General features: G+C 41.0%; 1 protein-coding gene across 6 annotated transcripts; it reads right to left on the bottom strand.

The window, feature by feature from the left end:
* Positions 1-19,139: 19,139 nt before the first annotated feature.
* LOC111585381 (disheveled-associated activator of morphogenesis 1-like) lies at positions 19,140-66,499 on the bottom strand. 6 transcript variants are annotated; one of them, XM_055006190.1, is made up of 26 exons: positions 65,894-66,499; positions 49,242-49,474; positions 49,045-49,134; positions 44,068-44,136; positions 42,004-42,098; positions 41,649-41,868; positions 39,215-39,328; positions 36,270-36,380; positions 35,903-36,006; positions 35,708-35,774; positions 35,236-35,353; positions 34,985-35,123; positions 34,560-34,618; positions 33,542-33,753; positions 33,092-33,328; positions 30,411-30,518; positions 30,015-30,112; positions 27,994-28,078; positions 27,512-27,618; positions 25,039-25,127; positions 24,681-24,849; positions 23,327-23,434; positions 22,988-23,048; positions 22,680-22,814; positions 20,835-21,002; positions 19,140-19,822 (listed from the first exon to the last, which is right to left on the bottom strand). In XM_055006190.1, the coding sequence occupies exons 2-26, from the start codon at positions 49,452-49,454 to the stop codon at positions 19,619-19,621; spliced, it is 3,180 nt and encodes a 1,059-aa protein (XP_054862165.1). In that variant the 5' UTR covers positions 49,455-49,474; positions 65,894-66,499; the 3' UTR covers positions 19,140-19,618. The 6 variants fall into 6 exon arrangements, with proteins under 6 accessions (XP_054862165.1, XP_054862166.1, XP_035797212.2 ...); XM_055006191.1 differs by having other exon boundaries at positions 30,015-30,109; XM_035941319.2 differs by having other exon boundaries at positions 49,269-49,474; positions 65,894-66,498.
* Between the last annotated feature and the right edge of the window lie 5,590 nt (positions 66,500-72,089).

Here is a 72,089-nt window from a genome sequence, read left to right as displayed (position 1 = left end):
TTGAGTCCTGCAGCTGATGTGTCCAAACTCAGCATCACTGTTCAAAACAGGATTTCAAAAGACATTTTTTGTCTGCTTCATTCATCCTGCCTGCACAATTTAAAGAAATAATTTCATGACTGAGATAAACCTTTTAAGCTGCAAACATTATTACTTATTACTGTGATGTTTGGTTCATATCGTCTTTAGTTGGTAGAATAAGGGTCAGAAAAGCCTCATGATGAGCGTTTAATTCATTTCCAGACAAAACAACTTGAGAGCTTGCTGCTGCTTTGCCCAAAAGTTCTGACTTTCAAAACAACTCCAAATTTTATGGTGTTTGATTTTCTCCAAGTGAGTTGTGAGTGCAGCAGTGTTCTTTTTATTAAGTTGAGATAATCATGGCAGATATTTCTTTTTTGGCAATATATCAAATTTTATATGGAAATCTACGCCCGAGAAATCACTTCCAACTAAGTTACCCATTACAAAAACACCGCTCAAGGAAGTGTGTTAATTCCAGATCACATGACCTGCTCCACATGATGTCATTTCCTCCTGAAGAAAAGCCTGGCCAGACTCCAAGGCTTTCTGCGTTATTTAACCCTCCTCTTGTCCTCATTTACAGGCACCAAAAACTGTAGTTTCCTTGTCTGAAAAAAATCTCAAAATTCAGCAAAAAAAAAAAATAAAAAATTCCCCAAATTTCTGAAAATTTGCAAAACCTTCAGGAAGAAAATTCCAATAATTCCTTCAAAGTTTCCCTTAAAAGTTTAATTTTAAAAAATCCCCCAAATTTGGAAAGAAAATTCTTGTAAATATTTTCAAAAAATTAGTAAAAAAAATTAGTAAAAATCTTCCAAAAAATCCTAAAAATATCTATGTCAGTAAAACTTCTAATATTTTCTTTAAGAACATTCACAAAAGATCAATCAAATCATGATTTTTTGTGAACGTTCTTAAGAAACATTTTTAACATTTCTTTTTTTCCACCAAAAATGTTCAAAGATTTCCCAAAAATGTTGAAAATGAGGACATCAGACGTTTCACTGTGAAAAGATTATTATTTTTTCTCCACATTTTTAAACTTTTAAACGGGTCATTTTGACCCGCAGGACGACACGAGGGTTAATGACATATTTTCACCATAAGAGGGCAATGAAGCCTTTCTGCTCAGCCACAGCGAGGCAGTGGGTGAACAGACACAGTTCAAAGACTCGGCACTTGGTGACAGCAAAAAACTGGTGCAGATTAGAGCATCTTTACACTCACTGATCTCTTTATTTATGAATATTCTGGACTTCCAGGAAGGGAAATAAGGATTTTGACTGCTTTGCAGATAACAGCAGTGAGGTGCTGATTAATAATTTCCTATTTGTGAAGATGATCTGTCATGTTGAGCTCTTAAAACTGAATATATATTATTATTTTCTTATTATTCTTGTTGTTTTTTTTTTTTTTGGCGGTGTTTTTTTGATGATTTTTCCTGGAAGCGCTGCACACAGAAGATAATGTTTTGTCAGTTGACCTCTGTGAGCTCTTTGCTGAGTGATGCTTTTAAGTCGTCTGTTGTCTTTGATTAACTGTAATTAACGACAGGGAGAAACAAACATCACTCATTATGGGATAGTAATTGTTTTTAAGGCCTTTTTGGATGAAGAGGATAAAAGCAAGCATGCTTATGATTTACTGCAAAAAAACCCCCACTCAAATCAATACCATTAACTATGGACTTTGTGTATTAACGTGACTATTTTGCACCACACATTCCTCAACAGCGAGTATAAGGAACATCTTTAGAGTGAAATCTTAGAAGTTGGCTTCATATTTCATGAGCAGGACTCAATAATTAATTACATTAAAGAGGCGCAAGACTTCTTTAATGCACCTGAGCCATCAGAATTTTCTCATCAACCGATAATGTGAAATGGAGTCTGAGTGCTGGAGGGAGAACAGGAATTAGATAGCAAGGTCGACCACTTTATGACCTTTTAAATGGACAAAGCATCCTTTGCACAGCGACTTGTAAAAGTGTCATGTACAATTTCTTTGAAAAAGAGCTTAAAAGGTGTAAAAAGTAAGACCTGACATTAAGCCGTGATGGATGTCGGAACGTTAAATACACGATTCTCAACTGAACTGAAAGGACTGAGATTTGGTTGTGCAGAATACCTCTAGCTGGCTTCTGTTCTCCTCCGTGTTGTGTTTTGTTGGTATGCAGTGTGTATCATTAAGGGGGAGATTTGTGCCAGACGAGACACCTATTGTAGATAATCAGCCATAGGGAGCAGCCTCATAACATAGTTAAAGGTTTTCTGTTGTTTGCATCCCAATCCACTCAAAATTCCCCAAGATATGGCTTGTAAGAGTATGTATGTTGTTGCTAAGGAACAGTATTTCCTGAGCCCCCAGTAGGAGGTGTCTTTATCAATCTCATTACATATCCTTATTCAGGGCAGGAAAGACATCTTTATCCTTTGCAGACTATGTTTATCACTATTTTTACTCGTAAATATGGGGCAGGTGTTTATGCTCACTGTGTAGACCTTTATGTGTGCTGATAGATGGAGTTGTGATTGAAAGTAATACAGAGAAGATGCACCTATAGGGAGATAACTTTTAACCCTCGTGTCGTCCTGCGGGTCAAAATTGACCCGGTTTAAAGTTTGAAAATGTGGAAAATAAATATATATTTTCACAGTGAAACTTCTGCTGTCCACATTTTCAACATTTTTGGGAAATCTCTGAACATTTTTGGCAGGAAAAAGAAATGTTAAAAATGTTTAAGAACATTCACACACACACAAAAAAAAATGTACCAAAATCTGGACACCAGCCAAGAAGCTCAAAGCTGACAAGGTTTGTAAACCGATCTTTGCTTTGGTGATGACAGCATGTGAAAATGTCTTTGCATTATATTCTCATTTTGTTGAGATTCAGAAGAGAAGAAGAGAAGGCTGATACAGTTCTCATAGCTCACAGAAAGAAATGGCTTCCTTCATCTCCCAATCCTCTCCTCCTCGCCCAAAACAGGATGATAAAAGCTGGAGTTTCACATGTGAGCAACTGCAACAATGCTACTGTACCTTCCAAGGGGGGAGATGCCACATTGTGAGATGATAGGGTACTGATCTGAAAGTGTCGTCTCCTTCCTGGGTGAGATCAGAGGAGGCCTGCTAGATGTGTACCGTTGTGTTGCTCTGAGTGATCTGACCAGTGTGGTGGAAGAGACGTGTCATTCACGGGGATGTGTCGCTTTTTCCTGGCAGAAATTCGGCACTGTACATCTGGCAACACGTATTTCTTTACGTCTGCACATGAGTTTGCTGAAAATTACTGGTTACTGGTGCCACAAATTGATTTGAACTTTGGGATATCTTGAAATTTCTTGGAAAATAACACACAATATTTGGTACACTGCAAAAACTCAAAATCTTAGCAAGTCTATTTGTCTTATTTTTAGTCAAAATGTCTCATCCCACTCGATTTAAGATAAATTCACTTTACAAGTGACATTTCAGCAAGACGGAGGGGCTTGTTTTAAGACAATGCATCTTAAATTTCTTGTTAAGTCAAACAATCTTGAAATTCTGTTTTTACAGACTGTAATTTGCTACATTTTTTTAAACTTGTGATTTGGTGTTTTGCTGTTGCAGCAAATAATTTCCCAGGTGTGGGATAAATAAATAATTTCTATTCTATTCTATTGTTAACTGGTCCAATAAAATAACAACAATAATAAATGACATTATACATAAGTACTATACTTATATTAAACACTTTATACATAAGTACCAGACATATTTTGGTACCACGTCTTGCATTCTTAGAGGAGTCCGATTTTAAATAAGGAGATAGCAAGTTTTCTCAGTGAAGAATTATTTTACTGACACGTGTACAACATTGCTGGAATATGAAAAATGTCCAAACATGTCAGCAAGGTAAAACCATCCTTTCTTTACTGATTTGTCGGTGTAAAAAGTAACGTTTTCCAATAATCATGTTGGAAGACATACCCTGTGGTCGTGGAAAGGATGTTAATCTGTTTCAGAAGGGTCTGCTTTAAGCAAAGAAAACAACTAAGGAGATGTCAAAACTACTAAAATCAGGTTAATAACCGTCCAACGCACTATTGAAGCCTGAAGGATAGTGGTGAACCATCGTCTTCGAGGAACAACTGTGGTCGAGCGTTTCCACACACACAATGCGAAAGGAACTCAAGGGATTGGGACTATAAAGCTTTGTAGCTCTAAGAAAACCATTGATCAGTGAGGCTAATCAGGAAAAAAAAAGGTGTCAATTTGCTAGGTAGCATAAAGATCGGACTCTGGAGAAATGAAAGGTCATGTGATCTGAAGAGTCCAGATTTACCCTGTTCCAAAGTGATGGGTGCATCAGGGTAAGAAGAGAGGCGGATGAAGTGATGCACTCATCATGCCTAGTGCCTACAAGTCTGTGGAGGTTAGGGTTATGATCTGGGGTTGGTCAGGTTCAGCAATGTTATGTTCCCAAAGAATGAGGTCAGCTGACTACCTGAATACGATGAGTGACCAGGTCTTTCCATCAATGGAGTTTTTCTTCCCTCATGGCACGAGCATGATCCAAGATGACGATGCAAGGATTCACATTGAGAATGAGTGGTTCAGGGAGTATGGAACATCATTTTCGCATATGGATTCGCCTCCATAGAGTCCAGACCGATGCCCATTGAGAATCTTTGGGATGTGCTGGAGAAGACTTTGCACAGTGGTCCGACTCAATAAGATCTTCACAGAAAATTAATGCAACTCTGGACAGAAATAAATGTTGTGACATTGTAGAAGCTTATCGAAACGATCCCACGGTAAATGTGTGTCGTCCTAAAGGCAATCCAAGTCCGCAACTTTTTATTTTTTAGACGAGCAGTGTATGCAGTCTATATTGAGAAATATAGTTTAATCTTGTGGTGATACATTTGCAATTGGTCATTAGGTGCCAACGCTGCCCATTTTAGGTGAGTATGCTTGGAAATCTTTATCTTTTTCATAATCAGTTTGGTGTGACTGTAGTTGTTACTGTTGTTGGCTTAATGAAGCCAGATAATGAAAAAAATATCCTAAGTTGAACTTGCTTCATAGTACAACTCAATGGCTGAACATGAAGGTGTGCATGAAATGTAATAGCAGTCCATCAAGACATACCTCAAAACTACAAATGCAGTAGTGCTGAAGGTAGAAACAGGGAATCACCGCTAGGTAAAGTCATTACTGTTACCTGACATCTTCCAGATTAGGTTTTACAGGATCTGTTGCCAAGGCAACCTGCAGGGCGAAGGTTCATGTTAGAAACAATGGCTCTACAGAAGGCAGATGAAAAAAACATACTTAGAAAAATCGCAGCTTGAAGCAAACTGAGAATCATTTGGTTGTTTAATTATATAAATATTCCACATGTAATTCAGTGTTAACTGGCTAAACTGATTTAAATATCCACACATGGACAAAAACATGTGATTCCTCAGACTGACCTGTACATGGCAGGAGACTGTCTGTGCCCTATACAGAAGAAGGCACTCATTTGGCAGCAGACGAAATCGGTTCTTTTCAGTTTGTTACAGAAGAGAATAAAGTACCATAACTGCAGAAGTCAACAAATTACTGGAAGTGATGCTCATAGAGGTTTATGATGCAGAAACAAAACAGACAAAATAAACGTGATGAATATCAAGCAGCTTCAAACAATCACATTGTACTTTGATGTTTTGCGGTGACAGATGACACAACAGAAGTAAGAGTGGAGTGAGCAAAATCTGCTAACTCATTGGCAGTCCTATCAATTACCAAACGCTCAGAGTTCTTCAGTTCACACCAAACCACACTTTAAAACAAATCAAATCGAAAATGGGTCGGAAATGTTCATCAGCATTTTTTCTGTTGTTGTCTCTTGTTTTAGTTTTTATTGGTCCTGTGTTGGTGGTTGCTTGAGGGTTTGATTTTTCCAACAAAAACATAAAAAACCCTGAATATCTAAATTTTACATTTGTGTTTTGCACTGGCGGCTAAATAATTTAGCCAATGCAGAAGTGACAATAACTGCAGTTCCTTGACTGGCCACTTGAGGCAGATTCCCCAAGCAAGTCAGCCAGCACGCCCCCATGTTAAAAAGCCCAACTTTACATCAGAACTAAACATGTTTACAGCCTGGTATAAAGGAAGGTTTTTCTTTTCAACAAATTATTACATGGTACTAATGTGCTATACAACATGAAGGCATAATGTGGTTGTGTGACTCAGTTACTGTGGACTCCAATGGGCAGCATTAGAACAGTAGTAAATAAAAGCACAAAACACACAGATGGAAAATTAAAATTTTGAATAATTTTATATTTTTGTTTAAAAATATAATTCTGAAGATAAATGACAATTAAACATCTAACTCTTCTCATAACATAAGGAAAGTTTTCCAACCCATTTTTCATTGGATTCATTTTGCTGGTGCCAGTCAAACAATGAAAATGCCAAGTGATCCAAATATTGTTATTATGGTTAAACTGGAAGAAGAAAAGTGAAAATTAATTTCATAAAAGAAATTTTGTTTAAAATAAAGTTCTCGAAGAGGACCTCAAAAAGTTGCAACAAAACATTCCCCAGCTGTGGAATCAGAAGAATATTCATGATATATCTATAAGTTCATTCCTAAATCAGATATTGAACATTTGAAAAAAAATGACACACGTCAGCTGCTCTTAGGTGATGACTGCTAGCATGTAAATTACACAATAAAGATAAATGTTCAAGTACAATCATCCTTACAGCTTGGTTTGTAAAACAGTTCCATGGTTGTGAAATCACTGGTGAACTTCAAGTAGAAACAATTTAAACTAAATGGATAAACAATGTTTCAGAAAGAAACACTTCATTTGGTCCCCTGTTTAAAACTGAGGTCTGCATCACTGTGATGACATCATGGCCACGGAGGGTCTTTCCCTCTCGTCATGGCGACATCAGTCCCAGCCCCACGTCGAGTGACATCATCACTACAAAGCCCAGGATGGAGGTCCAGGATGCTAGCTTCCTGTTTCCACTGAAGAAACAGAAGATTAGCTTAAGACTCATTCGTGCTTCACTCTTAAAATTATCTGTAACACAATATCACCCACCCTCTTCCCTCCTTTTCCTTCTCACCTGATTTGAGCTTCGGGTATGATGTCATCCACCACCACGTAGACCATCGCCCCGGCAGCAAATGCCAGCGCATATGGCAACAAAGGTTCTGCCAAAACAACAGCGATGGCACCAAGCAACCCAGCAATGGGTTCTACCATCCCGCTCAGCTGACCATACCTGACGATAGAGCAACCCTAACCCCCAAAAAACGTCAGAGTATAGCATGTCGCTATTAAAACGTCAGAGTATAGCATGTCGTCCAAAAAACGTCATCGTATAGCATGTCACTCTTAAAACGTCAGAGTATAGCATGTCGCTCTAAAAACGTCATAGTATAGCATGTCGCTCTTGAAACATCATCGTGTAGCATGTCGCTCTAAAAATGTCATACTATAGCCTTTCGTTCAACAAATGTGATAGTTTAGCATGTCATCCAAAAAACGTCAGAGTATAGCATGTCGCTCAACAAACGTCATTGTATAGCATGTCGTCCAAAAAACATCAGAGTATAGCATGTCGCTCTAAAAATGTCATACTATAGCATGTCGCTCTAAAAATGTCATAATATAGCACGTTCCCCAGAAAACATCATAGTATAGCATGTGACTCTAAAATCGCCATTGTATAGCATGTCGCTCTAAAACGTCATAGTGTAGCATGTCGCTCTAAAAATGTCATACTATAGCCTTTCGTTCAACAAATGTGATAGTTTAGCATGTCATCCAAAAAACGTCAGAGTATAGCATGTTGCTCAACAAACGTCATTGTATAGCATGTCGTCCAAAAAACGTCATAGTATAGCATGTCGCTCTAAAAATGTCATACTATAGCATGTCGCTCTAAAAACCTCATAGTATAGCACGTTGCCCAGAAAACATCATAGTATAGCATGTGACTCTAAAATCGCCATTGTATAGCATGTCGCTCTAAAACGTCATTGTATAGCATGTCGCTCTAAAAATGTCATAGTATAGCATGTCGCTCAAAAAACGTCATCATATAGCATGTCACTCTAACAATGTCATCGTATACCATGTCATCTAAAAAACGTCATAGTATAGCATGTCACTCTAAAATTGTCATAGTATAGCATGTCACTCTAAAAACGTCATAGTGTAGCATGTCACTCCAAAAACGTCATAGTATAGCCTTTGGTCTAAAAATATCATAGTATAGCATGTCGCTTTAAAAACATCATAGTATAGCAGGTCTCTCTAAAAACGTCATAGTGTAGCATGTCGCTCTAAAAATGTCATAGTATAGCATGTCGCCCAAAAAACGTCATACTGCAGCATGTCACTCTAAAAATGTCATAGTATAGCATGTCATCCAAAAAACGTCATCGTATAGCATGTCACTCTTAAAACGTCAGAGTATAGCATGTCACTCTAAAAACGTCATAGTGTAGCATGTCGCTCTAAAAATGTCATACTATAGCCTTTCGTTCAACAAACGTGATAGTTTAGCATGTCATCGAAAAAACGTCAGAGTATAGCATGTCGCTCAACAAACGTCATTGTATAGCATGTCGTCCAAAAAACGTCAGAGTATAGCATGTCGCCCTAAAAATGTCATACTATAGCATGTCGCTCTAAAAACGTCATAGTATAGCACGTTGCCCAGAAAACATCATAATATAGCATGTGACTCTAAAATCGCCATTGTATAGCACGTCGCTCTAAAACGTCATAGTGTAGCATGTCGCTCTAAAAATGTCATACTATAGCCCTTCGTTCAACAAACGTGATAGTTTAGCATGTCATCGAAAAAACGTCAGAGTATAGCATGTCGCTCAACAAACGTCATTGTATAGCATGTCGTCCAAAAAACGTCAGAGTATAGCATGTCGCTCTAAAAATGTCATACTATAGCATGTCGCTCTAAAAACGTCATAGTATAGCACGTTGCCCAGAAAACATCATAATATAGCATGTGACTCTAAAATTGCCATTGTATAGCATGTCGCTCTAAAACGTCATAGTGTAGCATGTCGCTCTAAAAATGTCATACTATAGCCCTTCGTTCAACAAACGTGATAGTTTAGCATGTCATCCAAAAAACATCAGAGCATAGCATGTCGCTCAACAAACGTCATTGTATAGCATGTCGTCCAAAAAACATCAGAGTATAGCATGTTGCTCTAAAAATGTCATACTATAGCATGTCGCTCTAAAAACGTCATAGTATAGCACGTTGCCCAGAAAACATCATAGTATAGCATGTGACTCTAAAATCGCCATTGTATAGCATGTCGCTCTAAAAAGTCATTGTATAGCATGTCGCTCTAAAAATGTCATACTACAGCATGTTACTCTAAAAATGTCATAGTATAGCATGTCGCTCAAAAAACGTCATCATATAGCATGTCACTCTAACAACGTCATCGTATACCATGTCATCTAAAAACGTCATAGTATAGCATGTCACTCTAAAATTGTCATAGTATAGCATGTCACTCCAAAAATGTCATAGTATAGCCTTTGGTCTAAAAACATCATAGTATAGCATGTCGCTTTAAAAACATCACAGTATAGCATGTCTCTCTAAAAATGTCATAGTGTAGCAAGTCGCTCTAAAAATGTCATAGTATAGCATGTCACTCCAAAAATGTCATAGTATAGCCTTTGGTCTAAAAACATCATAGTATAGCAGGTCGCTTTAAAAACATCACAGTATAGCATGTCTCTCTAAAAACGTCATAGTGTAGCAAGTCGCTCTAAAAATGTCATTGTATAGCATGTCGCTCAACAAACGTCATAGTATAGCATGTCGTCCAAAGAATGTCATCGTATAGCATGTCACTCTTAAAACGTCAGAGTATAGCATGTCGCTCTAAAAACGTCATAGTATAGCATGTCGTCCAAAAAATGTCATCGTATAGCATGTCACTCTTAAAACGTCAGAGTATAGCATGTCGCTCTAAAAACGTCATAGTATAGCATGTCGCTCTTGAAACGTTAGTGTAGCATGTCGCTCTAAAAATGTCATAGTATAGCCTTTCATTCAACAAACGTGATAGTTTAGCATGCCATCCAAAAAACGTCAGAGTATAGCATGTCGCTCAACAAACGTCATTGTATAGCATGTCGTCCAAAAAACGTCATCGTATAGCATGTCACTCTTAAAACGTCAGAGCATAGCATGTCGTCCAAACAACGTCAGAGTATAGCATGTCGCTCTTGAAATGTCATCATATAGCATGTCGCTCTAAAAACGTCAGAGTATAGCATGTCGCTCAAAAAACGTCATAGTATAGCATGTTGCTCTAAAAACGTCATACTATAGCATGTCGTCCAAACAAGGTCATAGTATAGCATGTCGCTCTGAAAACTTCATTGTATAGCATGTCGTCCAAACAACGTCAGAGTATAGCATGTCGCTCTTGAAACGTCATCATATAGCATGTCGCTCTAAAAACGTCAGAGTATAGCATGTCGCTCAAAAAACGTCATAGTATAGCATGTCGCTCTAACCTTTTTTCGTTTCTGTCTCTTACCGATTTTATCCATCCATCCATCCAGTATCTATACACCACTTAATCCTCATTAGGGTCATGGGTGGGGCTGGAGTCTATCCCAGCTAACTCGGGCGAAGGCAGGGGACACCCTAGACAGGTCGCCAATCTGTCGCAGGGCTACATATAGAGACAATCACTCACACATTCACACCTACGGGCAATTTAGAATGATCAATTAACCTCAGCATATTTTTGGACTGTGGGAGGAAGCCGGAGTACCCGGAGAAAACCCACGCATGCACAGGGAGAACATGCAAACTCCATGCAGAAAGATCCCGGGAAAGCCGGGACGCAAACCAGGGATCTTCTCGCTGCAAGGTGAAAGTGCTAACCACTACACTGCAGCCCCTCTTACCGATTTTATTTTTTTGTTATTCTAAATATAAAATGAAAATCAAAGCATTTTTAAAATTTCGGGAATATAGTCAGCCTCAAAGCAGCCAGAGAGTCTGCCGGTAACCCAAGGGGGGGGAGGGGAAAAAAAACACACACAAACAACAGAAGATGCATTCTTGGAGCGGCGAGAGCGTAGATGGCCAGGTTCCTGCGATGCTACGTTACAGAGTCGTGGCCGAACCATTCAACGACGACGACAGCGACAACAGCTAAAAGCGGCTACGACAGGAGTGCCGACAGCGATCGGGAGGAGGAAGAGCAACGAAAGAGACAAGAGCAACGAGAGAGACACATACCAATCCCCAACGCTGCGGCAGAGCTGCCAATGTTCCACAAAGTGGCCTGGACATGCGACCGGGGGCCTCCATTCTCGATCATCTGCACGGTACTGGTGTCAAGCTAGAAGAAGGTTTTGATCAAGGTGGAAGGAGACAACCCTGGGGCCATTGCCGTCGTGTGTGAGGCGCACAAGGCCCCCTCGCTGCACCAGCAGTATTACAAAAATGCGTTCGCGCTGATCAACCTGTGCTCCCAAGCCAGGCAAGCGTTGCGCAAGGCCGCGGGGGAACCCCCTCCGGAGCCTTTCGACCAGTCACTGCTCAGGGACCTGACAGCAGAGCAGGTGGACCTGTGTTTCTTGGGGGAGATCACAGACGAGCTCGAGCTCAAAGTCAAGTTGAAAGTCCAGGAGTGCTGCCTGGAGGGAAGCAGGCGTGCTCTGGATCGGGATGTCGTGGACTTGAGCGCCATTGGCAAAGCTATGCAAGATTACCTATGGTACTTGCTCACGACGATGACCGAGAGCAGATTCGACATGTTTGGAGGAGAAGATGAGCGCAGAGACGAGAGCAACTTGGACCGAGGAGGAAGAGGAGGAGGAGGAGGGGGAGCAGGAGAAGCAGGAGGAGGACGAGCAGGAGGAGGAGGAGGAGAGGAGGAGAGGAAAAAGAAAAACAAGAACAAGAACAAGAACAAGAACGAGGACAGAAAAAAGGACCCTAGGGGGAGGGGGGGTTCAGGCGGAGTCAGTGTTGACGGTGACAAGTTGTGTTTGAAATGTTTTCCAGCCAATGTGAGCAACTATAACAAAATAAAACAACAACGTGAACACCACACCAGAGTACGTCTACAGTTATTGGGTTGTTGTCTTTTTGTGTGTGTGTGTGTGTGTGTGTGTGTGTTTTCTATGTCTTTAAGAAAGAAACAAAGAAAGAAAGAAAGAAAGAAAACACGATAGCCAGGTCGGTCGGGCTAAACGAAAACCAAACCAAACCAAACCAAACCAAACCAAACCAAACCACCGAAACAAACAAAAAAAACCAACAAAAACAACAAAACAAAAAAACAAAAGCAAGACCCGGTCGGTCGGGAGGAAGAAGGCCCGTCGGTCGGGCTAAGCAAAACAAAAACCAAAACCGAACCACCAAAGAAAAAAAAAACGAAAACAAAAGCAAGACCTGGTCGGTCGGGAGGAGGAAAGCCCGACCGATGGGCTAAACAAAAACCAAAACCGAACCACCAAAGAAAAAAAAAAAACAAAAAACAAACGCAAGACCCAGTCGGTCGGGAGGAGGAAAGCCCGACCGTCGGTCAGGGTGCAGTCAGTCGGGGTAAACGACACAATAAAAACACGACGGTGACCCCCACCGACACCACCACTTCCTTTTACACGTGAGAGAGATCGACCGGATCTTCCCCGCCTTATTCGCGACCATGGGGCTCTCCTCAGACCCGGATAGTAGGCCACCGATAGAGGATACAACAAGGAGATTGGGACTGAGAACGATCAGGAGGGAGAGGATAACATGCTCATGCTCAGACCCTGCCCTTGGGACCCAGAACGGGGGAAAAGGGACCGCTGCCGCCGCCGCTGCTGCTTCTACCGTGACAACCGCTGCTACTACTGCACGACAGCAACAGCACCGCCACCACCGCCGCCGCCACCGACAACAACAACAACAACAATAACAACGACGACGACAACGACAGCAAAAAAAACCTCAAAACCTCGTCCGGAACGGGGGAAAAGAGACCGCTGCTGCTGCCACTGCCGCTGTTGCTGCTTCTACAGTGACTACCACTGCTGCTACTGCAAGACAGCAACAGCACCGCCACCACCACCGCCGCCGCCGCCGCCAACAACAACAACGACAAAGACGACAGCGACAGCAAAAAAACCCTCGAAACCTCGTCCGGAACGGGGGAAAAGAGACCGCTGCTGCTGCTGCTGCTGCCGCTGCCGCCGCCGCTGCCGCCGCTGCCGCCGCTGCCGCCGCTGCCGCCGCTGCCGCCGCTGCTGCCGCCGCCACTACTGCACGACAGCAACGGTACCACTGGCGCCAACAACAAGAACAAGAACAAGAACCACCTCAGAGTCCTAGAACCGAAACGGCCTCCTCTGGCCTTCCAGAGTCAGACGAAGGAACCGCTGAAGCTCGATGGACACCGCTCCGGCAGCTCGATCCCCGGGACGTGAGGGGACAAGCCCGACAAGGAGCAGCGCGACCGAGCCTGAGGAGCGAGCCCGGCAACGGAGAAGGCGAAGCCCGGTGCCCAGGTCACCCAGGGGCAAATGACGACGGCTACAATGATGGCGGCAGCAGCGGCGACGAGGAGGAGATCGATCTTCGCCTCCACCGGCTCCGGGACCCACGGCCTTTGCCAAAGATGCTGCCACAGACATAGTCTCCACATTCCTGGCGTTCATCCACCCGGACATCCAGGACACGGTGATTGAAATGACCAACCTCGAGGTGGAGGGTAGAGCGTGAGCTCCACGGATGGAGAAGGATGGACAGGACGTGGTTTCGAGTGTACCTGGGCTCGCTCGTTCTCTCCAGCGTCTACAGGTCCAGAGGCGAGGCCTGCGAGAGCCTCTGGGATCCCGACACGGGACGACCGCTGTTGAGGTCCGGCATGTCGCTAAAGACTTTCAGAGCGTACTCCAGCGTGCTACGGTTCGATGACCGAAGCACCAGAAAGTCCAGGCGACGTCTCGGTTCGGACAAGTTGGTCGCCGTGAGACACGTGTGGGACCTGTGGCGAATCCAGTTGCCGGAAATGTACGTCCCGGGCCCCGATGTCACCGTAGACGAGAGGCTGGTCCCTTTCAGAGGTAATGTGGTGTTTTGTTTTATTTATTTATTGTTTTCTTTAAAAAAAAACACAAAAGAAAAAAACAACAAAAAACAAACCAATGTTTGGTGTGTGTGTGTGTGTGTGCGTGTGCGTGTGCGTGTGTGTGTCACAGTTGCCTCTTTGGTAGCTCATAATGAACTTATTGATGATGGTGATAATAATAATAACAATACTACTACTACTACTACTACTAATAATAATAATAATCACTGCCCTTTTCTCTTATTTTCTCTCCTCTCCTCTCCTCTCCTCTTCTCTTCTCTTCTCTTCTCTTCTCTCCTTGGGGTGTGTGTGTGTGTGCAGGTGTGTGTGCAGGTGTGTGTGTGCGTGTGTCACAGTTGCCTCTTTGGTAGCTCCTAATGAGCTTAATCGTAATAGTAATAATAATAACAAAACTACTACTACTACTACTAATGATAATAATAATAACAATCACTCCCTTTCCTCTTATTTTCTCTCCTCTCCTCTTCTTTCCTCTCCTCTTCTTTCCTCTTCTGTCCTCTTCTCCCTCTGCTCTCCTCTCCTCGTCTTTCCTCTGCTCGTCTTTCCTCTCCTCAACAACAACAACAACAAAAACAACAACCACAACAACACCACAGGCTGATGTCCGTTCAGGCAGTACATGCCCAACAAACCGGCCAGGTACAGTCTCAAGATATAGGTCGCCTGCGACGCCAGGTCCAGCTACGCGTGGCAGATGCAAATGTACCTGGGAAAACCCGACAAACGAGGTCCACCGGAGAAGAACCTGGCGTGTCGTGTCGTAATGGACCTGACGAGGGGGCTGGGTTCCAGTAGGACCGTGACGTGTGACAACTTTTTCACCTCGCACCAGCTGGCGGTCCGCCTCTTCAGGGAACGAGGACTTGCCATCCTCGGCACCCTTTGGTGCAACAGACCCGGAATCCCGCCGGAAATGCTCAATTGCAAGGACAGGGCGGTGTCATCCTCGATGGTCGCGACCGCCACGGAGCCGGGAGGAGGAGGAGGAGGAGGAGGAGGAGGAGGAGGAGAAGGCCCTCGGCTCGGACTGATCTCGTACGTGGCCAAGAAGAACAAAAACATACTCATTCTCACCACGGATCAGAGCGTCATCGTCCCTGCCACCGCCTCCGCCGAGCCACCGGGGCTCGCGGGCGGAGGAGGTGGTGGAGGAGGAGGAGGAGGAGGAGGAGGAGGAGGAGGAGGAGGAGGAGGAGGAGGAGGGAAACCCGCTGCTGTTCTCAAATACAATCGTACCAAGGGAGGGGTGGACAACCTCGACAAGGTCGCGGCCACCTACAGCTGTAGAAGAAGAACGTGTCGCTGGCCCATGGCCTTATTCCACAACATGGTGGACGTCTCGGCCTACAACGCCTTTGTCGTTTGGCGCAAACTTCACCCCGAATGGATGAGTGGAAAACTCAACAAGCGAAGGTTGTTCCTGGAACAGCTGGGCAGAGCCCTGATTGAACCCGTGTCGGGCGCAACAAGACCGTCTGCTGTCCCCAGGGTGCCAAAGGTCCGCAACAACAAGTTTGCTGTCACTGCTGCTGCTGCTGCCAGGTTGCCGCCGCCGCTGCCGCCCCCGCCACCCCCGCAGCCCCTGCAGCATGCGGGACACCGCGAAGACCACGAAGACCATGTACGTCTTCTGTTCAGCCTTAGGAAAAAAAGGAAACGAAGCCTGGTCTGTCCCAGGAGCATAGACGTCAAGACAAACACCGTGTGCCACCGATGTCTGATTCACGTGTGTTCTGGCTGCGTGGTGTGCTACTGTCCTGCTTGTGCCACCGCTACACCACGAGAAGAAGAAGAAGAAGCAGCAGCGGCGGCGGCAGCGGCGGCGGCTGCAGCAGCAGCAAAGAAGCTGACCCCCCCTCTCCCCCCAGTGGGGTCCAGAACAACCCCCCCACCCCCTAAGAAACAAAGACCCTGGGTGACCCCCTTCTTTCCTTCCTTCTCCTCCTCTGGACCGACCCCGCCCGGGCGGGGTCCAGATCAACCCCTGCCAACCCCCTAAGGGGGGGGGAATCGGACTCAACCCCTAGTGCCAATTATGTAACGAGGAGGGGAGTGGGAGGGGGCCTGGGGTCAGGATCAACCCCTCCCTTCCCCCCATAAGAACCTCCAGTCCCCCCCCCAGGAGGGAGGGCCAGACTCAACCCCGTAACAAGGAAAAGACCAGCAATGACCCCCTAGGGTACATAAGGGTTAAGCGGTTCATTTTTGTGTTGTATTTGAGAGAACCATTTAGTCCTCCCGCCACTAGGGACTCCCTAGCCCTGGCACATAGTGTTATCTTTTCCCAGTTCCTGTTTCCGGGATCCGGCTTCTGGGAGTTGTAGTCTTTTGGTTTTTGCTTTTTGTCAATAAAAGTATTCTTGTTGGCATCTGCTAGTCTCGATCTCTGTTCCTGCACCTGAGCCTCAAAGAAAAACGTAACATTGCACACAGTTTCCAAAACTCTTGCACTCTTTTTGCAAAAGACTGAACATGTTTTTTGCTCGTTTGAACACACCTTTCACTCATAGCACACATTTTTCAAAAAGTGAACACTAGGAAGCAGAATTGGGACACTGTTGCAACACTGCTGTCACAATTAAGACACAACAGGTCAAAACTGAAAACACTTTTGCCAATGAAATGCACACTATAAAACCTGGTGGGAAACAGAATTAGCTGTTCAGAATGCAATCTGTTGTTAAGGTTAGCAGATGGTAAAGATGGTGCATAAAGTAAATGGTTTCAGGTTTGTTGTGGTTTACTTTACATGTATGTAAATGTTGTTTGTCACTTCAGTGACATGTCTATACTGCAGCAATACAAGCAGTCAGAAATGTTCTGAGAATACTGTAATAAATCTAATGTATAATTGTGCTTCACAAGTTCTAGTAATATTACAGAAAGTGTACATGACTGACTTTTTCTGTGTTTTCTGTGTGTTTGTTCCAGAGAGTTTTTCAGTTGGATTCTGATGATACACATGAATACATCTGGGACAATGTTAGTTTTCATAGAAGACTATTGATTTTGGAATGTTTCAATATGAACCCTCAAGTTATTGTGGTTTTTCTTCCCCCATATTCTCCCTTTCTGAATGCTATAGAAGAATTCTTCTCTACATGGAGGTGGAAGGTATATGAGCGGCAGCCAGACTTTGGGAAAATCTCTATCAGTCAGTGGTCTTGGCACGTGGTGATCTTTCTGTTGATGCATGTCAGGGCTGGATCAGACACACTAGGTCTTTCTTTCCAGAGAAAACATAGCTTGTGATGTTGATGAGATCCTGTGGCCTGAACAGGCTGAAAGAACTGATGCAGACGTGGTGTAAATATTTGCATACTGTACTGTGTAAAATACAGTGCTGTATTTTTTGTCTAACATTTTTATTTTGTATTATACAGTCAAGCAATGCAATGGCTCCTTCTGATTTATTTATAGGATGCATTTGTGTTTAAGTTGTCATTTTTGAGGACTGTATCACTTTTTTGCACTTCATGTGAAAACAGTGAGAGAAGAGTGTTTTGTATTTAGCAGTGCAGTGTCCTACTTTTGCTTCGTGGGTCTTAATTTTGAAAACAAAGTTCAGATTTTGACAATAAAGTGCGCTTTTGACACAAGTGTGCAGTGTTTTGTGAATTGTGTTCAAATAAAAAAATAGTGTATAGTGTGTTGGGAAATGTGTGCTGTTTTTCGGGAACAGTGTTTTATCAATTGAGAAAAATTGCAAAAGCCCAAAGACATTTTGCTCCGCCCACAATTAGCAGCTGCTGTCGTGTTTATCGATGGCGCTGCCTAACAGCATTGGCTTCCATAAGTCAGTACAAGCAAGTAGGTGCTAAAGTTATCTGAGTAACTTGTATTCTTGTCCACATCTGATCAACATTACATATAAAAGCAGTCACCTATGTTATTATAGCTGAAGTTACTGTAAGTTAACATTCGACTGTGTGTAACCTCTGATGGTAAAACCTGTTCTAACATGTTTTAAATTTGTTCTGTAGATCTCAGGTTACATTGCTTGACTTGGTGAGTGTTAACAGTGATGCAAAATGAGGTCTGTGAGCATGCTAAAATAGTTAAATCTTAGCTTTAAGTTTTCTGTAGGTCACAGCTGATCAATTATAATGGATCGATTATGTTAGTACTACTGCTATTACTACTGCTGTCACAATGTACTGTTTGTAATGATCAGCAGATAGAAATTAAATTAACATTACATCATAGAACACTTACTGATAACTGTGTTCTCTTAGTTCAATCAGTAAAACTAAATTCATTCAGTTCTGTGAGTTCATATCACTGATCTTTGGTTCAGTATCAGACTCTGGGCTGTTTTGAGCAGCTTCTGTTCATTTCACTGAGAAAAACATCTGCAGAAATGATTCTTTCTCTTTCAGAAAAAGTAACATGACTGAGGTCTACTCACCATGACACAAGCAGCACACTGAACCACAGACGTGAGTGATATTTTCTAGTTCTATTTAGTGTAAAACTGTTTCTCTACAGATCAGCTGAGGGAATCGTGTATTGTCAGATAACTTTATAGAGGTCATCTGCTAGGAGTGTTTCTTTGCTCTAGAAACTAAATTATGACATCAGAATAGAATAAAGGTTATTGTAAATGTGAGGCAGTACAGTGTTCTTTGGTCTCATCCAGGGAAACAAACAACTCCATAAGATTAAAAAACACTTGCACCATGCATATCATGGCAGTCTTGAGTTTCTAGTAACTCCAATAACTCAGAATTTTCTATGGTGGAATTATTGAAACACATGCATCTTCTGGAAATATGACAAAATCTGCTTGATCTAAAATATAAATGTGCCTTGGCCATTTTCACCTCAACTATTCGCTTTTGGTAGCTGTCCACAAGCTTCTATTAATTCAGAGTTATAGGAGTCATTGGAAACTCAAGACTGTCATTCATGGCTTTACTAAGAACCCCAGCACAGACATGAATTATGAGGAGACCAGAGAATCAGTGAAAAAAATTTATTAACTCCTCTGTACACTGATGAAGGATAAATACACAAACCAAACTAACCAGGGAAGTGAGTAAGGGAGGGTCAACAGGCAAGCTAACTTAGCAAAAGGCTAGATTAACTACAGGAACAGAACACTGAAGTCCAAAATAAAACTCTCAGAATGCTAGAGATATTTATTAAGCACAAACTAAAAATTAGACATAGCCAACCAAACATTTACAGCAGTGTAACACAATTAACTGCCCAAACATAAACATGGCTGGTGAAAGAACACACAAATTATTTTTGTGCATACATGTATTGTGTGTATATGCTTATATACTATGTATTCTATACAACCTCAAACCATGAACCAGAATGCAGATTTAAGTGAAAATAACTTCATGTCTACAACAGTGTTACTGAGACCTCCATGTGTTTCAGCAGAGTTATAAAGGTCCCAGTGAGGTGCTTCTGTCCATAAAGTGTCATCTTACTGGTTTAGTTTTGTTACTGGTCTCTCCCGGCTGCTGTCAACTAGGTTGTGCCTACGTTGTTTTCTGTGGTGCATTTTAGACAGATCCTCATCAAACAGCTCTCCAGAGCGTAGAGCAGACACCAAGTCATCAAACTCACTGTCCTCCCCTTTTACACTTGCTTTGGTTTTCCTTATCCTTGCCTCCCTGTCTCTCTTTAGCTGTAGGCAAAGAGATGGAGATCATGACTGAAAGAAAGGTTAGGTGAGTTTTTTTTCATATACATTTATCTATGAATGAGATTACTAGGGTTTGTTTCACTATATGGAAACAAGCAAAGTGGTTTGAAGAAGTCAAATACATCATGTATCATTTCAAATGATCTTATAAAAAAAGATTTTTACAATATGATTTCAATCGAAACTAATAAAAATAATTTTTTAAAAAAGCGATTACATAAGATTTCTCTCTCTCATTAGTAGAGGCAGCAGTTACAGTACTGAGCCTGTGTGGATGGGTATAAATTAGTCTTGTACATCTGGACACTGAAATTTTACCCCACTGGAAATTTAAACTTCAAACTTGCAGCCCTCATGCAGACTGCATGAGGGCTGCAAGTTTGACTTGTCCTGCAGAGAAGTATCCCCATATCATTATGCTGCCACCACCATGCTTCCCAGTGAGGGTGGCGTGTTTGCGATGATGTGCAGTGTTTAGGGTCCACCAAACATAGTATCTTCTCTCATGCCAACAAATCTTAATTTTGGTCTCATCCGACCAAAGTACCTGTTCCAGCTGACTTCAGAAGAAGCCCTCTGGCAAACTCTAACTGCAATTTTTTTCAACAGTGACCTTCTCTTTGCCATCCTCCTCCTCTGCTTAATTGGCAGTTCTCTCTCCTTTATCCCTTCCCTTCACCATTCGATGCTGGACCATTGTTCTATACACTGCTAGTTGACTCAGGCCAGCTGTAGTTCAAGTTTTTGCTCTGTGACCTTATTCGTGTTAACGTTGTTCTCCTGTTTTTATTCCATACCAATTCCCACTGGTTTCACACCACCTAGCTGAATGCATTCCTCTCCTGCCTTGATTCCAGTGTCTCATTCTCCATGTTCGCCCATTCCCTCCATTCCTGTGGTCATTTCAGATTGTAATTTTCTGCAGCACCGCTATTCTGTGTGCTGATACTTTTTATAGATGTTGTACTTCTCTGAGCTGATGATGTCTCCTAACCTGTGCCTCCATAAGTGCTCGTCTGTCCTCCTCCTCCTTGCGCCTGGCGATGTTGTAATTATCCAGTTTTGCCTCTGAGAATGCTGTGAGGAAATTGTTGAAAATCCCAAAGAACTGATCCGGCAGCATGTAGGAGTCTTCTGCAAAGTGTCTCAATGCTTTTGCAAACTTCAGCAAGAGACAAGATGATTGGTGGTCATTGGGTCTTTTCCATTGTCTTAAGGTTACAAATGCGCTTCCTGTACATTTTGGTAACTTTACAAGAATTATGTCACATTTAAGTCTGTGCACATTCTGTCATCCAGGTCATGGTGATCCTAAGAGTTTCAGTAAAAAGTAACTGGACCTCTCATTTATGTTCTTAAAGATTTTTCACCTCATTCAATGGGCTTTTGCAGTTCTAGCTGACTTATGGGGAGTTTTATATGTTTATAGTCATCCATCCTGGAAGTTTTCCTGTTGTAATGCTTTTCAACTCTGAAGCCTAATTTGATTAGGCTTTTTAGACAAGAATTTACAACAAAAGACTTGTCATGTCAAAGTATTGTTGATTGATTAAAAATATAAAGTGAGATTGCAAAGCATTTATCCCTTTAAAGTGGCTCATTTAATTCAACACAGTTGAAGCCAATTGGCAGATGGAGATTATCATCAAAGTGCCGTGAATGTATCTCCAGTTACTGTAGTATAAAGACACCTGTATCTGGAAGGTTCATTCACTGATGAATCAGTACTCCTGGATAGAACTACACCATGAAGACAGAAACAATCATATGTCTATTTCTGAGTCACTGAATATCCCTTGGTGTACAACTGATTCCAATAGTAAATAATGGAAGGAATGGTGAGAGAGACTAGTGAGGGAGGCCAAGACATCTATGATTGAGATGGGAGAGACTGTGTATATATCAGCTAATGCCTGTGTTATGGTAAATAGAGAGACCCAAACACAGAAAGAGACTCTCCAGCTCACATGGCTAATGGTTCATAAACAACCTAGGACTCTCACTTTCACACTTTTGTGGAATTGTTAATAGGCCAATAGCTATGCGAGCTGGAGTGACCACATACTAGTGCATCTAAAAAAAAATGAGGATCTTGATTTAAAATTAAATTTTTGAAAAGGTATGCTATATTTAATATACATAAAAATCAAATATTTCAAGCCCTTTTTGGAATGATTTACAAATAATTTTAATAATTAACTGAAATTAAGACCAATTAAAAAAAAAACAAGAAAAGCACTCAGAGAGTTCAGTACTGCATTGAGTTTCAACTTGATAAAACACAGTGGACCAACGTTAGCAGATAACACGACATCCCAAATCATCACAGACAATGGAAATTTCTTTAAACACTTGCGGTCAGAATATAGTAAAAATTCCTATCCTAAATAACTGATGGAAAATATTTAACTTTTCCACAATGGTTTTTTTTTTTTTTTTTTTTTTTAAATTGTACTAGTACATCTGAAACTCTCCAGTCAACTAGAACTGGAGAAGCCTCTTGGATGAAGGCGAAACATCTTCAAGAACTTAAAAGAGAAGTCCAGTGGATTTCTACTGGAGCTCCTAGATGACAGATTTAAGTTGCAGCACTTGTTTGTTATACTAAGTAAAAACCGTAGTGCTGTTATGAAATGGATATGGTCTGGTCAACATTCTTGAGGAAAATTATTGTTGTAGCTTGATGTGGAGGCTTACTTGATTATTAACTGTTAACATACTGACACATTTTAATGGAATAGTACAACAGTTTGAGAAATCTTCTTACTGGTATTTACCGAGAAATAAACTTTGGTATAATGATGAAACAAGACAAAGTTTGCGACTGTTGTCCACTCACCAGTTCTTTGGCTTCGCTGAGGGACTCCTCTATATCAGAGAACCTGAAGGATGCCACAGTGATGAACTGACTGAGCACAGGGACAAACTTATCAACAGGACTCTGAGAGGACTGAGCCTGCTGGTACTGTAGCTCCTGCATATGATCAGACATCAGAGTCATGCAGCAGCAAACTGGTGTCCAGATACGTGAATATTTCCAATACCTATCATTCAGTTTTTCTTTACAGAAGATTTAAAGGGTGTTGGGAAATTGAACATAGTTAAACAATAGTGGAAAAAAAGTAAAAGACTACTAAGCTCACTCACTGCCTCAACACTTTTTAGGCCAGATCTCAGGATGTTGATGTCCTTCTCCAACTCTGCCATACTAAAGAGACAATGAAAACAGATTTTTTTTTCAATTTTGAACAATTGTGGTTTTAGACAGAGCTGAAACAGTCCTGGTGAATAATAGCTCTGTGTAGTGGCAATGTGTAACCTGTTGCATTCTTTATTTCTTGTCACAGTCAGGTTTTGTAACATTCCAGTTTTGCTCTAGTTGTACATGAAAATGTCATATGTCTAAATATTGTACTTCTAGTTTTGTAAATATTACTATATCAGACTATATAGTAACTGCTAGAATTTATGTCTGTTCCTTCTTACTTGACTTTTGAAGCTTCTGGCACACTCTGTAGCTCTTCACTGAAAGCTGCCACCTTAGGGTACTTCTCTTCCAGCAAACTGACTATGTAGTGGAGCAGAGTGATGTTTCTACAAACACACACCACATACATTTAATAATAATTTGTCAGTTTGGTGTGCTTTAATAGAAATAACTAAAACTGCAGTTAAGATGGCATTTAACAGAACTTTATTAATTTCACAGAAAATTTCTGAAGATTAACACTGGCTGGCCAGGACGGCACCAGTAGTAATTATGTCTTTACAGTTTTTCTCAGTCGCTTTGGTACATTTCTCAGATCAGAACTGAAATTATCAAAACTACTTGTTCAACCCTGGGTACAGGCATACAGGAAGCAGAACTGATTCAAAACCAAGGATTTTATTCAAAGAAACACAAGATAATGGCCGAACAGACTAATGCAAACCAAGCTCTATACAGAAAACAATGACTTTTACTAAAACTAAACGGAGCTCTAAACTAATCAGACTAATGAACAATACTGGCCACTACGTGGGCTAAAACCAAAACCTAAACAAAATGTCTAGACTCACAGTCCATCAAGTCCAACCGGAGGGACGGAGACTAGTCTCAAAGCTGGCAGTCTAATGGTCAGCGACACGCAGCTGAGACCAGCGGCTGCAGAAGCGCAGCGGAGGAGAGACGAGGAAGGGACGGAGGGGGGTGAGCTCCGGGAACGAGCCAGGCAGGACTGAGCAGTCGGGGGGAGTCCGGAGCCAAAGCGGGCCTGGGCGAAGCGGCTGGCAGGAAGCCAGCAGAGGCAATGATCCAGCACAGTCTGGTGGAGCGAGTCAGGCTTTAACTGCCGCTGAGCCCGATCGGCCAGGACAGTCAGCTGGTCCAGGGTGTAGCACAGAGGAGGGAGGGGCCATGACAATTTGACTGTCTTAGCCACACAATGACACCAGGACTTGTCATTCTCTTGGCACTGACATGTTCATTGACACAGATATTTACTTTTGAGAGATGAACTAAGGATTTTGAGCAAGAGACTGGCTTTTGCAGCTAATCCATGGTGTTTTGCTATTTTACGGGTAGTTTGAGAAATGCACTTACTGTTTTTCAAATGTCCAGGATGATTTGAGAAATGTACCAAAGCAACTGAGAAAAACTGTAATCTAGGAGAGAGGGGATTAATAATAATTATGTTTAAGTGTGGCAGTAAGCCACAACAAGCCCTGCAAGCCAGCATGCAGAATAGCAGTACCATCAAAGTAAATTCACCCTTGTATTACTGACATGTGCATTTCCTACTGTCACACATCAAAATCTCTTCTCTGAAAATCCCAGATAAAGAATGTTAGTTAACTGTACTTGTCAGTGCTTGATTTGGTGTCAGCGATCTTGTTGAGACTGGACACTTTGAATCCATAAGCATTTGCTCGTTGCCCTTTGTTCATGTAGTTCCCAAAGGCCAGAACCACTTCAAGAAGTTGACGCAGTGTCGCACTTTGTACCACCTCCTTGGATGCAAGACACAGAGCTGAAACCAGAGAGACAAAGAGGGAATGCCATACATGTTCTCAGATATCACACAAATCACATTGTTTTATCCAGTGTCTCACAATATCCTCAGCAGGGCATGAAAAAGAATGTTCAATTTAAGCCGCTTCCAACATTTATTTCCTATATTAATTTACTGTGACTGACAATTTGGGATAGAAAAATGTACCTTTGATTTTAGGTTTGACCTCAGCCACTCTTTCAGCAAACTTTTTTTTGAAGTAGAGAGACTGGAGTCTCTCTTGATAGTGGTTGATTCTGGGTGAGGACAGAAAATAGATAACTGTGAGTGGACTCCAACACATGTAAAGAGTTGCTAGCAACTGCAGCAGTATTAAAAGATGTAAGTGTTTTGTATTTCACTTGATACAAACCCCTGTTTGATGGAGCAAATAAACTGATAAAGCATCAAATATAGACTGTTAGGGAATCTGATCACATTAAATATGTTTTTGTGTGTATAAAAACAATTTCCTAAAAAAATCCTAAAAAAAACAAACAAACAAAAAAAAAACAACTGCAGCACTGCACCACTCTATGGATCAAGTTATGTGGGAACAGAAGTAGTTTGTTCAATGTGTTGTAGAAATCCAAAATATTTGGCCTTCCTAGAAAAAAGGTGATCCAAAGTCTTTAAAATATGGCAAGAACAGTGACTATTTTCAGATTGTCTCCATTTTGTCAATAGTGTTAACCTATGTTGTTCACATGAAAAATGCAAAAACTAATTGAGTCAAGAACGAAAAGAGAGACAAATTTAAAAGTGGGCTAATTTACCAGCAGCGAAATATTAAAAGCTAAACTTTACTTTTTCCACACCATGAGCTGTATTGTGTCTTTGAACTGTCTGCCAGCAGTTCAACAGGCAGGTGGACAATACTCAGACTGGGATGCTGCAGAACTTCACAAGAGGGGACAATTACACTTTTAAAGCACGGTTTAACAGTGCATAAGCAAAGCAAGGCAAGGCAAGCCTGACATTTAGAAACATTTTTCAGTACAAAAGGTACAAAAGAATTTGACCAGACTGTGACAAATGTGCAAAGTATTGATATACAATGAGCACAAGTCTGGCATCTCGGTGTAAGGTGACTCATCTGGGCTCCTCTGTTCTCCCTGGTCAAAGTAATTTCTCTTTCAAAGATAAAACACCTCTTTTTGCACCTATTAAACAAGATTCTGCTGAGAAATGTATGAAGTGTCCCTTCCTGGGCTCGACAACAGACCTCACCATTCATGTGATGTCGAAGGAGATTCAATACACTTTAAAAAAAAAAGTAATAAAAGTGTACTGTACATGTTAAATTTTAAAAAAAAAAGTATTTCTGATCCAGATTCTTTTTTTTTGTTTTTTTTGTCTGCATTTATTCTCATTGTTTAACTCCACAAAAGGGGTGTCAACATTTTATGAGATTGATGCATATTTTAGTCTTGCAGCCAAATATTTTAATATTTAGTGCATGTGTGTGACCATCACCAGCCCTCCCTGAAAGCTAAGCAGACATTCTTTTTTAGAATTCCCTATTCTGAGCCAGGGAGGCAGTGCTACACCTCAGTGATGTGCAGGGGAAACACAGGGGCCGAGCAGCCCACCAAAGGGATGGCAACCAGCCCAGCACAAAGCAGGCCACCACCGGGAGCTGGCCGGAGGAAATCGGGGCCGGGACCCAATGCGAGTCCAGAGGGTAAAAATGGACAGTGTGGTGGGGCCCGGCGCCGCCGACGGGGAGGCACCCCGCATACCCCCCGCACCAGGCCCCAGGCGAGCGCGGTACACCCAGGGTCCGCACACCCCGCAATGCGCCCTGACAACCCACCAGGACAGAGCCACCACATGCCACCAGCCCGCAGTACAGCCACAGCGCCCACCAGGACGGCCAATCCAGCCCCCGCAGCCCACCAAGAGCCACCGCACCAGCCCGGACCCGTCGAGCACGCAGGAGAACCCCCCCCCGACCACAGCCCCCAGGTCCCGGGGACCCCACAGCCACAGCAACATGGATGATGGTCCACCCCCGCCACCCCATAGCCATAAGGGGGCCTGGGTTCCACCAGCGAGGCCATATTAGTGAAATCCCCCCATTACTCCCTGTTAATATGTCTCCTGATCCCAGACTGGAGACATTATCCCTGCACCGTGGTAGTGTAACCCTGAGTGTCATGTGATGCATTAAAAGTGGGGAGGCTGGGCGAGGCGTCCGGGGGGCAGGTCAGAGGACTGCAGAGGATGGCTACTCTGCAGCCTACCCTGACCCAAGTTCCCCGAGCCGTCCCAGACCTACCCCCAAGGTGTGAGTGTGTGTGGTGCATTGAAAAGAAATTAGAGAGCAGGGGAGGCAAACAAGAGGGTGACGGGGAAGAGACAAGGCCGTAGAGCCCTGCCATCCGCCCCACCACAGAGCCCATCGTTCCCGCCCCCACCTGCTCTCAGGGCCCTAACTGTTGTGTCCCTATATGTGCCTAAGAGTAGCTATATACAGTGATGTGTGAAGTATGTGAAGTGCACAGTAAGAGGCAGTCTGGTGTGGATCAAACCCCAGGGCCAGCCTGATCCACATTCTGATCAAAAGACAATCCAGCCTATGTATTCAGAAGTGCTGCTGTGTGTATGATTTGTATTTATTTCTTTATTTGGTGTGTACCTGCTCATGTCATACAGGAAACGGTCTGCTCTGGCCATACGATCCAGTTCATGTTTATGATCTTCCAACAGTTCAATGTCACTTTTCTCAGGAACAAACTTCAGAAGCTTCACATACAGACAAATAGAGACACAATCATAAGTGTAATTGCATTTGATTGGAAAAGTTCTTGGTGTAATTATTGACTCAGACATGAACAAAAAATAAATACATCTTTTAGTTGGAAGCATGAAACATGGTTTGATGAACTGATCTTGTTGTACACATTTTTAAATTAATTTAATTTAAAAAATTTAATTTAAATTTCAGTGCCAGTAATTTGTAAAAGTCAGTCACCGAATTGAAAAATGAACTAGGTTGTCATTCTCCAGCTGTATGGCTTTTCTCACAATGCTATGTTGTACATGGCAATGGACATGGAACATGTTCAGAGTGTCTTTCTATACTGTGCTGTGTTTTTGTGTATGTGTATGTTCTAAAACCTGCTCCAGCATGTCTTTAGGCAAGTCTTCCTGTTCATCCATGGTTAAAATGGCATGGCGGATCTCATCATTGGTCAGCTTTAGCCTATAACAATTGTTCAAAGAAATTTTTTGGATTATTGTGATGTCAATTTTTGCTTTGAGATGTAGTAGATAGAAGTTTATTAAACTATGGAGGATGGAGGGTGGTGTGTGGTATAGGATGTAAAATTCTTCTATGTTTTGTGACTCCCAGTGGTTGTCTCCACAATAACAATAGTTAAAAAATGTTGAAGGCGCGGAGGCCAAGTCTGGCACTCAAACCAAAATATTTGGCTTAACATTTTAGAGTTTGCATTAAAATGTTCACATTATTCTTCATGACTTCATGATAGATCTCAAAGTAAACCATACCTTGTCACATCCTCACAAGGATAAAAAGACTTTGAATTGTGCATAACACTGCAATGAATAAATTTACAGGATGGTTTACACATCATTTATTTTGTCCATTTTGTCATGATCCCCACACCAGCCCCTGTCCTTCTTCCTCTTTTTCTCTTTTCCCTCCTTTTCACCGTCTGTCTGTCCTCTGTTTCTCTCTCTCTCCCTGTCAGTCCTGCTCTGCCTGCACTGCTGATTGCTGTGACGAGAGTCAGCTGCAGTAATCAGTCCATTCAGCTCTCCTGCCCACAATCACACTTCCAGCAATTAAAGCTCAGTTCATTGACTCATTCCCTGTAGACATGTGTGTCTCTGCAGTCTATGGTGACTGCAGAGACACATATGGACTCTGGTCTTCTGTCGGTCCCTGCTTTACGTGCAGACTTCAGATCTTGTCATGGACTCACTTCCCCCATTTGGATTTCCAACGGTCCCTCCAATACCATGAACTGCAATAGCTTCATTTGGACTCAACTCACCCCTTTGGATTCCTGCCAGTCCCTGCATTGCCTCCAGCCTGCTATAACCCCAGCTGGACTCTCGTCACCCCCGCATCCCTGGATTTCCACCGGTTTCTGTGTTCTATGAGCCTGACTTCCCCATTTGTGTTTGGTTCCTCATTTTGTGAGTACCTCATTAGTCAGCTCTGCTAGTTTGTTATGCTTTGTTTTTTTGTAGTTGGGTTTAGTTAGGAATTTCTATAGGTTTGTAGTGTTTCCTGGTTTCAAGTAGGGTTGGTTAAGTTTCCCCCTCTTTTGAGTTCCCCTTCTGTATTGGTTTTTAGTTCTTGTCTTTAAAATAAAACCCTTTTCTAAATCCCAGCTGTCTGCCAGTTTCTGTGTCTGAGCCTGGGTTCCATGACTTCCTCGTAACACATTTGAGCATCACAAACCTGTTGTAACTTATGCCATGTCATCATGCAAAATGTGGTAGTGGAAATGCATGCTATGGTGGGAACCACCACAAAGGTTGTTTGAAATACTATGGCAGGTGTTTATTGCCTCTGCCTGACAGATTTTGGCAACATGATAGCTTCACAATTGTACAAGGTGTAGTCATGAAAATGTATATGTATGTATTGGGATCAAAATGAAGGCTGAATTTAAAGATTGGAGTGGTCTGATCCATGAGTTCTGAGTACTACTGCTGTCATGCACTAAGTATTCATAGGTTGAAACATCAACATGTTGGCTGGCATCACAGCTGGTGTGAGTCCGTTGTCGGACTGTCTCTAGTTGAATAAAGTAAAAACAAGCAAAATGTACAAAAAACTACAACCTGTGTTCCTGTTGTCTGTTTAAAACATTGTTCCTCACTTCACAAGCCAATGGGTGAACCTAATTCATGGTCCTTCATTATCCCTTGCAGTGTCAGTGGATGGAATCTGCACGCTACACTCAAAATTGGAAGGTTTTAGATCTCACAGACACCAAATGTAGCCATTATTGTACTCTATTCTGGACAACGATATTGCAAGTTATTAGTCGATCTATAAATTAACCTGTAACCTTTCTGTTCTGGACAACATAGCAAGGCTGCTAATGGCAGATAACAGAGTTGGTGGCTTTGTGCTTTATTAAACATATTGACACACTCACCGTGAGAGCAGAATATTACAGTTCTGTGCTCGGCGACCATCAATGACTGACAGCTCATTGACTTTCTTTGCAAAAGCATGGTCATCCTCAGTATCCTTCTGTTAATAGAAATGTGTTTGAACAAAATACTGTATAGTGTAGCAAAACTCTGCAATGCCATAATTAGGAACTTCATCTAAATAATGAACTTATGACAATACCATTATTTCAAAATGACTGAAAAAAAATTAGAAAAACTTATCAGAAAACAGGCAATTTTCAGATCTGGGTTTTGTTTTCTGGTTAACTCTTTGTCTCTGGCATGTGAAATCATAGTCTAGTCACAGATTGCTTTTCATTGTGTGGCTAAATGAATCATACTCATTGACAGCATGACATGTAAGTGTGTCATATTACTTGTGGCTTCTGATAAGCTGAGAACATCCTCTGGAACTCTTCAAGATCCAGTACTTTAAATACATTGAGGTCATCAATCTCCATCCATATGGTTTCCTCTGTCTTGCTCTGAAACCAACAATAATACAGTTTGTTAGCATAATCATATAGGTTCAATTAATATGTTTTTCAGCAATTTCAGCTGCATCTCACACCTACTGTTAGTCTTTATGTGAGCAAATCCCATGAAAACAGCAAACGGTATTTATCTTACAATACTTTCGAACATTCCCCATGACTTTCAGCTCCAAAGGCCAATAGACAGGTTCTCAGTGGAAAATATTAGTTTCACAGAATCTGTACATTGTTTCTTGTTTTCTTCACGTATTTCTTCATTTTTAATAACATGCATGTTAGTATGATTAAGCATGTCTCATATTACTAGTCATTATACCAAACCACATCACCTTGCAGGTAACCAGGTCAGACAAGGATGACAGTTGGATAATTTCAGAACACCTACATAATGCTACTAAATGTAGACTATATACACTTTAACAGAGCAGCTAAAACACCCTGCTGATGATCACACCAACATGTTGGCTTCACTGAGGTTGATGATGAAAGTGTCAAGCCCTCCACCTCCACCTCTGCCGAGTTGGCAGCTTTCCTTCTCCTTCCTTTCCCCCTTCATGTGTGTATGTGTGTGTGTGTGTGTGTGTGTGTGTGTGTGTGTGTGTGTGTGTCTGTGTGTGTGTGTCTGTGTGTGTGTGTGCCTCTCTTCAAATGAATAATCAGCTGAGTGAGGACACGTGCTCACTTGCTCCTAGTCTTCACAACCTGCCATAAAAGATGGGCAAACAACAGTTCTGCTCTGATTTTCATATGCTCTAGCAAACCTTCTTTTCCTCTGCTTAGTTCTCCATGCTGCTCCCACCAACACTCACTCAACCTGCCCAGACTCTGCCTCTACTCTGGACGCCTGTCTTTGATGGACAACCTGGAACCCCACCCAGAGAATCACTTTCAGCCCCTCCCTGTCCCTGACTGCCAGCTATGTAAAGTGGCTTATACAGGGTTTCTGCAGAAATCAGCCAGTCAAATTTAATGCTTTTTAATGCCACTTTAATGCCATACTGTAAAAATTTTAATGCCATGACTCTGAACCCAACAAATTACACAGGTTTGTTTTTTTGTAAAAGATGATTTTTATATGAAAACTGTCCCTACATTTCACTATTTCTGAATCCAGAAACCACCCCAGACCACCCATGGGCTGCAGTTATTCTCTGAAATCCATGTTTTCTAGCCATTTCTGCTGGAATTTGCATTTCCCTATTTCCCAGCTCTCCTCCACCTGGTCCAGCCTGCCGGACACTTTCTAAACGTGCAGTTTTTGGCAACTCTACCCGACCAGCTGGAACAATTATCGAAAAGCTTTGGTATGTTTACACAGATGCACATATCTGACAAATTGCAGTCTATGATTACATATTATTATGTTATTATTATCAAATATTTTTTCTTGAAAACTGCAGAAAGAATTTTTAATGCCACTTAGAATCAAATTGAATTAGTTTTAATGCCATTTAAGGCCTTAATTTTAACAAAATCAATTTAATGACTATTAATGCTTTTTAATGCCCTGCAGAAACCATGTTATATCAGTCTTATCTCTAAGTAGCGTTAACTATCGTAGTCCTGACTATCAGGTTGTGTAGTGTGTCATCGCAATTTAGTTTTTGGGCTTGTTACAGTGTTCTGGTTGAGCGCTGGATAATCCGTCCCAGTATGTTGCATACTGTGCTCCTGTGTAGTGTACATTTGGCCACATTCTGTCCCAGTGCTTTGTATACTATGTTCCCAGTAGCATGGTGCTGTATGCACATTTATCCTGCCTTCTGGTATTTGTAATCAATTCCTGGTTACTAGCCTTGTCTTACTTGGTTCTGGTCAGTTCCCCGTCTCATACTCAAATTATATTCTTAGGATTAAGTCTGAACTTTCTTCCAAATTACAGCAACCCTCCGTTAATTATTTCTCATAGGCTTCCATAGTTTCTGCATTTCCTGTTTTCTGAGCGTTACTCTTGTTTCTGCTATAGTGTTTTCCCCTCAGGACACTGTTTAACTTTGCTTCCCAGTTTAGTCTTCCCATAACTCATCAGTCCTTTCCCAGTCCACATTCCCCCAGGTTCACTTCCTCTCTCCTCTCCGGCCCTCATTCCCCTTCCCTGCTTCTACTATTGGGGCAATAAGTATATTCTTTTATAGTGGTCTGCTGTGTTTCTCTGCTTGCTCTTGGGTCTCTGACTTTCCTTGACAGAAGGAGCAGATAGCAGATTTTGGTGACAGTCGGGTAATGTCCAAAATGAAACTGGCCTATCTGTTACGATGCTTCTCTACTTGTTCATCTGTCTGTGCTCCTGTCCACCTTGCTGTGTTTGTTTGGGGGTTTTTTGCATTGGATTTGTTTTCTACTTTTATGGGCTTCTGCCATTCCTCCCTCTACCTTCTAGCTGTCTTTAGTTACAGTATTGCAGTTTTTGTTACCCACCTCACCATTCATTTTGATTAAAGCTTCTTTGTTGATTCTACATGCCTATCTGCCAAGAGTGTCTGCATTTCAGTCCAGTTTGCTTCTTCACACATAAGTACGGTAGTGATAGAAGGAGCACTAGTATCAATGGGCAACAAGTGTACCTCAGGCAGTTTACTCCAGTTGAATGACTTCAGTGGATTAGATGGCTTCGGGATATTCTTCTTCTGGGCTGCTCCTAGTGAAGCTCCTGGAAGTGGGGCAAACGGAGCCATGCCAAACAGTGGAGGCGGAGGAGGAGGAGGAGGAGGAGAAATAGAAGGAGCAGAGGTAGATGGGATGGGACCAGGAGGAACTAAATTCCTGGATGTCACAGGAGGTCCTCCTGGAACAATGGAAGTCTAATAGGAGAGCAGGAGAAAAAAAATATTTCATCCAACAAAGATGGATACCTTATGAATAGAGAGATGAAGATACAAATGATTATTGTGATTCTGGGAACTTTCCAGCTTGAAGATCATAAATTCTATCAAAAAAAAAAAAATAGACAATGCAAAACCTTATGGATATAATGTTTCTGTGATTGATCCCGACCAAAAGCATTTCCAACTCACAGATGTATCTTGTGTTGAACATACAGAGTTGAATTGCTGCAGCTGAGCAGACAGTTCTGCTACTACAAGTTTAGCTTGCTTGTGATTCTTGCTCTCTTGCTCCAGTTTGTCTTTTATCTTGTGCATCGTTTCCATCATGTCGTCTTTTTCCTTATTTCTGGTGTCACACTCCCTCTCTTTCTTTTCAAAACGCTGCTGCAAGTTCTGATGCTCTGAAAAGATGAGAACATAAATCAACTTAAAGCTTTGACATGTTCTTACAATAAAACTAGGAATGAGGTTTTTAACATGTAGCTCTCGAAGGAAAATGAATATGCAGAAACAAGGACGACAGCAAGCAACATAACTCTGAATCTTTACTTATTTACCATAGTTTTGAGTTAGGAACTTGGACTGTGATCCACTTGCTGTGTTACACAGCAATATTAGAAATGCCATTATTAAGAGATGAATTTCCAATGGAAAATCAATGACTTTGTAAAGGCCATAAACTTTCTTTCTCAGTTTAATTAGTTAAAAGTGTAATTGTTATAATTGTTTTTGATTATTCTTTTGTATTTTTTAAACTGCAGTAAACAAAATATAGTCATAAACAAAAGTAAAAGAAAAGTTAAAGACCATGCATATCATGTCAGTCTTGAGATTCCAATGACTCCTATATCTCTGAATTTTGTATGATGGAATGATTGAAGCCCATGAGTCTTTGTCACTAAAAATGTGACAAAAATCATGTTTTGATTCTTTCATAGATTTATTGCAGGTCTTCTGGAAATGTGACAGAATTTGCTGGGTCAAAAATATATATACAGCTGTAATAATATTTAGTTTAATGTCCCCAAATTGCCATGGTATACGTGCTCTTCTACAAGTGTAAACTTTTGGTTCATGACTGTATCTTCAAACTGACCAATCCATCCAATGTCTCCATTTACGCCTTTGATATATTTTACAGGATCTAAGGTTTAAATCCTTTCTGTACATGTATCAAGTATTAGTGTGTGTTTGTGTGTTTGTTTACCCTTTCTCATTTTATCAGCTTGTTCTTTCCATTGTTTGATCTCGTTCTCTTTCGCCAGCCTAACAACACAAATACACACAAAAGTGCAAGCAATTTTCCAAGCACCATCAGTCTCTTTAAAGTTAAATCAATTATTTGATGAGTTGCTAAAAATTATGTAATTTGTATATATGTAATTTTTCTTTGCTTAAAAAAGCATAATAAAATGTAACTTTGCATAGAAAGAATTGCAGTAAATGAATGGTTGAATGTCAGTCAGGTTATGTAGCTACACATTGCCATCACCATTTTTACTGCATAACATAGACATAGACAGAGGTGGATAGATAAGCACCTGGTAAAAACAAACAAACAAAAAACTTTGGTATTTTGCCATCTAAAGGCTGCCAAAAATGGTTTATATTGTAGGAACCCTGTAAACTCACATGTGAACAATACGTTTAACGTTGAAGTCCTCCAGCAGAGCGACATCAGGGTTTTCACCTTTGTCTGTTTGCAGAACTAGCTGCTGAACTATTCGGTCCAATATCACCCAGTACTGAAGTGTTGTGCTATTCTGCTTATCTGCAGACACATGGAAAGAAGTCAACTCCCCAAAAAGTTGCTACTGTAATGGAACACTGCATGGTCATTAAATAAAAGAATAAGAAAGTAAACAGTAGGCAGCCAGTCTTACATGGCATCGTGACACAGTGCTGCAGGGCAGATAGGAAGTGAGGATAAGCTTCAGTGTGGTTTAGATTCTTCTTGATCAGTTCAAACATCTGGCTGGCACTTTTAGTCTCTATATGACCCTGAGGCAAAGTAGCAATAAACATTAATCAACTGATAAACAACACATTACACACCAAACTTACATTTATTTTAAAACAAAATACAATGTAGTGCTGAAATGGAGTTGGTGTGCTTCACTATCAAGCCTTTGTCACATACGACCTCTAACTTGCAATTAAATGTAGCATGTGTTAGTATTTGATTTTTTTTGTTTACAAGGAAACAAGGATAGAAAATTAAGTTGTGGTATGTGTAATAATTATTTTTTTGTGTTACAAATCAAAAATATGCTTGATTAATTCATCCTTGAAAGTTATAAAAGATGTCTTCTCAATAAAACTTGATCAGTATGATCCTTTGTTTAAATAACTTACAACATCAAAGCGTTTGGACATTAGAGCCTCGTCTTCATTTCTCAACATCTCAAAGAAGTCCAAATGCCTGGGACATGACAGGACCACAACACTGAACTTAAAAAGCTATTTAAAATCAAAGTATGTTGTAGTACAGGTAAGACTCCATGTCCTGTAACTTCTAAAAGGCTAACACTTTGGGTGCACATGATGTACCTGTCCAGGGTGACGTTTGCATGGGAGCGTAGTTTGTCAATGACTGGTTGAATGCCCAACATCAGAAATTCGTAACGCAAATGGATACGGAATTCCAGACTGGTCTGAAAACACATATTCACATTTTCCTTAATTTTTGTTTTTGAAAATATGAAAAGACAGGACTGATAAAAGAAGATTAAGCAAATTTATCCATGTTTTTTCTTTGGAAAATAAACAAATCTTACAAGAAAGAAAAACACACAGTGTCTCACACTGCACACCAGTACTATCATAAGGTAACTGCTTAAAACCATTATTATGATAACCCTTACTTAAACAGCATGCACTGTAACTTTTGATCTCAGAGAAATAAAGAGTTTTTCACCTCTCCAGGTCCCTGGCTGAGCACAGCATTGATAAAAGACATGATGGCAGTCTTCAGATCAACTTCATCTCTGTAGTGGCCTGTGGATCGGTCCAAGCTAGACAGCAGGTTCTGCTCACAAAACAGAAATATTTTGGATATATAGTTTGTTCCTGGTCTTCCAGGTCACTGCTTGTGTGGGCGACTACACAAGTCAGAGAGCAGCTTGCATTGTTTATATATTTGTATATTTAGTGATTTAGTAGGTACTTTTTCTCTAAAGTCTGTGAGAGTATATGTTGTCTCTTAGCTAGATGCATCTATCTTTTTCCAGCTGCCTTTTTTACTCTTTTCCCCTAAGTTTGTAATTTAAACTTTCGTGTGTGTCCTTGTTACAGCTGTGGCCATATTTTGTAACATAGTAATATTGTGTTTGCAGTTGGGAACTGTTTTGTTGTCTGGAAGTGTGTGTTCTGTCTTTGTGTGGATCTTTGTCTCGTCCTTGTTTTCTGTGTGAGTCGTCTGTTCGTCTTGTTAGGTTGTAGTGGGTGTTCTGTGTCTGTGTGTAGATCTTTGTGTGCAGGAGGCGTAATTGGCAGCAAGGCAGACAACGCTGGTTGGCTGTTGCCCCTTTCAAAATCTCGGCGGCCGGCAATGGAGTGGAGCTACTCTGACAGCAGCACCCTTTTTCCTGTTTTTCCCAGACTCAAACCAATTTGCTTGATACCTGTGTTTTCTTTGTTAGGATAAGCTAGTGTTGTTGTTTTTTTGTTAGACTTAGGCTTTCTTTTTGTAGTAGTTGTAGTTTTGTTGGGTAGATTTTTTTGTTTAAGTGCTTAAATGCCTCTTTAGTTTGTATCCAGTTCTGTTGTTGTTTGAATAGCCCATGAAGTGGCCTGTTTCATTTTAACATGTTGTAAAAGAACTTTTTTTGTAATTTTCTTAGAACTTGTTAATTGTTTTTGGGGACTGGGGAAATATTCGTTTTTTTTTTTTTTTTTTAAAAAACATTATGCTATACACCTTCCACCTTTCCCCCTAGATGGGTGCGAAACAGTCCTCCATTGTTTTAGTTTTCATTTTTTATTTGTTTTGGGTCTGACCAAGAACTTCCACTGACTTCAGCATGAACCCTGGGGATGTTCCAGGGCTCTGTTTTATCTGCTCTTCTGGCTTTCTGTGGAGTTTATTCTCGGCGAACTACAGTGAATTAAATCGGACAACCAAAGATTTTCTGCTGCTGTTTGCAGTCCACCCACCACCATGCTGTTACCACCGACACAATTCCTGAGGAAGTCCTATGTGGCTGCTCTTCTAAAAAAGAGCACTTAAACAACAAAAAAAGAATCTTAACCAGCAGAGGGGAGAAGAAAAATGGTGGAATTAGAGCCAGACTTAAGAGGGAGAGATGTAAACAATGAACGCTCCCGTCATCATCCTGGCCAATGTGCGCTCTTTGCTCAACAAAACAGATGAGCTGCAAGCTAACGTTAACCACATACATTAATATAGGATTGCCTCAATTCTTGCAATTACAGAAATGGTTAAATATGAAAGACAGTGATGACATGTTGTACATTGATGGCTAGCCTCCTATTTTCCACAGAATTCTCTTAACTCTTTTTCATTCTGGTTTAAATACATCCCAAAGCAAACACTACAGCAGCCACTGAACACATAAAGAACACTACAAATAGAGTCAAAGTCCTTTCCCCAGACTTTCCCAAATTCATCCTGGGACACTTCAACCACTGTTCAGCTGACAAGTCACTGAAAGGATTTCAATAATATATCACTTGCACCAGCCACTTAGGGAAGACTCTGGACATATGTTTTGGATCTGTTCCAGATGCATACAGGTATATTGCTCTTCCCCCTCTGGGCTCTGCTGACACTACACCATCCTGCTGGCACCTGCCTACACCCCGGTAATAAGGAGGATACAGAAGGTTGTCAGAATCATCAAGCAGTGGACAAATGACAGTACTGCAACTCTGTAGGGATGCGTCGAATCCACAAAGTTGGACAACCTCCTGGTACCTTCCAGCAACATCAGTGAGCAAGTAGTGGACACAGTGTCCTTCTACATCTCCTTCTGTGTGGGCAATGAAATTCCACTAAAAATGTAACAATCACACTAACAGCAAACCCTGGCTAACCAAAGACTTCACAGACAGTCTCAACATGAAGAAAAGAATATTCTACAGTGTCTTTGAATGTGAAAAAAAACAAAGTCAATAGGGAAATAAAATGTGCCATAAAAAATGGCAAGCTGAAGTAAAAGAGCAAGGTGGAGAAAAATTTCACTCAAGGGAATCTTCGTTCAGCTTGGTAGGGGTTTAAAACATGGCTGCTGGGAACACCACTTCCACCATCCACAGGACCATCCAGGTGACTGGTGGCAGCCCAGCATTTCTCCCTAACAAACCCAATTTTATCTTTTCCAGATTTGAGACAGACAACACCATCTGAACAGATTATATCCTCCCTCATACCCACAGGAGCAGGTGGTGAGAGCCCTCAAGAGGACCAAGGAGGAAAAATATAAATAATAAATATAAAAAAATGTAAAAAAAATATTTACTTTGTCATGTAAGTCGTACCTTCTTGGAGTTACTACGATGACGTATTCCTTAAAAACACACTGAAATTGGTAGGCTTTGCAGAGAATACTGCTTCAAATATTTTTTTTGCATTAAGTGGCAAATCCCTTGAGAGAAACATGATGCAATTGCTACTGTATGTAAAAGTAAAAGTCAAGCAGTGCAATGTTTGACTAAACCAATAGTGACTTGAAAGCCTTAAAAAAAAGGCATATATCACTAGTTTATGAGGTATTCATGGGAAGTCTGAAGACTTCTTCTCAAGAAATTGCTTACTTTATGTGTTTGTTATATTTTTATATTTAATCTGAACTGTTCCTTGCAGAGAATTAAATGAAGAGACACATTAAAACCAGAGCACACCTGAAAGCGAGTTCTCTCTGAGGAAAATTTCTGGAAGTACAGCATTGCTTCTAGGACTTTCTTATGGCCTCCTGGCACCAAGCACACTGCACCAAGGATCTCTAAAATGGAAACCTATGGTGAGAAAGAATGCACATTATTTACACACTAAAAAGACAAAAATAATTTATTGACTATTTACAGTAACATTGTGAATTTAAAGGGCAAACGTGCACTTTGTTTCTAAAGAAATCTTAAAATAGAAAGAAAAATCACTGTGATCTTTAAATAAAATGACTGATATTCTGAAACATTTTCTTCTTCCTTGCCCACCTAATTAATAACATTAATCACATTCTCCGTGTCATCTTCCTGACCAGGTACAACTCTGAAGAAAAAGTCAATTATAGGTGTTTTTGTGTTTCTATCTTTGTTTGTAGTGTTTCTTTTCCTTCACCTGCTCTTGCAGTTCTTGCAACCCTATTATGAATAATAATAGGGTTGCAGGGAGGGCTGGAGTCTATCCCAGCTAAAGGCAGGGCACACCCTGGACAGGTAACTAGTCCAGGGAGACAGACAACAAATCACACTCACATTCTCACCTACGGACAATTTAGAATCACCAATTAACCTCAGCATGTCTTTGGACTGCGAGAGGAAGCTGGAGAACCTGGTGACAACATACAAATTCCACACAGAATCACCTCAGGCAGGGATACAAACCAGGGCCCTGCTAACACCTGTTTTGTTGTCTAGTTTTGCACAAGTTTCTGTCGCTGCATGGTAACACTACTTTCTCCTCTCAGATCCAGATAATGATTGTCACAATTCTGCTTTTTTCTTTACCAAAGTATATGCATATACTTTGTGTATATGTGTAGTATGAACTCTTGACATTTAGTGAAAGGATGCAAATAAGAAGAAATTTTTACTAGCCAATCTGTTTAACTCACATAATTGAAACCTTGTATTAACTTCAGATAAACCTTGACTCATTGTACATTTTTCCTCTGAACAAGAACTGCTGATTTTTTCGCACATTAGTATTGCAGAGGATCATTGTTTTGGCTGGTATGAACAAGAGAAGTGATTACAACAGGCAACACTGATTTCAGTGTTTTTATGTCCTCTAATTGCTGTTTCAAAAAAAGTGTAGCTATCCTTCAAAAGTACCCTGTTAAGCTTTTACCACTAGCAACACAAAGCAGCAATGTTTTTCCAAGTCAGAGCAAGTTTGTGAACGAGAACACCTAAGTGGTGATTCAAGTCCTATTTTTTAAAGCAAAAACCAGCAAAATTATAATAAATGTACTGAGTAAAAGACTGTTACCAAGCAAAACAAATAAGATAAAATAAAGTCTAAAAATGTTTTAATCTGAGTTTTACCGACAACCATATATTCTATAATTTATTTTCAAGCGTACGGGATTGAGGGCACAGACTCTCTCTCTTTCTAACCTTCATTCATCAAATCTCCTCTCAAAGGTGTGAATGGCCTTACCTTTTCTGCCAGTGACAGGACCTTTTTGGTCTGCTACAAACATGTATAATTAGCAGACCAAAAAGGCCCTGTTTAATTATTAACCTATTAACCTTGACGCCTGAATTTATTTACAATTCAATTTTTAAAAAAACTTTTGCGTGTTTTTGCTTTCCAGCTGATGCTAAAATAAGTGGAGATTGTTTATTTGTCTATTACACATATAACAGATATATGACAATAACTGATATATAATAATTAGGTCCCACTCCGACCGGTCCTACGAGAAACCGGTGCTTGCAAAAGGTTCCGAAGAATGTGTTGAATATGCATAAGCCGGCAACTGGGGGAATGGATACACTATCTCAGCCAGGCTGAATGAAAGTGGTATGCTGTGAATTTGCCACAACAGACATGAAGGGGTTAAACTAAAACCAGTAATCTTGGAGCCATCTGCTCAGACACCAATACAGTTACAAGAGTAAATCAAATGATTCCAAATTGCATCACCTCTCAATAGTTGCAGTATCTTCCTCATATGAACACTGAAAAAGAAAGTATGCCCCAAAATAAAAACTCACTGCAGCTACAGTGAGCACAGCTATGGTCACTGGCAAACAAGAAGAGGAGAAATAGAAATCCTACTGTCAAACTTAGAAGTAATGCAATTACTGTAAGGCAATGCATTTTTTTAAATTATTTGACACTTATGTAATACCGCACAGGGGTGTACTCATTTCTATTGTGTACTGTATGTGAGCACAGACACTTCATCCATGGTCTTCCATAACTTGGAACTTTGACTTTTCATATATAAGTGTCTTGCTCACACACGGACAAACTGTGTTAGCTATCTAGCCATCTATCATAGTAGTATAATAATTAATAATATACCAATGCATATACAGTATAAAACATTCTAATGCATACAAAAACCAAAGTGTTTCATGCAGTTGTTTCATTGTATCTATGTACCTTGGTTTTGATGTTTTCGGTGGCAAGACTTTGTGCAATGATAGTAATGCTCTCATTGTGTCCCAGGACATGAGCTCTACCCTGAGAATTGTTCATCAGAGCTTTGAGGCAACCAATCAATGAGGTGTGGACATGAGACTCTGCAGTCTCATAATCCATTGACTTGAGGAAATTCAGGATACAAGACAGCCCATCCACCTCAATGAATCGTGTCACAAACCTAGAGGAGTCAAAATCACACATTAAGGGTATTATTCAGGTCACTGCAGTACAATACAGGGGAATGAAATTAACTTAGGGAAAGCTCTTTTTCTACATTTTCATAACAACTTGCGCGAAAGAATTAGACATGTACCTCATTGGCTGTGTCCTCAATGCTGTTTTCAAATCATTTATTATTTTATGCCGGTCCTGACCTTCCTCACCCTCCAACGTCAGCAGAGTTTTCCTCTAGAAAGAGAGGAACAAATTAACACTTTGCAACTTTTCACTCGGAGGTAACAATAAAGAGAGTTTAGTAAAAATGTCTCTTTGACTCCTCAGGAGATCTAAATTTTGTATATGTACAGTAATGTATATGTAATATTTAGGACTTTTTTATGACGAAAAGCCAGACTTAAAGTCTCCATATTTAGAATTGCTCTTTTGAAATAAGTTTTGTGCTTTGCCATCTGTACAGTTTACTTTATGATACTACCACAAGGTGACAAATGTTTTACTATTACAGTTTTTCTCAGTTGCTTTGGTACATTTCTCGAATCATCCTCAGCATTTACAAAACAGTAAGTGCATTTCTCAAAACAGTTCATACAAACAGCAAGACACCATGGATTACCTGCAAAAGCCAGTCTCATGCTTAAAATCCTTAGTTCACCTCTCAAAAGTAAATATTTGTGTCAATGAACATGTCAGTGGCATCAGAATGACAAGTCCTGGTGTCATTGTGTGGATAAGAGTCAAACTGCTGAGTCATGTTGTCATTATAACAGTGTACTCTGGAGGGATGTTCTGATGTAAACTATGGCTAAAGTTTTGATGACAATTATTGTAAATTCTAAGTTCCACCTTAGTTTATGTGGGAGATTGATTGCAAGAGACTGGACAAGATTCACATTTACGCATTTACTGTTTGTATTGCAGTTTTTTGACAGACTACGGTGGCCGAGAGGTGCAAACCAAATTTACATAATGCAAAACACTTTTACAAATCCAAATGTAACCGGAAAGGGAATGTCCCAACTCCGGGGTTGAAGCGGAAGTGACGACGAGGAGCGGCTAATGCAACGGACAGCGAGCGGGTGATGTTTTGCCCGTTTTGTGGGGAACATATGAACCGATTGATGCGGTTTTGTTTTTCATGTGGTCGGTCTTTAGAGTGTTTAAATGGCGCAGATCAGACCGACAGAGTGCATTAGTCGCTCCTCGTTGTCACTTCCGGTTCAATCCCGGAGTTGGCACATTCCCATTCCGGTTACATTTGGATTTGTAAAAGTGTTTTCGGACTTGTAAAAGTGTTTTGTCGCTTGTAAATTTGTCTTGGAGGTTGTAAAAGTGTTTTGCATTATGTAAATTTGGTTTGCACCTCTCGGCCACCGTAACAGACCATGTCATTGTGATACAGAAAGGCAAACAGCACTGCATAGTTCAAAGAAAAAAACAAAAGTAGAAATGTGAACATAGACAATCTCCTTAGGGAAAACTGTACATGCAGTGCTGTAGGAATTACAGTGAAGTCTTCCTACACCTGATGTTCCTGTCTGTTGGGTCACAAATTCTCATCCACATCACGAATATCTTCTCTTACGTCTTTGAACAATTTCAGAAAACTCTAACCCTTCACACATTTCTCTTTGTTAGAGAAATTCAAGATTCACCTGGTAGCAATTCACCAATTCAGCACAGATTTAGAAAAAAAGTCTAATGGAAATACATAGAAATATCCTTGACATATTATGACAACTTGTTCAACCATTTTGCATGTAAAGACTTATGTGATGAACTAATGCCTAAATGTTGTGGAGGGTAAGACTATTCAGCAGAGAACCATTATAATACATTTTGATCAACATGACATAAGCAATTGATAATGTAGGAAACAGCAGAGAATTGTACATAATCATTTGCATGGATGTACCAAAGCATTTGCAACTTGTTCAAAGAAATGAGAAACTGCTTTTTTGATGTGCACAAGTGACAAGTGACACAATGACATGAAGATTGAACAAGTAGTTTTGACAATTTGAGTTCTGATCTGGGAAATCTACCAAAGCAACTGAGAAAAAATGTATACACAATGTTTTTAAAAATCCTCAAAATGTTTAAATTTTATAGTGGAAAATGGTAATAAACCAAAATCTCTCTGTCTTTGTTGATAAACTGGAAACAGCAGCATGGAAACAGACTTTAGAACATTACTCACAGCAGCCATGGACTTGAGCTGCTCAGTATAAAACTCTGGATAACTGGTTGCTTTATTCTCCTCTGCCTCCTGAAATACATGTGGATACAGACACAAAGGCCAAAGCCATTGTTTAACTATTTATACATATAGTTACATATTCCAGTGAACAAATCAATTCATTATACAACCCTTGGCAAAAAAAATTATGGAATTACCAGTCTTGGAGGATGTTCATTCAGTTGTTTAACTTTGTAGAAAAAAAGCAGATCATAGAGATGCCACAAAAGTTAAGTCATTTGAAATAGCAACTTTCTGGCTTTAAGAAACACCAAAAGAAATCAAGAAAAAAATCGTGGTAGTTAATAACAATTGCTTTTTTCGATCAAGCAGAGGGAAAAAAATTATGGAAACACTTGTTTATCATATGAAAAAACTTGCAGGTCTGATTTCCATCCATCCATCCATCCATCCATCTTCTACCGCTGGTCCGGGTCGGGTCGCGGGGGCAGCAGCTTTAGGAGGGAAGACCAGACCTCCCTCTCCCCGGCCACATCATCTAGTTCCTCCCGGGGGACCCCAAGGCGTTCCCAGGCCAGCTGGGAGACATAGTCTCTCCAGCGTGTCCTGGGTCTTCCCCGGGGCCTCCTCCCAGTGGGACGTGCCCTAAACACCTCACCAGGGAGGCGTCTGGGGGGCATCCTAATTAGATGCCCGAGCCACCTCATCTGGCTCCTCTCTACGCGGAGGAGCAGCGGCTCTACTCTGAGATCCTCCCGGATGGCCGAGCTTCTCACCCTATCTCTAAGGGAGAGCCCAGCCACCCTGCGGAGGAAACTCATTTCAGCCGCTTGTACCTGCGATCTTGTTCTTTCGGTCACTACCCAAAGCTCGTGACCATAGGTGAGGGTAGGAACGTAGATCGACCGGTAAATTGAGAGCTTCGCCTTTCGGCTCAGCTCCCTCTTTACCACGACGGACCTGTACAGCGCCCGCATTACTGCGGAGGCCGTAGCAATCCGCCGGTCGATCTCTCGCTCCATCCTTCCCTCACTCGTGAACAAGACCCCGAGGTACTTAAACTCCTCCACTTGGGGCAGGACCTCATCCCTGACCCGGAGAGTACACTCCACCCTTTTCCGGCTGAGGACCATGGACTCGGATTTGGAGGTGCTGATCCTCATCCCAACCGCTTCACACTCGGCTGCGAACCGATCCAGTGAGAGTTGGAGGCCCTGGCATGATGAAGCCAACAGGACCACATCATCCGCGAAAAGCAGTGACGGAATCCTGAGGTCACCAAACCGGACCCCCTCAACACCCTGGCTGCACCTAGATATTCTGTCCATAAAAATTATGAACAGAATCGGTGACAAACGGCAGCCCTGGCGGAGTCCAACTCTTAAAAACCAACACCACCAAAAGCATTAAGTTACTGAGACTACAACATCTTGTGGAAAAAAATTAAACAAAAATATTTGAAAAAAAATCAATTTTGTAGCATGATCAGGAGAACTGTACCTCAGGACACTTCAGTAATGACACAATATTTGAACATGATGGTTTCTGCTTGAATCTGTCAGCCACGAGTAGTAATAAAGAGGCAAGTCATAAAGTCATCTGATTTTCAGAGACAGAAAAAAAAACAACTAAAAGCTGAAACAGGATCACGTCTTTTAGTTCTGGTTGAAAGTCTGGCTGTACAGTCTGGAATTGTATGGAGCTAAAACAGAGACAGTATAGGTGGTCATTAAAAAATAATTTGTCAATGAAAATGAAGTTGTCATTGAAAAAAAAAAGAATTTGCCATTGGAAAAAAAGAGAATTTTTCATTGAAAATTAAATAATAACTTTCAGATTTTTTTCTTGTTTGTGCTTTAAAAGACACATCTTTTTTTTTTTACTCAAAAAGTACACTCAAAGCTCTTTAAAAAAAGATGTTTCAAAGTTCTGTTTCCAATGATAACTTTCTTTCTCTCTTTTGGCATGGAGGGGAAGAGTCTGAGGGGACAAGCAATGAGCACCTCATATACATATCATTTGCATACAATGGAACATTGTCCTCCCTAAAGAACCCACCGGTCCATGACTGACATGAACGCAACCCCGCCCTGCCTCTTTGTTTTTTTGTATTTTTGCTGCAGACTGAAGACACATGGGTTTGACATCAAACGATAAATATGAGACAAGTGATCAACAGTTTCCCAGCTTTTATTTCCAGGTATTTACATCTGGATCTGATACACAACTTTGAGGATAGCACCTTTTGTTTGAACCCACCCATTTTTCATGTGTGCAAAAATATTGGAACATGTGACTGACAAGTGTGTTTTGTTGCCCTGGTGTGTCCTATTACATAGATTATTCGAACAATAAATAGCGCTCAATGTCTACATTCAGTTTCAGATTTGGGCTTTGCCTGTGTAGACTGTATCTGTCATTAGAGGTGTAGCCAACATGAAAACCAGAGAGCTGTCTATGGGTGAAAATCAAGCTATTGTGAAGCAGAGAGATTGATGAAAAATCAATCAGAGCAATGGAACGAACATTGGCCATAGCCAGTACAAGCATTTGGAATGTCCTGAAGAAGAAAAAAACACTGATTTACTAAGTAACAAACACTGAACAAAGTGAAGAAGGAAAACAGCAGCAGTTGACAACAGCTCTCTGTTTTTTTTTAAATTTATAAATTGCTGTGTTTTTTTTTAAAAATGCATAAATTGCTCTCTGTGTTTTTTTAAATACAAAATGTGATTGTACAACCAATGTAGTGTGTTGCTTGATGCTTATTACTGTCAAACCAGCCACCAAGATTCTTTGCAACAAGTCTAAAATGGAACCAGCTGATGTGCTGCGACTCAAAATTTGAAACACTTTTAATAAACACTCCCTAAGTCACTACCACAACTACTGACCCTGGGCTGGTTAAAACTGACTATTGTGGAGAACAAAATTCAATAAGCTGGCTAAAATCAATCATTTGCCACTAAGATTTAGTTAAAAACATCAAACCTCAGTTGATGAGATAAAAGCATTTAAAATGAACATCTGACTGGACAGAGATCTTAGATTGAAGAGTGCCATTCTAAGTGTATCAGTGCTGGCAGTCAGAGTTGCTGCATTCATCTAGATTTCTGATATTTCTGTGGGGATGTGCTTGTTTTGGTTAACAGAACTATTCCATATAATTACAAGAATATCAAATATATCATGACTAGTTTAAATTATTGTACATAATGATCCAATTGCCTCCCATTGGATATTGTTCAAGCAAAGAATTTAAAACAGTATTAGCAAAAATAATGGTAACTGCTGTGGTGAACAAGATTGTTGGAAAATGCCAGGAGATAGGAAGAGAGAAAAGAATTTGCTGAAAATTAAAGCTTTGTTCATTGGAGACTTAAGATCAGAATTCACTCAAACTTTGCCCTTAGGCTGCTCCGACTTAGCAGTAAAACAACATCAACTCACATTTTGATTAGCCATAAACCTAGTTTGAGATATCTACAACACTATTCTAATTCAAGATGTCTAAAAAGCACAATATACATGAACGAAATTAAAAATATCTTGAAATAGAATTATAACTAGTTAAAATTAAAATGGAGATATATAGATGGAGTCAATACTACATTCAGTTGCAGACATTCAGTTGCAGACATTTGCAATTTGCATTACGGATTTCTGCAGCAGAATTGTAGATATATGTAATAACAAAAGACACATGAACGGTACATGCATTTGTTACTTCCAGGCTTGGCTATTGCAATTCTTTACTATCAGGATGTCCCAATAGCTCTCTGAAAAAACTAAAGTTGATCCAAAATGCTGCAGCAAGAGTACTGAGTTAGCAAGAGAGATCATATTTCTCCTATACTGGTTTCTGTTGATTGGTTTTCTGTGAAATCTAGAATACAATTTAAAATCTTTCTCCAGACATTCAAAACTCTTAACCAATCTCCATTGTATCGTGATGACCTTATAGTACCATATTATCCTAGCAGAACTCTTCGCTCTCAGACTGCAGGCTTACTTGTACTTCTCAGAATTTCTAAAAGTAGAATGGATGGCAGAGCCTTCAGTTATCAGGCGCCTCGCCTATGGAAATAGCTCCCAGTTTGGGTTCGGGAGGTGGACACCCTCTCTATTTTTAAGACCAGACTTAAAACCTTCCTTTTTGACAAAGCTTACAGTTAGGGCAGACTCGGGTGACCTTGAGGGGGTCAGTTGGAGTCTGCATATATGGGGCACAACTGACTTCGTTGACGTACCTTAATTATGCCACTAGTTACACTGCTGTAGGCCTAGGCTGCTGGGGACCTCTTTCAACACCCTGAGCCCTTCTCTCATTAACTATGTATTTACTATATATACCATTACTGCACTGCATTCACTTTGTGTCCCCCTGTGTCCTTTCTCCAAGTGTCCCTGGTCCCAGTGCTGGATGCGTCTGATCTGTGGTTGCTGTCCCAACAACTGGCCTAGTCTCCATCATGTCCACTGTGGGATGCTGCTGCTTTTATGCTCTTTCCTCCAACCCACTGCTTCCAGCCGCCCATTTTCACCTGTCTACTCTGCATCGCCCGTATTATACTTAATATAGTCATATCCACACTGTTTGCATCTGACTTACCAGCTATATATCTAGTATATTTAAGTCAAATGCATTCTGTAAAATGTCTTGAGACAAGTCGAATTGTAATTGCTGCTATATAAATAAAATTGAATTGAATTGAATTGAATTGAACTGCATTGAATTTGTCCTATGGAGAATGAGGATGTGAATATCTGAAATGTTCTTTTTACGTAGGAAGGATTACAAATATCTGTAATACACATCCAATCAAGCTACTGAATATTAAAATGGCCACTTTAGCTGTGTACAACACTTTGCATGATGCAGTTTGTTGTAGCAACTCCTACTGGAGAAAATCAGCTGCTTGGGAATTTACAATAAACTGCCACTGCACATAAGTTATAGTAGCTTTTGTTTCTTACCATTTTCTTACTGCAGTAGATCTGCCATTTTTTCTCTGCTGGCAAAGCAAACATACCAGCTCTGTGCTCCTCTGTAAGGTCCAGTTCATCCTAGGACAGGAGAGAGAATGGAAAGGAGAATGAGGAAGATAAAATAAAAGTGGGTGAACAATTCTGGTTGTTTGAAGGCACATATAAGTACCCAGTGTCGACATTACAAACATAGACTCTGGTCTTGTGCGCACCACCAGTTCAGTGAACATAGAGTTCAGCTCTTGAGCAGGGGGCATGGGAAGTGTTGGCTCCAGTACAGTCACAACACTGACATTTTCATGACAGTAAGTGATTTCTGGTTGGTCACTTCCTCTGAAGCAGCATGAAAATAGAGACGACAGGCTGCTCCACTGGGGATGCTTCACCTGGGACACCATGATCACAGCAGGAACCTCTCCTGAAATATTGACCAGAGAAAGATGAAAATAGGTAAATTAATTTGAAATATGCTGTTAATTACTTCCTGTTAGTAATTTTGATAGAAATTGCAGATGATGACAATAATAAGCCAGCTACAGAGGCACTGAGGGAAAAAAAATAATCAAATCACACCCCATATATTTCCTTATTATAAAATCAGGGTTACTGAGATTGCTTGATTCATAATTGATATTATTTCTGCACTGCATACAGTATAAATACAATACTGTATGTGAATAAAGACTTTAAATCTACAGTGAGGCCATGATGTTTTTAATGACTGTTTCATGACACTACTTTTTACAAAAGTACTCTGAAAGTTTAATGAGTAGGCTGCATTCAGTGATCTTAAGTGCATTTATGCTCTCCTAAGGACCCCTAGGGTTTGCATTTGGCATGCACTGTACATACACCAAACATGGATTGCTTAGATTTTAAACAGGTTATTACATTTCACACTTTTGTGTTTTGTAGGGTTAAATGAGCTCTCGCCTATATGGTGCTGCTTTCTGCTTGGCTAAAAACCAACATGAAATGATGCCTTAAGAATTGTCTCTGAAGAATGGCAGTGTAGAACTGTCTACACTGTAAAGTCAAAATGAAAAGAGAACATACAAGCACTGAAAAGCTAAATGTTGAGCTGACTTTTACTACATTAAGTTCCTACTGTGTGGTCTTTTTAATTTAGTAAACCTACACTTTTTTAAGTTTACATAAAAGCAAATACCCTACTGTTTAGGTTAAATGTAATACATTTACAATTACCACATTTTTAATCATTCAAGTGACAGCATTTAAGAGTGTATTTACATCTGTTGTATATTGTTGTATTTATTGGTTTGCACACACATGAATGTGACAAACATTGAGCTGCACAAACATTCTTCTGCTATCCATCAGCACCAATACAATCTAACACACATGCTAACACAACTAGCCACGTACATATTGGGTCTGATTAACAAGCCGTAACTGGAACATATTTTTCCCACACAGCTGAGTCATGATGTATGACTGAGTGCACTTCTATCTTAGTCCTCTGTGTGATAATACGCTTAAGAATTTGGTTTATGGTAGAGATGGTCTTGTTATACCACAAAAAACATGCATGACTGCAGAGTCGCCAGCCTTGCTGAAAGTGAGAGGCACTGCATTTAAATGCAGAGACACAGCTGCCCTCACAAGAGCAAGAGAAAACCTAAATAAAGCAATCAGATTGGCCAAAAGGGCTCATGGACAGAAAATACAGAATCACTTTCAGGACTACAGAGACACCAGGAGACTGTGGCAGGTAATTAAATGTTACTGACTACAAAACAAAAAAATTCTCATTCCTGTGATGACAGCTCCAACTTCCTGAACAAACTAAATTATTTTGGACAGTTCGAATAATTGAATGACACATCAGCAGCGAAGGCCGCCCCTCATCCTAAAGAGCAGGCGCTATCGTTGTGGGTATGTTAGAAGTACTGACCAATAATATATTTTGCAATTCATAAAATTGTATTTGAAGAAATCTGTGCTTTTTCTGGGTCTATGCATTCTAGATATTTAAATAGACAGCAGTAAGACATAAAACAGTAATGCCAAGGTATGGTTAGTTCTTAAGGGGGCTAATAATTCTGACACTGGTAGTTTTTGGTTTTTGTTAAATAACTTAGTTTCTTTGAGCAAAGTAAAATAATGCAAGCATCTAAAATAAAGCTAGGGTGTTTGGAAAAGCTGTGTTTAAAATTCCTTGATCTGTTTAACAGCACTTGGGAATTTTTTGGAAAAAAAACCTAAGATTTAATTGGGGAGCTAATAATTTTGTCTTCAACTGTATTATACTTGTCTTCAACCAAATTATACTTTTAAAAATAATTTGAGTTGTCTATCACTAAACATCTTTAAGGATGAAGAAAAAAATACTACAGGTCAAATACTTACTTGGAAAATTATTGAAATTGTTCTTAAAGAGAGAGCTCGGGGGTCAATGGAAAACATGTTGTTTGAACTTGGAATGAGGTATGTTTCACAGTATTAATATTTTCCTGCCAAAAATGTTGCAGTTTTGCAGTTCAGAGTGTGGGGAGCTGGGATATGCAGTGTTTATATACATTCAGTCAGAAATAGGTACAGCTAGACAGCCTTAATAAAATATTGCAATTTTACAACGGTGGGCCTCAGAGAGTTAAATGGATTGCAATACAGCGGTTATGGCAAATGTGACAGTTTCACAAATAAGTGATAATGTTATAAAGGTGCCAGTGTGGAAAGGCTATCACATCCTAATGTACTTATATTAACCCAATGTACATTTTAGTAACACTTAGGTTTGGTCACCTGACGTGTTACCAATATCTGGTCTGGCCCATGGACGAATATATATATATATATATATATATATATATATATATATACCTGGGAGAATCTATTCAAGCTGGGTCAGAGTTTGGAGGAGAAGGTGTAGGTGAGGTGGAACAAGAAGCAGGAAGTGAGGTGATGCCACTTACAGAGGAGCCACAGCCCTGCGAGGAGCAAGTGCCGTTGCAGGTTAGAGACTCAGATACAACAGATGCACACATTCAAGGAGCACAGCCTGATACCCAGTTCATGGTGAGGAGATCTACCAGAGCAAGGCGGCCTGGTCAGATGTTGACTTACACCTCACTGGGCCAACCAACCTTCCAGCCACGGATTCTTGTTAATGCCATAGAGACACAGCCAACATTTTACATATACCAGTATCCACAATCTCACCCATATCCATTCTCACACACATGCACCATACCTACCACATACCTAGCCATCACTTATCCTATACATTGCTATTGAACAGCTTACAGAAAAGTGAGAGGCGTTAAATGAGTATGAGTTAGAACATGGCTTAAGGGGTTGGTTATTTTATATATTTGTTGGTGTTTGGTTTTGTAGATGTATAAATGAAAAGTGTTAAGAAAGGTGATAGTTATTTGGACTAGAGATTCCAAGTGTCAGGAACCACTTTTGTTTGTTGGGGAGCGTGTGGCACACGTAAAATTTGGTGACCACATTTTGTATGATAAGATTTAATTCTACAGTACTCCGCCAGGACGATATTTTATTTTAAACAAGAGACAGGAAAACAGCAGCGTTCTGAGGGGGAACTGCCTTTTGGCTTGCTCTGGGGGTCAGGCATATGAGTTCTGTACAGCGTCTCGAGACAATTTGACTGTAATTGGTGCTATATAAATAAAACTGAATTGAATTCAATTGAATTGAACTGTTGACATTGGCACTGTTGCACCTGGGTCACCTTAGGGGCAGGGAAACTGCAGCACCCCAGATGTAACCTGGAGGACAGAGAGTGTGCCGAGTGTCTTCATTGCTGTGCATTATCTCCTGTATTTTCCAGGTTAGTACAGTTAAAAACTGCTAATGTGTGCTATGACTTGTCAAACTTTAAATATTAAGTCACTGTGTATCAGTGAGATGTTTCAAGTGATAAAATCTAAAAATAAGGGCGTTAAAAATGCGTGACAGCTATGTTCGCGGGCTAACTGCTAAACGCGGTTTCATGCGTTTTTGCTACCTCAGCATTGTCTGGCAGGGAGATTGTCACCTTCTTTTGTACATTCTTTACAGTTATGTTTGGGCTCCTACACCTGTTGTAGTTTTAATGCGGTCTTTAGTAGATGTTTAAGCAAAGAAAATTGATATCAATTGAGGATATGTTTTATGTTTTAATAGTTTTGATAACAGTAACTCTATAAAATGTTTCTGGTATTGCGGTATTTACATGACATTGTGGTGCACATTATATATGGGTCTCACACGCAAAGGACAGTTTTATTTTGAAGGGACAAAAACGGGTTTTTTTTTCCTCCGGTGTTTGGGCGGCAGGAAGTTGTTGTGTGCTGCTGTGTTGTTGACGCGGAGTAAGAAAAGTGGAGCTGAATAAAATAGCTGCGACTCCTGCAATTTTCGTCTCCTGTTCTTCAACCTCCACATTGGTGACCCCGATGTTTGAACCTTGCCAGACAAATAAGAACGATGTCGACTGAAGCGATCTCATCTGCTGCTGTTGCTACTGCTGCTGTGGTTCCGCCGACTATTTTCGCGGCCACTAGGTCACCTCAGGTACGCACGGCCCTGGCCGCTGTCACGGAGCGTCGGAGAAAGGAAAGCCTGTGTTTCTTCCACCGCCACTTCGGAGTGAAGGCTTGACGATGTGTAAAAGCTGCCAGATTTCTGGATGCACGACCCAGAACCGTGGTTCCAGCATGTTGAAGCCCAGTTTCACCTACGTGGCATCACCACGGACGTCACGAAATATTTCCACGTCGTCGTGGCCTTGGATTCAGCCACTACTCACAGGTTAATGGGACTGCTCCAGGACCCGCCTAGTGCCGGCAAGTATGCAGCACTAAAGACTCTGTTATTACAGACATACCAGCTCTCGGATATGGAGCGGGCTGATCGTCTGTTATCTCTGAGTGGGTTAGGAGACAGCAAACCTTTGGAACTGATGGAGAATATGCTCGCACTGCTGGGCTCCGGTGACACTTCATTTCTTTTCACCCACTTGTTCCTGCGCCAGCTTCAGCCTCAGGTACGCACAGCCCTGGCCACCTCTCCCCTCATCTGCACTAAAGAATACAAGGGTTTGGCTGAAGAAGCTGACAGACTTTTACTAGCATCCCGGCAGTTTTCAGTGCACGTCCTGTTGCCAAACGGGCCCGATGGTGACGATCCTGTGGAGGTGGCTGCTGTCACGGAGCGTCGGAGAAAGGAAAGCAGCCTGTGTTTCTTCCACCGCCGCTTCGGAGTGAAGGCTCGACGATGTGTACAACCGTGTTCCTTTCAGCGACCAGGAAACGAGCGGTCCAGCGTTTGCTAGCAGCTGCGTGTACCGGCGACAACAACAATAAGCTGCTTTTCATTGAGGACAGCACTTCTGGATGTCGTTTTCTCGTGGATTCGGGAGCACAGCGGAGCATTGTGCCCCCACCCCTGCTGACACTTTGGGACATGGACAAGGGCCCCCGCTGGACCCAGCTAATGGCACACCTATCCGCACCTATGGCACCAGGTTTATGACTGTATTTTTTAATGGTCACAAGTTTAGCTGGGACTTTGTGGTAGCTTCAGTTTCAGTCCCTATCCTGGGTGCAGATTTTCTGTGTGCATTCAGACTGTTAGTAGATGTAGCTAACAAGTGTTTGATTAATGCTGTGTCTTTTGACTCTTACCCATGTACTCTTGGGATCACAGGGCCTGTACTCGTTAACATGCTTGCTACGGGGAATGCGTACCAACGTCTGCTCTTGGAGTTTCCTGCCCTTACAGTTCCCGCTTTTTCTAATGCAGTAGCTAAGCATGGGGTTGAGCATTATGTCACTACAGTCGGCCCACCAGTTTTTGCACATGCGTGCCATTTGGATGTGGCTAAGTTGACCATCGCTAAGGAGGAGTTTGCCAACATGGAGCGGCTGGGCATTGTGCGCCGTTCCGACAGCCCATGGGCTTCACCCCTGCACATGGTTCCAAAGTCCGATGGAGGCTGGCGGCCGTGTGGTGATTTCCGGCGCCTCAACAATGCTACCACCGATGACAGGTACCTGGTCCCCCATATTCAGGACTTTTCTGTGCACCTAGCAGGGGCGGTCATCTTCTCCAAAGTTGACTTGGTGAGAGGTTATCACCAAGTCCCTGTCCATTCGGAGGACGTCCCAAAAACTGCTGTCATCACTCCTTTTGGGCTGTTCGAGTTTTTGAGGATGCCTTTTGGCCTGAAGGGCACGGCTCAGACATTTCAGCGGCTTATGGACTCTGAGTTGTGAGATATGCCTTTCCTGTTTGTGTATCTGGATGACATACTGGTGGCAAGTGCTTCCATGGAGGAACACGTTACACCTTCACAAACTTTTTGAGCGTCTCAGCGACCACGGGTTAATTGTGAACCCCACTAAGTGTCAGTTTGGACTTTCAGAGATAGAGTTCCTGGGACACTGGGTGTCACAACGGGGTGCTGTGCCACTCCCTGCCAGAGTCAAAGCGATTTCGGCTTTTCCGCGTCCTGGCTCTGTGAAGCGCCTTCAGGAGTTTTTAGGCATGGTTAATTTTTACAACCGTTTCATCCCCTGAGCTGCCCACATTATGTGCCCCTTATATGACGTGTTAAAGGGGAAAAAGGGTAACCAGGACATTGAATGGACCCCGGAGAGGTTACTGGCTTTTGATGAAACCAAAGCGACACATGCCAATGCTGCCCTGTTGGCCCACCCCGACCCAGCCACACCCATCGCCCTGACCTCAGACGCGTCCGATTACGCAGTCGATGCAGTTTGCGAGCAATGGTCGGACGGAGCCTGGCAGCCGCTAGCTTTTTTCAGCAGGAAGTTGCTTGACTCTGAAAGGAAGTACAGTACGTTTGACAGGGAACTCTTAGCCCTTTTCCTTGCCACACGCCACTTCAGGTTCCTCTTAGAGGGCCGGGAATTTACTGCTTTTGTCGATTACAAGCCCCTTACATTTGCAATAGCTAAGACGTCCGAACCTTGGTCGGCATGGCAGCAGGGCATCTTTCCACTGTTTCTGAGTTTACGACTGACATTCAGCACATGGCTGGGAAGAACAACCTGGTTGCGGACTGCCTGTCTGGTGCCCAGATTGCCACTGTTCATTTGGGAATGGACTATGCTGAAATGGCTGTGGACCAGCTGAAGGACTCTGAGGTACAGGCGCTGTGCACAGCCGAGTCTAGTTTAGAGTTGAGGGATGTCACGTTTCATGACAGTGGGGCGTCCCTCCTTTGCGATGTCTCTATGGGCAAGCCACGCCCTTTGGTTCCCGCTGCTTGGCGCCGCCGTGTGTTTGATGCTGTCCACTCCCTGTCACACCCTGGGGTTAAAGCATCGGTCAAATTGGTAGGTGGCAGGTTCGTGTGGCCCGGTCTCAGGAAGGATGTTAAGGCTTGGACTACTATGTGCATGGCGTGCCAGCGTGCTAAAGTGCAGTGGCATGTTAAGGCTCCTTTAGGGCCCTTTCCCATTCCTGAGAGACGTTTTGACCATGTTCATGTGGATCTGGTCCGTCCATTTCCCTCATCCCGTGGGTTTACTCACCTCCTGACCATAGTGGACAGGACCACACGGTGGCCCGGGGCGGTTCCCCTGTCATCTACTACTTCACCTGAGGTAGCCCGGGCATTCATTTACTCCTGGGTGTTGCGGTTCGGTGTACCTTTGGACATGACTTCTGATAGGGGCCTTCAGTTTACCTCGGAGCTGTGGAATGCAGTGGCTGAGAGCTTGGGAGTTAATCTTCACCGGACCACCGCTGACAACCCGCAGGCCAATGGACTGTGCGAGCGGTTTCATCGTACTATGAAAGTGGATCTCCGTGCATCCCTGGTGGACAGTAGTTGGGCCGACAGGCTGCCCTGGGTTTTGCTGGGTCTGCGTTCCACCCCCAAAGAAGACCTACACGCCTCTTCTGCTCAGTTGGTCCTAGGTCAATCTCTGAGAGTCCTGGGAGAGTTCCTGACTGATGTTCCAGGTTTGGGCCCTACGGTTGTGGGGAGGTTTGGTGGCAAAGGGGGTGCTGGAGTTTTTTCACCTGTAGCTGCACACCAGTGCCTCCCTGAGTCGTATGTGGTGCACATTATATATGGGTCTCACACACAAAAGACAGTTTTATTTTGAAGGGACAAAAAGGGGGGGGGGGTGTCCTCCAGTGTTTGGATGGCAGGAAGTTGTTGTGTGCTGCTGTGTTGTTGATGCAGAGTAAGAAAAGTGGAGCTGAATAAAATAGCTGAGACTCCTGCAATTTTCGTCTTCTGTTCTTCAGCCTTCACAACCTTAAAGTGCCTTTGTCCTTCTGTGAGTTTAGACAGCTAAAAGAAGCTTCTGTTTAAGACAGTGGTTATACTGTATTGATTTAGAGATGATTGTATCCAGCACATTGAAGTATTGGAATGTGAACATCTGTACTAATGGAAGAAAAGAGAGACAATATTGCACTTATAATGACATTGATACCATGATGATTGTACAAAATGCTGAATGTTGTATGTTCTGTGAAACCAGAATGATAGAGATGTAACCTGGAGGACAGAGAGTGTGCCGAGTGTCTTCATTGCTGCGCATTATCTCCTGTATTTTACAGGTATTCATTTTTGTTGCTGTGGTCCTATTCTTGGGGCCCATAACATATATATATATATATATATATATATATATATATATATATATATATATATATATATATATATATATATATATATATATATATATATATATATATCTTGTGCATCTTTATTTTTATTATTCCTATTGTTTCGTTCTGGAACAGGTGCACAATACATTTCACTGCGTATTAAACTATGTATAATTGTGTTTGTGATAAATAAAGGTCTTGAATTTTGAATCTTGAAATCATATATGATGATAAGACAGCTGTTTACACATACCAAAATTAAATAAATACATGCTTAAATTTGTAAAGGTTAGTTCACATCTTAGGTGGCAGGTTGATCTGTCCAACAAAGACATTTTGTTTTATACAATGATAAAGCATGTTGATTTCTGCAAATATTCTACAAAACATAGTATACTATAGAATATCTACAAAATATATAATGTAATTAAAAATCAACAAAAAATACATACTTGTTAAATAGCTGGCTATGGACAAACTTCCATTTCAGTCCCACCAAATATAAGATTTATAAAGATCTCTTCTCAGCATACAGAGTGGAACTGAATCCAAAGACATGACAGAGCTCACAGAACAAAGTTTGTGAATGCAAACTTAAATGTGCATTATTAGAAAACTTAAATAATATTCATGCAACTTTTTGAATGATTAAAAATTGAGAGGGTCAAGAGCACTAAATTCCTGGGGGTGCACATCACAGATGACCTCAGCTGGTCTCTCGACACCAACTCCACAGTGAAGAAAGCACAGCAACGGCTTCACTTCCTGAGGAGACTGAAGAGAGCCAGCCTTCCAGCTCCCATCCAGACCACCCTCTACAGGGACACTGTGGAAAGCATCCTGACTGACTGTTTCACCACGTGGTTTGGAAACTGCACAGAAGTGGATTGCAGATCTCTGCAACATGTGGTGAAGACAGCGGAGAGTATAATCGGTGCCTCCCTCCCAGCTCTCCAGGACATTTACCAAGAAAGCTGTATATGCAGGGCCACTTCCATCATGAAGGACCCCTCCCACCCCTCACATGGACTGTTTGTTGCCCTCCCATCAGGAAAGAGACTGCGCAGCATCAGAACCCACACATCAAGGTTCTGTAGTAGATTCTTCCCACAGGCAGTCAGACTGTTGAACACCCTGTGGCTACAACACATGTAGACCTACACCCATCACCCCCTCACCCAAAACTGTAGTCACATTAATCTCACCCATTATCACCCCAGTAGTGAGTATGATTGTGTCTGATGTATGCTTGTGCTTTTGTTTTTGTTTTCTTATCTAGTTTAGTCTTTTTAAATTATCTTATATTTATCTTTACCTTATATTTATTCTTAACTTTAATAGTATTACCTTTATTTGTGCACTGTGAATGGATGTGAGAAAAGTCATTTTGTTTAACTGTGTATTACATACATTGCTGAATGACAATAAAGCTGAAGCTGAAGTCGAAATTGAAGTTGAAATTCCATTGTATATAGGAAGACAATATTTTTTAACATATAACACTTGTTTTCTAATTTACATAGGGGATGCCGATAAAGGATTGGCTTCCACACATCAGGAAGTTGGCACCAGTGCCAGTAGTAGACAACAGGTTAGTGTTGAGACCAGACTGGGCTGACAGGCAGTTCAGGAGGGGCAGGATTGTTATGCGAGACATCAAGACACACCCTTGTCAGGAAAAAGCTGTACTTTCAAAATCAAAACAAAACAAAAACACAACAAAAAAAAGGGTAAAGCTTAGCTAGATTATAGTTTTCAATACTTTCAAATAAAAACAGAAGTGTTGGAAGATGAACTGATAGTGCACACTGTGCTGGACTCAGTTACACACTAGGAGGTAACTGGATCATACTCTATACCTGAGCTATTGTGAGAAAAGGGTTTACATCCTGTAGTTTAAAAAATTAAATGGTACAGTTGAAACAACTACAAACAATTTAAAGCTAAAGAAATGAGTGTCTTGGTATCTGGCAAGAGTTAGGTGTGCACAATTTTTTAAATTTATTTTTGTCTTGCCAAGAGTATTACTTACAAAAAATAAATTAACACCTCCAACAACAATGTTGAGAACATCTGAATTTGGGAGTGCAAAAACACAGCTCTTAGCTCACATCATTCCAACAAATGGAAATTTTCTAGAGATCAACTTTACTGGCAGTGGCCCATGTATGTAAGCAAACCCAAATGTGGGCAAACTGTCAGGGTGGACATAATAGACAGAGCGGCAGACTATAAATTTTAATTTTTTTTTTTTTTAACAAAAACAAACTTACACCAAACAACAAAGGGAAATACATACAAAAACAAACAAACAAAAAAAACCTCAACTGACCACAAAAGGGAGATCCAACAAAACCACAGAAGAATAGACTAAACCGGGCCTATTCAACTGGTGGCCCGCGGGCCGGCCCCTCACAACTGGCCCACCCCCCAATGACCCCTTTCCAACAACCTAAAGTAAAAATAGCTGGTTAAAAATCCCTTTTTGTGCACGAGAATCAAAATTCCCACACTGATACGGCACTTGAATAACCTGTCACTCACCAACCACGAAAATATGTCAAAAAATGGCAGGTCAGAAACGTAAAATTGATACTGAAAACAGGCGATTTAACCCTGCTTGGACAGACATATTTGTGTTTACTTTACCCGAGAGACTTAATGCTAAACCACTGTGTTTAATATGCCATGAAAGCCTGTCTGTGATCAAAGAATACAATCTTCGGCGACACTACACGGAAAAGCTCCAGTCCTTTGGGGCTCAATTTCCCGAAGGTACACCAGAGAGGGCTAGCAAGGTGCAGAGTCTGCTGGCCAAATACCACCGGAGCAGCTCTTCAATCGTAAGGGCATGTACAGCACAAGAAAGAGCCACTCTGGCTTCCTTGCGTGTCGTGGATTTAACAAGAAAAAAACGACCCTTCACTGACTCTGAAACTGTTAAAGACTGCATGCTTGCTGTAATTAACGAGGTGATCAATGATGAGAAAATGAAAGTGACCATAACTTCAGCAATTAAAAGCATCCCTCTGTCAGACACATCAAACATACGGAGAGTAGAAATATTAGCGACAGAGGTTTTTGACTCGCTGCTCAAAGATCTTAAGAAAACCCCTGTCATGTCAATTGCAGTAGATGAGTCCACAGACATGAGCGACACAGCACAGTTGTGTGTGTACGTGCGCTTCTTTGACTCTGACCGTGCATGTTTCAGAGAGGAGCTTCTCTGCCTACTACCACTAAAAGGCCACACAACGGGAGAAATTTTCTTTGATAAAATTTCAGCATTCTTTCAAGCCAATGGTCTGGACGTGGCACGTGTATGCATGCTTGTTACTGACGCTGCCTCGTCTATGGCAGGGAGAGTGAATGGATTGGCTGCGCGATGGGCAGCTGTTGCTCCACGGGTCACCACCTTGCACTGCATTGTGCATCAGACAGTGCTGTGCGCGAAACTAAGTGGACACTTCAAAACAGTAATGGACAATGTCATGGCCACAATAAACTTCATAGGCGCAACGTCAAGCCTCCAACACCGCCTCTTTCGCCAGCTGCTTTCTGACATCATGACCTGCTCCTGCACGACATGAGGTGGCTCTCCAAAGGCAACTCCCTGGAGCGTTTCTGTGAACTTGTGGAGGAGATTAAAATATTCCTTCGCCAGAGCAAGCAAAAGAAGGCAGAGGCGCACTTGGATCGCGTGATGGACTGCAGCTTCATGATGGATGTGTGTTTTCTAGCGGATTTGTTCAAACACTTGAATAACTTAAATTTGGGACTACAGGGCAGAGACAAGACTGTGACTGACCTTGTGGAGCAAACAAGAGCATTTCAAGTCAAACTGAACATGTTTGCCGCGGACCTGAGTGCGGGAAGAATGCTGCATTTTCCCACGCTCCGAAAATGCAACCCTCCTCCGGAAGTGACAGCGGCTATGACAGATTTAGTTGCCCAACTAAAGGAAAACTTTGCCAGTCGGCTAGATGGCCTTGCAGTCCCCACAGAGGCGATGCATTTCACTAAAGACCCATTTGCTGTCGTTCCCGAAGAAAATTTGTCCAACAGGGCAAAAGAAGTGGTGTCTTCAATTGACGAGGGACAGTTCCTTCTTGAGTTGGTGGACATGCAGTCGTCCCTTACAATGCCACAAGAACTATGCGCTAATGGCCCTGCTGCATTTTGGAGTCACGTTAATGTTCACCAGTTTCCAAATCTCAAGAAACTAGCTGTGACTGTGCTCAGCATGTTTGCATCCACCTACGTTTGCGAATCGAGCTTTTCCCATATGAACACTATTAAAACCAACCTGCGCTGCTCTCTCCACGACTCCACTCTGCACAACTGCCTGCGCATAGCTTTGACCACTTACGAGCCTAATGTTGCAGCTATTGTTCAAAACAAAAAATGCCACTTTTCTCACTAAAGTTAAAGCAAACATTAACATTGAAGTTAATACTGTTATTGTTCATGTAAATCACAATAGAGCTGCTACTGAGTTAATGCAGGTTAATAAACCAATTAAATGAATGTTTCTCACTTGGTAAATAATAATTCTGCAATTTCTGATTTAATGCAGATAAATAAAACAACTACAAAAGACTTTCTTTGTGGTCCATTATTATTATTATTAGTAGTAGTAGTATAGTGGTAGAGGTAAGAGTGTCAGTAATACAATATTATGTACTTATGTGTTGTGTATATCTGTACAAATTAATTAAATGTTTATATTTTTTTTAAATTTAAAAAAGGGTATCCGGCCCAGTGGTATCCAGTGGTTTTGAAATCTGGCCCAGTAGAAAAAGTAATTGAACAGGCCTGGACTAAACTAAGCTAACAAAACAGGGTACTCACTTGGCAGAGAACCAAACTAAAGGGGGAATCTGGAGTCCGGTGAGAGGAGGGCCCTGAGCCCTCTAATTGACAATAATTGTCCTTGCCTCTGACCTACATTTTGTTACATAACACCATGTCAGTGGTTCCTGCATGACTCTGATAATGATCCGCACTATGCATGTATGTGTATAGGTTAATGATAGGGTAATAATTCATCCCAAACCACTAAGCTCAGAGTTTGCAGGGATTAATCAATACTTCATTGATCCTTGTAGTAAAAGTGTTGGAGCTGGGGGGATTCACTGCCTCACTCAAGTTCAGTCAATAAATGCTTGCTCACGCTTGTTCTATCTTAGCATATATGTGTTGTTGATGAGGCTGTTAACCACATGTCTGCAGAGACCCAGTGCTGATTCTGTGTTTGTCCAGCCTGCTTCCTGATTAGCTTCAAAGAATAGTTGAATGGAATCAGGTCTGTCATCCTCAGTCTCAATGGATAAGGTTGGAGTTGTTCCCCCCGGTAGCAGAGAATGTTCCTACAAATTTGGCTAACATTTAAATTATGTTATAGTAATGTTTTAAAGAAAATGTTTTAATTTAATATTTCAAGAACTTTTAAGGACACTTATCATTTCAAATAATGTTCCTAAAATGTTAAAAGTTAACTAAGACATGACATTTTACCTGCAACATTCAGGGGTTTGGAGGATGTGGTCAGGGCCACTGATTATGTTCCATAACAAAGTAACAACATTCTCAATGCAACATTCTGAAAATGTTCAATCAAGACCTTGGATGACTTATTATTAAATGTTTCTGTAATGTGCTAGGCCAGCAGAAGTATAAAATTTTTCCTGTATTATTTTGAAGATGTTTTGGAAACGTTAACGTGACTAATACTTTTATTCAAAACTACAATGAAAACAACTCCCTCCTACCTGAACTCTCTCATTCAGGTCTACACTCACTCTCGCTCGCTATGCTTGGCCAACAAAAGGTGGTTGATACAACCACCATGACAGGGCCGGTCGATAGCTGGACTTCTCTCTTCTGTGGTTCCCTGATGGTGGAACGAGTTGCCAAACTCTATTCGATCTGCAGAGTCTTTAAGAAAGTACTAAAAACTTAGCTCTTCACTGAACACTTTTGCACTTGACAGACTGTAAATAAAATATTAAAATAAAATCCAGTTACGTCTGCTGCCTGTATACACTATGGTCCTATTATGACTCTTGAACTTGTTTTATGGCACTTATCCAGGCTGTTTTCTCCTGACTAGATCCTTGCTTGTGTTGTGTCTACTCTCAGATGTACGTCGCTTTGGATAAAAGCGTCTGCTAAATTAAACTGTAGAATTCTAATTCTACAATGTTCTTTTATAAAACATTCCTACAATGTTATTATAACAAAGGAAGAACATTCTCAAACCATTTTTATTTTATGTTAAGATGTAACAGTGAAGTTGACATTTGATCTTTTGGACATAAAGTGTTATCACTTTATCATTTTATCCTATTAGACGTTTTTGCTAAAGTTTGTCATGATTTTTTAGTAAGTTTTGGCCAAAAACTTGTTTTGTGAGGTCATGGTGACTTTTGACCACCAAAATCAAATCAGCTAATTTTTGAGTACAAGTTAACGGTTGTGGTAAATTTGAAGAAATTTCATGAAGGCATTTATAAGGTATCTTATTCATACAACTGGGTCTGATGGAAGCATGGACAGTCCGTAAGTATTCTGCCTCTGGCACTGGTGCAGATGCATTTAAAGGAGATATTATGTGCAAAAGTATCACTACCACATATTAGTACCCAGCTGTATTGAAGTCAGAAACAATTATTCAATTCAGTTTACTTCACTATCAACTCCAAAGACCTTTAATGTTTCAGATAGTTAGGGTTACAACTGCACTAGGCTTTGTGGTAAGTATTTCTAGTAATATGTAAGTCAAGATATCTGCTCAATGGTATCACTATGTGATGTCATTCATACACCAAATAAATAATATAACTAAACAACAATACAATACAATAACATAGCATCACAGTTTGACATATTCAAGGATATAATTTTTAGCTTATATTCCAATTGTGCATTTCTAAATTAAGTTAAGAAGATATCACCATTTGGGTTAAAATACATCCTTCTATAATGTGCTTGAAACTTTATCATTTTGTCAAAGTTGCCAGAGTGACACTTCCTGTCCTAAATGATTGTTGGGTAACTAAAAAGGAGTGAAGTAAAATAATAGAAGCTAAAAATAGTTTGTTTTGAACCTTACCTGTGATATGTCACCAACGTACAGAATCCCAATGACAAAACATTTTCTTCGTAACTGAGAATACAATTTAGTTCTATAGGAAAATCATTTTTCTTGCAATACGGTCCACTGGTAACTCATTTTCCCACAGATTATATCATTTTATTTAATTAAATGCTACTACAGTTCTTGCTACCGTTCTATGTCCAACTGCTCTACGTGCCTTGAATCTCCCCCAAAACTCACCTCTGACACATCTCCAGTCCTTTGTCTTCCTGTGGTTGTATTTGATTTGTCAATATTCTACTTAGCATGTGATTGCCAATAAGGATGTCAGGGTACTATAACTAGTATTTCATGTACAAGAAAATGTATTTCTTTGTAATTTTGCATTCTTAATATATACATGGGTTGATCCTAAATATTTTTGACTTAACTTTAAAAGACATGAATATGTACAACATTTACTTAACACATGGTTTACATTGAATATGAAAATAACTTTAGTGGAGGGAAAAAAGAAGATTGGTGAAGCTAACCATGTATTAATAATGTTTTACTGTCAACTCAGTTCACTCACCACAAACTAATTGCAATGGAGGTTTCAGTGTTAGTTTCTTAAAATTCTATTTACATGCGTTAAAAAGACAAAAAATCAAGTAAAACGCAATGCACTATATACATACACAAATAAATGATAAAAATGAGGAGGTAGCACATTTTAAAACAGCTTGCGAGTTAAATATGTAGTTGTATTAATCATGTATGATTTACTTCCTTTGAAAATGCAACGTTGTTATCACTGTGTTTCCCACAGTTATAATTTCCTCAAGTGTCCCTACATTTAAGGACCAGTAACCAGTGGAACCAGTAGTCATTTTATTGGTACCTGATTTAGACACTAAACTTAATGTGAATTGTAGACTGCATTGGCATAAAGTGTTGTCAGAATGGAACAAAGTGTTAAAAATAGAGGGATATTTTGGTTTCTGTAAAGTGTTGAGTTGTGCTGGGGGAACTGCAACTAGTTCTAAAAGTCTGACTACATGTATGATAACGCCAATTGACCTATAATCTCATCATCCTCTACAAACACTGTCAACATGATAATGGGTTTCTTACCTTTGTGATCCACTTCTATATGACACAATGAGATTCCATTTTCCAGCAATGAGTAAAACAGCAGTCGTTCCCTCTGTTGTTGTCTGAACTACAATCCAACATCATAACAGCTGATTATCTCAATTTCATTATATTTTTGTGTTCTTGTGTTCTGGATAATCCAGTGAAAGTCATTAAGGATCACAAAAAGGGTCTCAAACTGAAACTGCAACAAATACTCAATGCCAAAGGTTCATATTTAATTTCTGAATCTAAAAAAAAGAGTTGAAACTCAAATGAGCCTTTGAAACATTTAGTAGAATTGTCCAGATTCCACAGTCACAATCCGCAAGCAGTTTGTTCAGTTACAAATGAAAAAAAAAACATTACTGAGAGCTGATTTGTGTATGGATCCTTGTGGCAATTTGTAAAGTTTCACAGAAATTTGCAGGCATCCAAAAAAACTACAGACGAACTCTTGTTTTCTTCCAGTATCCACACAGTGTATGTTCTTGTATTTTTGCCTCTGTACTCTTCTTTTTCCCTCTCCATTCCGATGTCTTCATGAGAGACTGTCTCTGCTGTCTCACATTATATCAAACAGAATGTACAGAGAATGACAGATCAGCCGTGATGTACAAATGTGGAGGTTTCAAAACTCACACTGCTGCATTCCTGCTGGTGGCAGTCACACCCAGAATTCACTTGCTGCATTGTCTGTATGTGCAATGTGTGTGTGTGAATGCGTCAGACTGCTGTGGAGCAGTGTTTGAACATCGGCATGGTGTCATAATGTCTGATACGTATTTGATTTTTCAGCTGTAGATAAGCAGACAACACCACATGCTGAAGTTTACTTCCCTCTTTAACAATGTTACACCAGGAGGTTGTTCACACATGATCAGAGGTGGCTGCAGTAAGTAGTAAGCTTTTTATTTTAGAAGCAGGTCCTAGTCAGGGCAGCTTTGAGGTGCCCATCAAATGAAGCTCATGTTATTTTCTATTATTTTGTTAGTGCCATTTTCATTATCTCTGCGAGTTGCATTTTTTTTAAAAAAAATTTTTACCAAAAAATGTTGTTTTATATGATTTTCTTTTCTGTACTAAATAGCAAATACACTGTGTGATAAGATGTTTAACTTCTAATTTAGCATGTCACAACCAACTGAAGGACATAAAAGTTGGAGACAACACATATAAGACTTATTTAAAGCTATTTCAAAAAACAAAAAGTAAAAAGCAATGTGAAGCTCTGACAGGGCAAATGCAGCACAATAGCATCTGTGATGTATTAATGAATGGAATGTTGTATGGTGGAGAAAAGGAATCTACATGTTACCAAACCAGCACCAAACACAGTGGAAGTCTGTAGTTCACAACAGTGGAGACAGTCTGGTCACATGAGCCTGATGACCCCCAATGCCACCATCAAGGCTTGTGAGGGGAGAAAGTATTGATGCCTGATAACTGGTGGAAACAGAAACACAAAGTGCCATATTATTACAGAAAGAAATGAGTGGGTATAACAAATAACAAAAATCTAAAATAAGGTGGAAATGTGTCAGATGTTATTTTTTTGTCTTACATCATCAGTCAAATCAAATCAAATCAAATCAAATCAAACTTTATTTATATAGCACTTTTCATACAGTTAAAAATGCAACGCAAAGTGCTTTACAACATTAAAAACATTAAAAACAAGAAAACCCGTCCCTCCCTCCCTCCCTCCCTCCATATATACATATATGCACACAACTGCAGGAGCATGCACACGTACGCACGTCCACACGTCCACACACACATACATACACACACACACACATACATACACAGACACACACACGCCCACAGACACACACTCCCACCACTGACAGTAGGGAGACATGGCATGGCACTGACGATTGTGGAAAACTCCTCCACTGGGGTCGTCCACACTGGGAGGAGTCACAGGCCATGACCACTGGGGGCGCTGGCACCCAGACCCCCCGACCCCGACAGACAGGGGGACTCCCACACCGAGGTGGGGAGCCCCCCCCAACCAGCTGGGCCGAAGGGACCCATGGACAGCACCCCCAGTGGGAGACCAGATACAGCCCCCAGTGTGGAGGACCCCCCCTGAGGAAACACTGGAGTTAAATGACTAAAAATTTAAAACTACAAGATAGAATAAAAGACCTATAACATAAGTAAAAAGGTGAAAGGTTAAAAAAAGTAAAAGAACATACGAAAATAAATACAAAATGATAAGAACATGAAGATTTAAGAGGTTAGTTAAAAGCCTGATTAAAAAGGTGAGTCTTTAACCTTCTTTTAAAAATATCAACAGTCTCTGCAGTCCTGAGGTTCTCCGGCAGGCTGTTCCACAGACGGGGGCCATAGTGGCTAAATGCCGCCTCACCGTGGGTTTTTGTCCTGGCTTGTGGTATGGATAAAAGGCCACTGTCAGAGGACCTCAGGATCCGCGAGGGTCGATAAGTTAAAAGGAGATCAGATAAATAAGAAGGCGCAAGGCCGTTAAGACATTTAAAAACTAATAAAAGAACCTTAAAATCGATCCTGAAGCGGACGGGGAGCCAATGCAGCGACTTTAAAACTGGTGTAATGTGTTCCCGCCCTCTGGTCCTCGTCAGCACGCGTGCGGCTGAGTTTTGCAATAATTGTAGATTTAAAATACTCTTTTTAGGAAGACCAGAGAGCAGGGCATTACAATAGTCTAAACGAGAAGAGATAAAAGCATGCATTAGCACCTCCATGCTGGCCTGAGAGAGAAACGGGCGGACTCTGGCTATGTTCTTCAGATGATAAAAACCTATTCTTGTTATATTCTTAATATGTGGCATAAAATTCAGCTCAGAGTCGAAAATCACGCCCAGGTTTTTTACAAAGTTTGCTGGTTTAAAATCTTGTAGCTTAGATAAAAGTTCCTCTCTCTGGCCTTCAGGACCTATGACTAGAACTTCAGTTTTGTCCTGGTTGAGCTGTAGGAAGTTCACTGCCATCCATGACTTAATGTCTAAAATACAGTTTAAAAGGGAATCTATTGGCCCTGTGTCATCAGGAGACACGGCAATGTACAGCTGTGTATCGTCAGCGTAGCTATGGAAACTGATGCCGTGTCTCCTGATGACGTCCCAAGAGGAAGCATATAAAGATTAAAAAGAATGGGACCTAAAATTGACCCTTGGGGAACCCCACACCTAATTTCATGGGTTCCTGAGGAACACGTATCCATGCTTACATAAAAGCAACGGTCTGTGAGATAGGAATCAAACCAGTTAAAAACAGTACCAGAGAGGCCGACCAGGTGTTTGAGTCTGTTCAACAAAATATGATGGTCTACTGTATCAAAAGCAGCACTTAGATCCAGTAGAACCAACACTGTGAGTTTTTTATTATCCAGATTCCACCTGATGTCATTTAAAATCTTTAAAAGTGCTGTCTCTGTACTGTGGTTCATTCTAAAACCAGACTGATGTTTTTCTAAAATGTTAATTCTGTTTAAAAAGTCACTGACTTGGTTAAAAGCCAGTTTTTCTAAAATTTTACTTAAAAATGGTAAGTTGGATACAGGACGGTAGTTATTGAGAACATTGGGATCTAAATTGCTCTTCTTCAGAAGGGGCCTCACCACCGCCGTTTTAAAGGCAGTGGGGAAGACACCCGTCTGAAGAGAGCAATTTATAATGTTTAGAAATTGTTCCTCAAAGAATCCATAAAATGATTTTAAGAGAGGTGTGGGAATTGGATCTAAAAGGCAGGTTGTTGGGTTCACTTGGAAGAAAACTCGACCAAGCGTCCTTGCATCAACCAGGGCAAAACTCTCCAGCGTTTCCTCAGGTAAGGATAGCAGATCAGGTGTGTTCACAGGTAAAACTTGTAGGGATAAAAGGCTGGATCTGATGTCCTTGATTTTGGTTCTGAAGTGGTCTGCAAAGTTCTCACAGAAGGCGTCAGATTGCGTCTTAAAAGCTTTATTAAAATTAGTGCCTGCTAAAACATTAAAGGTGGAGAAGAGGAACCGGGGGTTGTTTTTATGGTCTGTGATAAGCTGTGCGAAATGGGAAGTTCTTGCCTGTTTGATTGCATTATTGTAGGTTTTGAGTTGTTGGTGTAAGATCTCGTAATGAACTGTTAATTTTGATTTCCTCCATCTCCTTTCAGCACTCCTGCAGTTTCTTTCAGTGTAAGAGTATCATAAATATCTTCACATTATCATTCACCCCAGCTCTCTCTCTCTCACTCTCTCTCTCAGTCTGTGTGTGCATGCGTGTGTGTGTGTGTGTGTGTGTGTGTGTGTGTGTGTGTGTGTGTGTGTGTGTGTGTGTGTGTGTGTGTGTGTGTGCGTGCGTGCGTTTGTGTGTGTGTGTGTGTGTATGTTAGGTGACATTCCAACACACACATTTGGTTGAGGCTGTTGCAGAAAGTGAAGGGGGTTGTTCCTTTGTCATCAGTCTTATACTCTGGACTAATGGGTGATGTCAGCTTATGCTTTTATGCTGAAAGCATTATGAAGGTCTATCCCAGATCTGAATCCTCTGGCTCCAAAAAAAAGACTGAACCTGACTGACTCCTTCCCAAATTGATGTCGGAGGGTGATGTATACGAAACCCTGGTAGTATTTACAGTGTGGGTTAAGAGAACAGTTGCGCTTATAGCACACACGCAGACACAAATGCACACATACATAATGGTTTCACAGAGCATCTGCTCAGCTACTCGAGGTGCTTTGCTTTTTCACCAATGTTGTTTAGACATTGGTAGAAATTTACACCAAAGTTGTTTAAAAGATTGCCTGTTAGAGAAATCAGAGATGCTGGCCAGCCAGATGAATGATGAGATCTATTGTGGGTAGATTAAACGATTCATGCTCGAGTACAAAACTGCAAATTGTTACACAAATTAGTGTCACATCTTGAAAACAAGAAAAGAATTTTAGATGGTCGACCTAATTTTATATATGTGTGTGTGTGTGTGTGTGTGTGTGTGTGTGTGTGTGTGTGTGTGTGTGTGTGTGTGTGTGTGTGTGTGTGTGTGTGTGTGTGTGTAGAATAGGACACTAGTTGCTGTAAATGGTCAGAAATTAAATTACAGACCTGTGGGGTTAAAGGTAATTCCTTATCCACAAACACATAGCGGTCATTCAAAAAATGTGACAAAGAATAATTAATCTTTTGAAATATGATGTAATATTACCACAGAGGATTTCACATTATACTTGTTTATTTATTATCATTATGCATTATCAAATTATGCTGATATTGAGGCACAATTAGCAGTAACAAAGATATATATTTGCAACAGTTAGCTTGACATGAGCTGTATACAAAGCTACACAGAGACTATGAAGGCCACATTTTTCTCCTAAAGGCCTGGACATGAAGATTTTGACTGATCTGTCTGTGGGTTTCAGGCTGATGAGAAGCTTCAGGAGGTGGATGGATGGAGGAAGGGGTTCTCCTCGGCCTGGTGGCTCTTCATGTGGGTCTTCAGACAGTGGCTCTGGGTGAAGGCCTTGCTGCAGACGCTGCACTCATACGGTCGCTCAGGCCTTCATGCAAAAGATATAACCAGAGGTGTGTAGAGTAGCCAAAAATTGTACTGAAGTAAGAGTAACGTTACTTCAGAATAATAACACTCAAGTAGAAGTAAAAAGTAGTCATCCAAAAAATTACTCAAGTAAGAGTAAAAAAGTATTTGGTGAAAAGACTACTCAAGTACTGAGTAACTGTTTGATTGTAATGTCCCATTTATTTATTTATTTTTTAGAAATCATGAGATCAGACAGACAAAAATGAAAAATAATGTTCAAATTCTGGTATTTCCAAATAAAATTAAAAAAATAGCAAAAATAAACAACATCTTCATCTTTACAAAATAACAAGTTAAGGCACAACAAACACAAATTTCCAAATCTCAGTTTTTCACAACATAAAGCTTTTGAAAGAAATACCTGTAGTAAGGTAACGTTTGTATGCTTGAACAGTGCAAACTACTTCCAGTCACCAAATATACTGCATGCTCATAGACTGTATGTGCATGCTGTATTTCAACACCCCCCCCCCCCCCCCCCCATATCACGCGGACCAATAATAGACTGTCTATGGGACCTTGTTTAGTTGTTTAGCTGGAAACTGCAAGGCCAATGATTAACTTATCTCATTAATTGTTGCTGATTGCTTACTCATAGGGAATCCATAGGCAACTTTGGATTGTTGGG

This window comes from Amphiprion ocellaris, chromosome 20 (genome assembly GCF_022539595.1).
Source record: "Amphiprion ocellaris isolate individual 3 ecotype Okinawa chromosome 20, ASM2253959v1, whole genome shotgun sequence".
Lineage (NCBI taxonomy): Eukaryota > Metazoa > Chordata > Actinopteri > Pomacentridae > Amphiprion > Amphiprion ocellaris.
This window is presented reverse-complemented; position numbering and strand designations above follow the sequence as displayed.

Coding starts and splice junctions, on each gene's coding strand:
- LOC111585381 (XM_055006190.1), bottom strand. CDS start 49,454: ATGGTGTCCCAGGTGAAGCATCCCCAGTGGAGCAGCCTGTCGTCTCTA. Junction 35,775..35,902: donor GCAAACGTCACCCTGGACAG/GTACATCATGTG, acceptor GTCATGTCCCAG/GCATTTGGACTTCTTTGAGA. Junction 28,079..30,014: donor TGTAATATTCTGCTCTCACG/GTGAGTGTGTCA, acceptor CAATTGTTATAG/GCTAAAGCTGACCAATGATG.